General features: G+C 37.1%; 1 protein-coding gene across 1 annotated transcript; it reads right to left on the reverse strand.

The window, feature by feature from the left end:
- Positions 1–21979: 21979 nt before the first annotated feature.
- Positions 21980–41873, reverse strand: RAB32 (RAB32, member RAS oncogene family). Its single transcript, XM_060114919.1, has 3 exons — positions 41363–41873; positions 26829–27106; positions 21980–22491 (listed from the first exon to the last, which is right to left on the reverse strand). Exons 1-3 carry the CDS (start codon positions 41610–41612, stop codon positions 22345–22347), a joined length of 675 nt encoding a protein of 224 aa, XP_059970902.1. The 5' UTR covers positions 41613–41873; the 3' UTR covers positions 21980–22344.
- Between the last annotated feature and the right edge of the window lie 19075 nt (positions 41874–60948).

Genomic DNA, 60948 nt, shown 5'->3' on the forward strand with positions numbered 1-60948 from the left:
ACTAGAAGGTAGTGTAAGGTTGACACTTTCTGGGTTGTTTGCAGAACTAAAACAGCAAAAAGTGATCAGTGCACTGGAAAAAGTGGGAAAGCATCAAAACACCTCTGATTCTGCCACCCCTTTCCTCTCCTCTGAGAGCTAAGAAGGATTGATATCCAAACTTGCCATCCCCCTAGACTTCAAGCGTGTATTGCTCAATTGGAGGATGATGCTTACAAGTGTGACTGGGCATTTTACACTGTTTGCATTTGTGCATATTCTCAGCTTCATAAACAAGTTAAATTTTTTTTTAATTTAAGTATGATCCCATAATAAGATCCCATATGCTGCATGGCATATGGAATCTTAGTTCCCTGACCAGGGATCAAACCCACTTTCCCTGCAGTGAAAGTGCAGAGTCTTAACCACTGGACCACCAGGGAAGTTCTCAGTTTCATAAACAAGTTTCTAAAAAACGGTTTCAAAATCAGCATTAATTTAAAGATAACTCATTTAAAGTAAGTTAGCTTTACTGAAACAATGCTGTATACATCATGAACTTACATTCTAGGAGAGGGGGAGAGAAAACAAACAGACACAAAATATATCATGTTGTTCCAGTATGTCAAGTGAGGCTAACTACTAAGCAGAAAAAAAGGAAGTAGGGTAAAAGAAATAGGAAATGTGTGAACTAAGGAGGAAGTTGCTATATTATATGGAGGGCACAGGAATGACCACTCTGGTACCGTGACATTTGAGGAGAGACCTAAAGTGTATAAGACATCAGGCCATGCAGACCTCTGAGGGGATGCGTATTCTAAGCAAGGTCAATAGCAAGTAATCTTTTGAGGTGGTAGGTTATGTGGTGTGTTCTCTGCCTCTGTGACTAGAACAAATAGAACAAGAAGAAAAGTAGAGAAGATGAAGTCAGAGAGGCAGCAAGGTGGCATATCCTACTGGCTCCTATTAGGAACATGGCATTTATTCTGAGTCAGATGGAAGCAATTAGAGGATTTGGGGCAGAGAAGTGACATGATCTGGTTTAGGCTTTAAAATGATCTTTCAGGGTGCTTTATTGAAAATACACGTGGGTGGGTATTGAGGCATGAGTAGGGCAGAAGCTAGGGAAAACTAGTTAAAATGTTATTGCAGTAATTCAGAGAAAGGCAGTATTGGCTACACTAGGGCAAAAGTATAGGAGGGTGAGAACCGGTCTGATCCTTGGTGCATTTGAAGAAATAGCTAAAAGGATCTGCTGAGAGACTGGATGCAGAGTGTAAGATAAAAGAGGGATCAAGGATGACAGCAAGGATTTTAGCCTGAGCAACTGAAAAAACAGAACTGCCATCCACTGAAGGGAGAAAGACTTTGAGAGCAGAAAGTTTAGGGAGAAAATTAGGAGTTCAGGTTTGCATGTGCTCAGTTTGAGATGCCTATTAGAAATGCAAGCAGAGAGTTCACAGGCATCTGGATAAATGAGTCTGGAATTCAGGTGACAGGTCTGGGCTGGAGCTAGAAATCTGGGGGGTCTTTATCATAAGATGAATTCCATACATAATTTTACCCACCCCATAAAAATATTTTTAAATATTACAGAAATGTATGTAAAAACTCAATTAGGTCAGAAAATGATTAATAAGAACTTATGCTTGAGTCTTCCTGCAAGTTGTTACCCAGGTAATTATTTTTAAATCAATCCATGCTGCTTAAATGAAATTCTACTTTGGAACGATGTCTTTTATTGCTTTGGAGGATTACTCTAGCTTATGAAAATTATTGCTCTAGTGTTCTTCCTCTACACTGTTGACTTAAATGAAACTTGTATCAAAAAGGAATGAGGTCTCACAAGCAATTATTGTATTCTAGAGCTGGAATGGCCTTAACGGCCTCATTTAATCTAGGACTTCATTTTACAGAAAGAGGAAAAAATGGAAGTTCAAACAGTTCCCAAAGTCACTCAGCTAGTGTACTTATTAATTATTTACTTAACACAACAAATTAAGTTGGGTGATATTCTACGTGTTGGTGATAAAACAGTCAACAATAAAAATAAAGACTCTGTCACATGGAATTTACAGTCCCTTTGGGGGAGCTAGAAAACAAACATGCAAATGTACAATATGGCACATAATTGATAAGTGCTATGAAGAAAAGTGAATCAAGATAAGGATAGGGTGATAAGTAATTTATTTTTCAAATTGGGACACTTTTTAGAATAAAAGGAGTTGAAAACTAGATGGGAAGTCAGGTCAGCAGGCATAAGCTGGGGCATTCCTTGGACAAATGAAAATGTAAGGTTGCCCAGGTAAGTTGGATGGGGTGGTGCTGAGGGGCTGAGTCAGGTTTATTCCACATAAAGTGGTCAGGAGCCAGAAGACATGGTGACATGTGAGGAGAGGCCTGAAGACAGTGAAGGAAGAAGCCATGCATATATTTGGGGTCGGCTGCTGCAGACAAAGGAAGCAACAATGAAGCCTCTGACGAGGGCGGCATGTGGAGAAACAGTGTGGTTGCTGGAGAGGGAACAGGGGAATAATGGTAGGAGGTGAGACAAGCTGAACTTTTAGGCTATTAAAATGATTGTGGTGTTTGTTATGCTTAATAGAAGAAGCCATTTGTTGGTTATGATATGAAGAGTGACATCTAATTTTAGTCTTAATAATAATAATTTGGCTGTCCTATTGACAATAGTCTGGGATGGGGGTGAGAATTTAAAAACAATGTCACTTACCATGTCAGCAAGAAAAATTCTTGGCAATAAATATAAGAAAAGCTGTATAAGACTTCTACCAGAAAATCTTATTGCTAAAATTAAGGAAGACTAAATAAATGAGGTGCTCTGGGATGACTAGATGAGTGGGATGGGGGACGTGGGAGGGAGGTCCAAGAGGGAGGGGATATATGTATACAAATAGCTGATTCACTTTGTTATACAGCAGAACTAACACAACATTGTAAAGCAATTATACTCCAATAAAAAATTTTTAAAATGTGAATCAAAAAAAAAAGAAGTACATCATGTTCACAGATTAGAAGACTCAATATTGTAAAAATGTCAATTTCCCCCCAATTCTATAGATTCAACACATTTCCAACCAAAATTCAAGCAGGTTATTTTTTGGCATAAATTGACAATCTGGTACTATTTATAAAGAATTGCCAATGACCCAGAATAATTTTTTAAAATATTTAAATAGAAAAAAATTGCAAGATTTGTATTACTTTAAGAATGACTATAAAGTCATAATAATTATTGATATGGAATAGAAGAATGGATTAGTAAAAACAGGAAGTCCAGAAATAGATACACAATGAAATGTGGTAATTTTATTTTTATAAAGGCACCAATGAAATTTAATGTGCACAAAGAAATTATATATGGTTTTCAATATATAGTACCAGAAGAACTGGCTGTCTACATGAAAAAAACAAAAGAAGCTTGACCAATACCTCACTCCATATACAGAAATTAACTCAAGATACCTCACTCCATATACAGAAATTAACTCAAGATGGGATATAGATCTAAACATAAAAATTCAATCTAAAAGTCTCCTTAAAGAAAATACTGAATAATATCTTTGCAAACTTCAGGTGTCCAGTGATTTCTTAGAACACAGAAATCATTAAACATAATAAAAAGTTTAATAAACTGAACTTCCTTAAAAGTAAAAACTTCTTTTCAAAAATAGTCATTACTAAGAAAATTAGAAGGCAAACCTCGATGGGATAAAAGCACTGCAATGTATTTATACAACAAAGAATTTGTATTTAGACTATATAAAGATTTGCTAAAATTCAATAATAAAAAGACAAAAAACTTAATAAAAATTCACATAAAACATAGACAACCACAAAATAAGGAATATTAATAGCCAATAAGCACAGTCATTAGGGTTGTGTAAATTGAAACCCAATGAGATATAATGAGTATATACATACCTAGTACGATCCTAAAATGAAAAAATAAAACTAATAACAGTATACTGTATTTTTCTATGTCAACCTGGTTAAGCTGAAGACTATATTTCTTAGAATTTCCTTTTCTGTTTTAGATTTGGCCCGAAGAGAAACTTTTGTATAATTTATATAAATAAAGCAGTAGCCATTACTCTCAAAAGTTTGCTGGTGTCAGATTTAGTGCCAGACTGGTACAGATGTATTCACTGAGTCATGGCATGACCTCATTTTACAAGGTTGTCCAACTCATCTTCCAGGGTGATCAACAGCAACCCCAGGTCTACCATGCTTGGCTCTGGACCCACAAAATTGGTAGCTACACAAAGACAACAAGTTCCCATAGAGCTCGCCATGAACTTCCTTTTCTTGGTCCTACTGCAGTGGGTGTTTAGTTTCTCAGACTTCCCTGCAAGCTCTAACTTGTCTACCTGCACCAGTACTTTAGATAAACTTATTAATGACTTTTTCTGATCCCAACCCTTCCATTTACTCCATCTACTTTCACTTTTGTGTAAGGTCTAATTACTACAATGAATACCTTATTCCACTAACACTCATGCTAGCTCTGTTTCCCAGACGAACACTTGATGGCTATAGTTCTTGGAAACTCATCTGCATTTGGATCTGATTTAGATAATTATATTCTCAATTCTGAGACTGATGCCATCATTGAAATGAAACTTTGGGGGCTCTGGAATGACAGGATTATATTTTTTCATGTGAAGAGACTATAAATTCTTTTTGATCAAAGACTGCTAAACGGTAGATTGCTAAAAGGCCTCAAATACTTCCTATCCCTGCAGCAATACTCCTTTTCAATGTGATTTTTCAGTTCTTTCTATTAAAGGTGGAATCCATTTCCCCATGCCTTAAATGTGTTCTTGGCCACATGACTTTCTTTGGCTACTAGGACATTAACAAACATGAACCAAGCAGAGGATTAGAAAGTGGAAGTGGAATGGAGCTTACTTTAATCTGCTGACTTAAACCAGCAAGCCATGTGGATGAGTCCTGGCCAGCCTCTGAAACACACAAAGCCAAGTCATGCCTGCCATCCCAGTTGATGATGAGGTAATCATCAAACACACAAGTGAGGCTGTCCTAAGCTGTCAAGTTCCAGTGAGTTGGCTCAGATTGGTGTTATTTTATGGCGCTAAGTTATGTAGAGATTTGTTACACAGCAAAAACTAACCAGTACAAATGTTAAATGTTGAGACGATGCCAAGCAACTCCAACTCTTAGTCACTGATGATGGGAAATGACTCTGGAAAACTGTTTGGCAGTTTCTTACGAAGTTAAACACACACCTACCGTAATATCCAGAAATTCCAGTCTTAGATGTTTACCTAAGAGAAATGAAAACACATAGTCACACAAAGATTTTTACAAGAAAGTTCATAGCAGCTCTATTCATGACAGCAAAAATTGGAAATAAGCTAAATGTCAATCAACAGGAGAATAAACAAAATGTGATATATTCGATAATACCATTCCGGAATAAAAAGGAATGAATGACAAATATATAAATAAATAGATAAATATATAATAGATAAATATATAAATAAATATATAATTATTATATAATAATTATATTATAATAATAAAGAGATAAATAGATAAATCATAAAAAATTTAGGTTTAGTGAATGAAGAAAGATACAACAGTATTTACCATGGAATCCCATATATATAAAGTTCCTGGAGAAACATACAAGGAAACGGAGACAGCGGAGTAAAGGTGTGTACAGGTCCTCGGTGGGTTGAAATGAGATAGAAAGAAAGGAGATTTTGTTAGAAGTTTGAATGCTTGAATTTTTCACCTTAGTTTTTATTTTCTCTACATATGATTATTTTTCTTTTCTCTCCCCAATATTTCTGCCACAGTTTATTTTCCAGTTAAATATCAGTTAACTTCAGAGACCCATATAAGCAAAGCAGGCTGATGCCACAATCTAAAACATGAATAGCGTTGGACCTCAGAAAAGTGTATTAAAATAGTTTGCAGAATTGAAAGAAAAAATATGAAATTACTGGAAGCAAAATTATCAAGAACAACAACAAAATGATTTTAGTTTAAAAAAAAAGCCTTCTGCTCCTTAAGTATGTTCATCATATATGAATATATGATCACTTGATTTTGAAGAACAGTCCTTCCAGATAAATTGGGCAGGGATGATTATCATTCTTTTTTTTGTTTTTTTTACTGATTCAGATATTGAGGGGAGAGTGCATTGGTAACTTGCTCAAAATTAGGTGTTTCCTCAAAACCATTCCCAGAAGACAGGTTGAACTCTGAGAGCACTGTGTTTCTCAGTGGACTATATGTATTGAAAAATGTGTGGTGTCAATCCACAGAAACACATGTTTACATTTAACTCAACACTGGGATCTGAGGTAAAATTCATTAATCTAAAAGGAAATCGCCAATGTGATTTTATTCCACTAATTCATTCTGACCTATTATTTACAAAAGACTCAGAAACCAAATTCAAAAATTAATTCAACATATAGGAATTTCTATTCATAGTGTACTGAACCTAAATTTTTCTTTTAGGGCTGCTGGGTTTATTGTCTTTTGGGGTGGTTTGCTTTTGTTTTGCTTTGTTTTAATCTACTTTTAAAAATATATCAGTGACATCATAAAAGTTCAATGTAAAAACTTTTTAACATTCTTATGTTTTCATCTTATTCAAAACAAATGAACACTCTTACTAAGGACGTTCTAAGTAAAAGCTTTGTCTCCATGCTTGAAGTTTAAAGAAAAGATAGCACTTTCAATAAATTAAAGGTACTTACAGATTTTTCCCACACTTTTTGTCTAGAACCCAGTGGGATGTAAATTTAGTTCTAGAAAAGGGATCAGGTCTGAAAGCAGTCTTCTGAGTTGCTAAAACTCCCCTGGAGAAGTTCTGAGGAGAGATTGTAGACATAATCGTTGATACAGGTCATATTTACTAATTTTGTGTTCATTCTGCCATCTGTGACACCTAACTTTTAACACACATCATTATGCAAGATGATTGTTTTGATGTTTGGCTACATAACAAACGGGCCAAAACTTCACAGCTTAAAACAACCATCTGATTATGCCTCACCGTTCTGCAAGTTAATTGGGATCGCCTGGGTAGTTCTAGGCCAGAGCTGTCACCGTTGGGGCCACAGCTACTGGGTGGCTCTTTTGGGCTTGAACATCTAAGATGACGCACTCACATGGCTGTTGGTTGATGCTGGCTGAAGGCTGGGAGCTCAGCTGGGCATGTTGACCGCAGCACCTCACATGGACCCTCAGGTGGTTTGGGCTTTTCACGGATGGCAGCTGGGCTCTAGGAGGCAGAGTTTGAGGATGAGTGTTCCCAGAGGACAGAAGCAAAAGCTGCCAGTCAGTGCTCTAAAAGCCTAAGCCTAGAAGTGGCACGGTGTCACTTCTGCCATTATCTATTACTTAAGCAGTCACAGGATGAGACTAGATTCAGGATGAGGGAAAATAAACTCTACTTTTCAAAGGAAAGCATTACAAAGAAATGGTGGCCATCTTTAATCCACCAGACCTCTTGTCAATAAACCAAGCTATGGATAACATAAAAGGTGTTTTGAGGAAAAACATTTCTTATGCCTTCCATTTCTTCAATCTTTATCTCAATAATGTTATATGGCAAACAATGCCACATTCCTAATCAACCTATAGTCCACATTCTATGCTTTTTTTTAAAATTGGAGGTTGTTTACTTCTTTCTGTAAGGTACAACCTTAAAAGCACAATTTTAGCAACCATATTTGTTCCTTCATACAGGTTTTTCTTTCCCACTTACTTTCATGAAAGTAAAGTCAGAGCCACCAGAATTTCTTTCAGATCGTAAAGAAAGATCTCTCTACCACTAGGCTATGTTTCCCCTCTCCAACAGCTACATCCCACACAGAGCATTAAATGTGACCCTGGATACCTCCTTCATTATTTATTCCCAACTTCTAGCCTCTGCATGGTAAAATTATAACTGAGTGGGAAGCAATTTCTGTTCAGTTTAAGAATCTGTTGAAGTCATTCAAGTAACTTGTCCATAGCAACAGAGAGAAGCTACAATGTCATACTTGCAGCTTAATACTGAGCTCTGCAAATTGCACAAACATAATTTCCTTTTCTTTTTCACAAAGAGGAGCAGTTCAAGTGTCAGAGCAGGTATGCTCATGTATGAGCAAACTCAATATACAAAGTTATAAATGATAAATCTAAATTAAAGATTTAGTGTTTTCCCTTTCATTAACATTTACCTCTTATTGGGAAATTCAATTTTAAAAAGTCCAGCAAACTGTTATTGTATGTAGTGTAGAGGAACTTATATGACACAGCACCTACTCTATGACTCTGTACTGACCCTATGACTGTCTTGATTGCTGTAGCTGTGGAGTGAGTTTTGAAATCAGAAGGTGTACGCCCTCCCACTTTTTTCTCCTTCAAGATTGTTTTGGCTATTTGATGTCTCTTGCATTTCCATATGAATTTTAGGATCAGATATCTCTTGCATTTCCATATGAATTTTAGGTTCAGCTTATCCTTTTCTGCAAAAAAGGCAACTGGACATTTCACGGGGCTTGCATTTAATCCATAGATAATTTTGGGGGATTATTGTCATTTTAACAATATTAAGTCTTTCAGTCCATGAACACAGGATGTCTTTCTATTTATTTAGATCTTTCATTTTTTAAAATAATATTTTGTGGTTTTTAGTGTACAAATCTTGTATTTCCTTGGTTAAATTTATTCCTAAGTATTTTATTCTTTTTGATGTATTGTGAATGGAACTGCTTTGTTAATTTCATTTTCAGATTGCTCATTGTTGTGGTATAGAAATATAACTAAATTTTGTATATTGTGCACTGATCTTGAACACTGACACTTTGCAGAGCTAGTTTATTTAAAACTAAAGCTACTATTGTTTTAGTGAATTCTTTAGGGTTTTCTGTATATAATATCATGTCTTCTCCAAATAGAGATAATTTTATTTCTTACTTTCCAATCTAGATGTCTTTTAATTCTTTATTTTTTTTTGACTAATTTCCCTGGCTAGACCCTCCAGTACAATGTTGAATGAAGTGGCAAAAGCAGACATATTTATCTTGTTCCCAAAAGCTTTTAGTTTTTCATCATTAATCATGATGTTTGTTGTGGGTTTTCAATAGTTGGCTTTTATCATGTTGAGAAAGTTCCCTTCTATTCCTAGTTTGTTGTGTGTTTTCATCAAGAAATAGTGTTGGATTTTGTCATATGCTTTTTCTGCATATATTGAAATGGTCATGTGTTTTTTTTTCCTTTATTCTATTAATATGATGTTACTTTGATTATTTTTGCAGGTGGGACCAATCTTGAATTCCTGAGAAAAATTCCACTTGTCATGGCATATAATTATTTTTAATGCTGCTGGAATTAGTTTGCTAGAATTTTTTTTTGAAGATTTTTGCATCTATACTCACAAGGGATATTGGTCTGTAGTTTTCATTTCCTGTGATGCTTTTTTCTGCCTTTGGCATTGGGGTAATACTGGCCTCACAGAATGAGTTAGGAAGTGTTCCGTCTTTCTCTGTTATTTTTTTTTTTATATCATGATGTTTTATTTATTTATTTATTGGCTGAGACGTGTATGCCTTTTTTTTTTTTTTTTTTTTTTTTTTTGGCTGCACCGTGCATCATGAGGGATATTAGTTCCCTGACCAGGAATCAAACCCGAGCCCTCTGCATTGGGAGCACAGAGTCTTAACCCTGGACCGACAGGTCTAAACACTGGACTGACAGGGAAGTCCCCTCTGTTTTTTGAAAGAGTTAGTGAAAAGTCGGTATTAATTTTTCTTTATGTATTTGGTAGAATTTATCAGTAAAGCCCTCTGGTCCTACACTTTTCTTTTTTGGCATTTGTTTGATTACTAAATCAGTCTCTTGTAGTAAGATTTTTGTATTTCTCCTTTAGTTTAGAACAATGCCAACTTAATTTCAATAATATATAAAAACATTGCTCCTGTGTTATCTCCATCCTCCACCTTCATGCTGTTATCAGAAATCACATCTTTATATATTGTGTGCCTGTTATCACAGATTTATTATTGATTTATGCAGTTGTCTTTTAAGTCAGGTAGAAAAAAACAAATTACAAACAAAAACACATTTATACTGTCTTTTATATTTACCTAGGTAGTTAGTTATCTCTATCGGTGTTCTTTATTTCTTCATGTGGATTTGAATTACTGTGTAATGTCTTTTTATTTCAGCCTGAATGACTCCAACAAACATAACTTTAGCAGTTGTTCTAGGAGAGGTCTGCTAGTGACAAACTCTCATAGTTTTTGTTTATCTGGGAATGTGTTAATGTCACCTTCATTTTCAAAGGATAGTTTGGTCAGATATAGATTTCTTAGTTGAAAGTTTGAATATGTCATCCCATTGCCTTCTGGTCTCCATAGTTTCTAAAAAGAAACCGCTGTTTATCTTATTGAGCATCTCTTACACGTGATGTATCATTTCTCTCTTGCTGCTTTCAAGATTCTCTTTGTTTTTGGCTTTGGACAGTTTGATTATGATGTGTCTAGGTATGGAGTTTGAGTTTATTCTACTTAGAGCTCATTGAGCTCTACAGATAAATGTTTGTCAATAAATTTGGGAAGTTTGGACCATTATTTCTTCAAATATTCTTTTTTGCTCTTTTCTACCTAGTCTCCTTCTGGGACTTCCCTTATGATTGTCAGTACATTTTATGATGTTCCACAGGTCTCTGAGGTTCTGTTCATTTTTCTTCATTCTTTTTTCTTTCTTTTTCTGGGACTTGGTAATTTCAATTGTGAAGTTCACTGATTCTTTCTTCTGCTTGCTCAAATCTGACCTGCTGTTGAGACCTTCTAATGAATTTTTCATATCAGTTATTATACTTTTCAATTCCAGAATTTCTATTTGGTTCCTTTTTATAACTTCTTTATTTATATTCTCTATTTCATGAGCCATCAGTCTCATCCTTTCCTTTAGTTCTTTATTCATGGTTTCCTTTAGCTCTTTGAACATGTTTAAAATAGCTAATTTAGAGTTTTTGTTTAGATAGTTCAATGTCTGAGTTTTCTCCGAGATACTTTTTTTGTTTCTTTGCATGTATTGTAATTTTTTCGTTGAAAACTGAGCACTGTGAATCTTATAATGGGGAAACTCTGGAAATCAATTTCTCTCCCTTCCAGTCCCCCAGCTAGGTTTGTTGATGTTGCTGATTATTGTCATTGTTGTTTGTTTAATGATTTTTCTGAACTAATTTTGGAAAGTATGTATCTTTTGTCATGTGTGACCGCTGAAATATCTATTCCATTAGGTTAGTAGTTAGCTAATGACTGGACACAGATTTCCTTCAAGTCCTGGAGCCACAAAATAGCCCAGTCTTTGCCAAGAGATTTGCCTTCAATACTAAACCATGAAGTTTAAAACTCTACCTTAGCTTTTATCTTCTGCTTCCACAGAGCCTTAAGAGCCAGAGTTAAGAGCTGGCACATAACAACCACCACGACAATAACTGATCCCTCACTGCTAAATCCAGGATGTACAGTGCCTAAGAAAGGTTTTATTTCTACCATTTAGAATAGACTGAAGTTGCTTTAGCACTTAATTTTCAAAGTACTTTTAAATAACTTATGAAATTGTTATGTTCCCATATAAAGGATTCATACCTTTTGTATATCAATGTTTTTATCTGATTGTGAAAGTAATACCACCACAGCATTTTTTCTAATCCACAATTTCCAGTATTTTGCTTTTATAAATATTGCTGCAATGAATATCCTTGCAACATGAACTAAATTTACAAATTTTCAAGAATATCTGTAGGATAAATGGCTATGGGAAATTCAACATAAAATGGCATTTGTAATTTTGATAGGTATTGTCCATTTGTCCTTTATATACATTTTGCCACCTTTCATTCTCTTCAGCAATATGAGATGCTGTTTTGTCACACCCTAGTAATTTTAGTAAATATTTCTTTGGCCAACCTAATAGATGAAAAATGGTATCTTAGTGTAGTTCTGGATTTGCATCTTTGTGAGTGTGTTTCAGTATTGTTTCATCTGTTTAATGGTCATTTGTATTTCCTCTTCAATTAGTTGTTTCTGCTTATTCATCACTCATTTTCTGTTTTTTTTGACTTGTAGTAGGAGTTCTTTAAAAATCAAGGATAATAGCAGTTTAACTATAACATAAAACACTTTTCCAGGATCATCTTTTGAGTTTATTTATGATGAGTTTTGGCAATGTATTTATTTATTTTTGTGTGGTTGAAAGTATCAGATTTTGTGTCATACTTAAAAAGACTTCCCCAATTTCAAGATTTTAAAAAAATCTCATGTTTTATCTTAGTAATTTTTTAATTTAAATTATTAATCTATCTGAAATTAATTTGGATAAAAAATTAGAGCCAGGGAGCCAACATTTTCCCCTAAATGACTACTCAGTTATCTCAACACATTTTATTAATAATCAAATTTTCTTTGCTGATATGAAATAACATCCCTTCATATACTACATTTCCAAATGCTTTTAGACTCAGTTTTGGACTTTCTAACCCTGTGATCTATCTGGCTATTCTTATGCTAATATCATGTTTTTTTTTTAAATTTCAAGGTATACAGTATACTTACTTCAGCAGAATATTGAATAACCCAAGTCTTTATCATCACAGAAGGAAATGTTGGTATGTAAATTAAATATAAAATTGCATCAAAAATTTAATGGTCGCAATTTTATTATTAAAAATGTTTTAGTAATCAAATTTTAGAAGTTTAATATTATAGTGCAGAGAAATAGTTAGTATCACCAGCAGCTAGATAGTTCCTGTCTACTCTATCATATGTAATCCATCATACAAAATTGATGTTCACTTCAACTAAACAAACTGAACTTTCTTTTTTCTTTTTTGGCCTGCTCTTCCAGTATAGGTTACCGATGATTGTGCTTTTTTTCCTTTCAAACAATAACTAAAATATGCATTTATTCCCCCCCCAATTTCTGGACTTGAAGACTTGACTTATGGTGGTGATGATATTTCATTGACGCTATATCATGAAATAAGAGGCTTTCAGAATAAGATTCAGGAGAACACTTAATACCACTAACATTAAAAAAAATTGTTTTTTGCACACCAGAATGTAATTCAAGAAATTAAAAAAAGCTTTTTCACTAATGTCTTCTAAAAGGAATTTTTACTACAATTCATAACTTGTGAAAATCTAAAAAATTCTCCTCTTCAATTATTGAAAATGGTTGGAAGAACATAGCACTCTTTTCAATGACATTGTTCTTTAAATTCTTAGTTTCTACACACTCAAAACTAGAAAATTGCCTCATTACAACATCCTAGCCAAGTCTTTTGCTTTGAAATTTGATTAATGGAAAAAATGTGTTTTGAACACTCAGTTTTTCTCTAAGACTTATTTTTCTTATTATTATTTAGATTCTTTATTATATCTGGCTTCAAGATTATCTATCACAGATGTCATTGTACATGATTTTGGAGTTTTTGTCATCTCAATTCTACATGGAGCAAAATTAACATCTTTTTAAAAAAAATTTATCTTAAGAAGATTTGAAGATTTCTCAAAATGAACTTTTCCTTGAAGGAAACTTGTTCTAAATGGAATCAAACAAATAAAACTTAAATGAAGCTCTTAAAGAATAACTTGTTATTGTTATGAATACTAAATAGTAGATTAAACAACTCTACAATGATCAGAAGTCTGCAATTGAGAAGCCCTTCTGCTACTAACAGCAATGTTCTTGGGTTCAAAAAATATTCTGAGCTTTCTCTGACCAATAATGTAAGTAGAAGTGGTATTGGAGTGTGTATTCATTTCCTAGGGCTACTGTAACAAAGTATCCCAAGTTGGGTGGCTTTAAACAACAGAAATTTATTGTGTATAGTTCTGGAGGCTGGAAGTCCAAAATCAAAGTTTCAGCAGTGCCGTGCCCCCTCCAAAACCTGTAGAAGACTCCTTCCCTGATTCTTTCTAGTTTCTGGTGATTTGCTGGCAAACTGTGGTGCTCCTTTACTTGTAGCTGTCAAGGAACTCCAATCCTCTGTCTTCACATGGCATTCTCCCTGTCTATGTCTTTATGTGGCCATCTTCTTATGAGGATACCAGTTATATTGTATTGGGAGGTCACCCTATGCCAGCACCTCATCTGAACTAATTACATCTGTAACCATACTATTTCCAAATAAGGTCACATTCTGAGGTGCTGGGGGTTAGGACTTCAACATTTCTTTTGTGGGGGACCTAATTCAATTTATAACAGGGTGCATCTTCCCTAAGTTCCTAATTCTGATGCATCTCTGGTTTATAAAATAAATCTTGGAAATATGGTTGGTTATATAGCTGTTCCTTGATAAAATTTTCACTGCTGTTTCCTTCCTATCTTTTTTTTTCTGATATCTTTGTATAAATTCTGACCTGGTTATAAAGTTCTGACATAGTTAACAATGTGATTTTTCTTAAAAATGGCAAATTATCTTGTTATACATCAAAATGCTTTTTCAGAAGCAAGCGACCATGCTTATTAAATAGGACAATGATTTTGAATTCAACGTATAATGCCTCATCTTTATTTCAGACTTCTTCTTTAAAGAGTTAACATTAATTTCCTGTAAACTAATGCTGCTTTTGAAATAATGAACTACAACTTTTTAAAGTGACTTATAAAACTAATGTTAGAACAGAGTTAACAAACTATGGCATATTGGATATTTTATTTAAAACATGGGGCCTGGGAACAGAAAGAAAAATTACATTTAAGGATCTAGCAGGATTTGGCTAAATTTCTTCTCTAATATAAGCAGACTGAGTGGGTGCAGAAGCTCGTAGGTAATTCCATATGACAGACCTATTTCATTTTCTCTTTCAAGTTCACCATTAACCTTGGTTTGAAAAGAATAAGAAGGCTTCAAAAATGTACTTACAAATGTGTCATTTAGTAAAGGTTAAAAGACAGACTCTTTCATAATGTGCAGTTCCAAAAATATCACTACTTGAAGTAGCCATTTGGAAGCTTGTCCAGCTCCTTAAGAAGAAAATAAATATCACTTCCCTTCTTTACCTGTTGATTTAATATATTACATGGGGAATTAAAGGAGAGCAGAAAACTTTTCGTTGTCTCCTTTGAACTGTAAGTAAGGATTTTGGTGCTGACATTCCAATGGTAGCACATGCCTGCACATGACCATTGATTTGAGTGAAGTCTTAGTTATCACATCAGATTCTGTCTGGCACCCACAACTCAGGATAGTCTTAAATAACAAGTTAAAGAGCTGGGTACAAGAGTGGATTTCATATACTCTTTTTTTTTTGTTTTTGTTTTTTTGTTTTGTTTTGTTTGTGGTATGTGGGCCTCTCACTGTTGTGGCCTCTCCTGTTGCGGAGCACAGGTTCCGGACGTGCAGGCTCAGTGGCCATGGCTCATGGGCCGAGCCGCTCCACGGCATTTAGGATCTTCCTGGACCAGGGCACGAACCCATGTCCCCTGCATCGGCAGGTGGTCTCTCAACCACTGTGCCACCAGGGAAGCCCTCATATACTCTTGATTCAGCTTAGGTTGGTTCATCCTAGAACTATCTTAAAATTTACAGGAAGTAAATTCTTCTTTGGGGTCCTTCATTGAGTCATGTAAAAGTCTGCTACAGAGTGAAGTGTTCATTTCATGTTCCTTTTATAGGTAAATTAAAGTGTATGGTGACAAAACACTGAAATATTATAATATATAAATTAAAATCATAGGAACATAGTATTTTAAACTTAACATTGATTTACCAATCAGTCTTCATTTTATACTGAGATGGGTCTTTACATTTTTGAATATAAGTTGATTTTTGGTTAACAGTGACCATTATTTTAGAATATAATATGCTTAGCTTTATATGTATTTAAGGAATGGCCCATTTATCTATCCTGTCATCAGTTCCTATTTTAATCATAATTCCTTTCTTTGAAGAGACAACTATTATGCATATCACACATCAATTGCAACAGGCAATGAATTTATCATTAATCACCTTGTTAAATAGAATTGACTAGAAATATGCTCAAGTAGTATAACAAAAAATACCTAGAGTATATATTCAATTTTTAAAGGTGTTATGCTACAAAAATTAGATTCTACTCCCAGCTATTATCATCATTCTGAATCAAACTGGCTCGAAAGTACTACAGCACTTTATAGTACTAAATTTCCATAAGAGAAAAAAATTTGGAGAGTATGTCAGTTTGTAATGAATAAAAGAAATCCTCAGAATTTCATCTCTAAACCACAGACAGACAGGGAAGCATTACGTTGAATTGAAATCGAAGCCAGGTTCAACCAATGTTATTATGACTTCACTTAAAGCAATGACTGTATTTCTTTAAAGTTCTGTAGGCTCTCAAATCACAATAACAGTATGACTAAAGCTATACTAAAAACTCAAAAGCAAAGTTTTCTTAAAGGGAGGGAAATGGCAGGTATAAATGTAGCGTGGTTCACAAAGATCAACAAAATAATCACACTACTAAAAGATAGCATCACATATTAACTTAGAGTGAACATAAAATTTGTATATATAAACACTTCAATCTCTAGAGCAGGTTTGGCAGTGAAAAGAAGATTGAAAGATAATTAGTTTGATTTGGGAAATGCTAATGGACTAGTAGGACAATGCCAGATGGTATTCAGATGACTTTTCAGCGGCAATAGATTGATTTACTAATATTTATGTAGTTCTAGCAGTATCTTTTTTTTTTTTTTTTTTTTTTTTTTGCGGTACACGGGCCTTTCACTGTTGTGGCCTCTCCCGTTGCGGAGCACAGGCTCCGGATGCGCAGGCTCAGCGGTCATGGCTCACGGGCCCAGCTGCTCTGCGGCATGCGGGATCTTCCCGGACTGGGGCACGAACCCGTGTCCCCTGCATTGGCAGGTGGACTCTCAACCACTGCACCACCAGGGAAGCCCTCTAGCATTATTTTATATGTAACTCTAACCTATATCATCTACATTCCTACCTCCTCATCCCACCATACACACAAAACTTGGAGAATCAGAAATAAAAAGAATAGTGGTTTTCTATATTCAAATTTCAAAACAAAATCCAGTTTTGGAAAAGAAATGGGTAGTTCATATGATTTCACATGTGAATAAATCCTGTTCTTTAAATTGCACAATTGTTTATTCTTGAACACTGGCAAGAGTGAGCAGCAAAAATTCACCCCATGCGAATGTAGATGTACATTTTAAACTCTGAGCTGAATAAGTTCAGCTATTAACCTTAGGAAAGTTAACTGATTTAGCAAGTAAACTAATATATGTAAGATTCAAAAAGGGCCAAATTGTAAGTGATGTTATTAAATGTAGTAAAGATCATTCAAAGCAGCTTTTTTTTTTTAAGTATTATGTTTTAAATGGAAATGTTCCTCTTCATTTCAGTGGTAGTGTAGGGAACATACTGACCAATGTAAAATGAACTGTACCATAAAACTGTAAACATTATCTAAACAGCTCAAGTCAGCCTTGACCAATATCCACAGTTCTAGCTTTTCTCTGAGGCAATTATAATCAGGAACTTGGTATTTAGCTGTACAAAGTCTTTAAATTCTTAATACATATTTTTATATAACTGTTGCTATACTGCTGCATAGTAACTCCTTGTATGGGTATCCAATCGTCCATTTCATTTTTCCACTACAGATAAACATTCAGATTAATTATTTTGCATGTCTATCCAATCAATGCTGCAGTGAACAAGCTCCTCCATATTCTCCTTCGTACACATAAGCCAATGTTTACCCAGAGTTGATAGTAAGGGCAAATACAAATTAAAAGTATTAAGAGGCTTGATTCTCTCTGTGGAAAATAAGGGAAGAGACTCTCCCTGCCTGTGCTCTCCCTTTTTTCTGAGAGTATTTACACTTGAAAATTTGTAAGTTCTTTCTCTGTCTCTTTGGAATGTATGTAAATCATTTTTAAAGCTAAATGTCTCTCATCAGCTTGTCAAGGTCCTAGGAGCCATCCCTTTGAAATGTGATCATCCATCATCCAGTTTCTGTGGGAGGGGGAAGCCTAACTTTGGTGGAAGCCTCATGCCAACTTGTAAAACTTCCTCCTGCCCTAAAGAATAAGAAGTTTATTTTTCCTTTGGATAAACTCAGTTAACTAATGCAAACGGTCACCCCAGTTATTAAGTGAATTGAAGATTCACTGTGTGTGAAAAATGGGGCTGATAAGCCCTCTTATCTGAGGGCTTGTTATTGTGTACCTTGAGAACACGCATGGAACGGGTCGGATCTGCTGGGCTATAAGAAAGGGTAAGATTTCTTCCTGTTTTTACAATCTCTTAGCATATTGCCTGTGACAAACACGTTCTGGTTTCATGCTTATTCAATAATAAGTGCTTTCATTCTGGTCTAACTTTGTGGGGAGGTTTTCTGGGTTAGGAGGAGGTTGTGCTCTTAATTCTATTTCCCCATCAATAGCAGTTCCACTTCTAGGCAAGATGTGGACTAAAAGTGTAAAGTGAACAGCAACCCGTGAGGGAAAACTCAGAGGTATCTATCAAGACAGATCTAGTTAACAGCAGATTATGAATATCTATTTTCCTATATGTTCATCCAAATCAGAGATATAATCAAACTCAGACATTTTTGGTGAATTTTCCTGGATACTAAGATTTGACACATGAACTGCCTCTTCTGTAAGTGCTGGTTTTACATTATTTGCTCATTTTTACTCATTGTCTTATAGAGTGCTTATTTTCATTATTTGACTTATTAATTCTCCCCCAACTGAATGAATTACAAATATTTTCTTTGCTGTAATTTGTAATAATTTTACTTATATCATCTTGCTATACAAGATATACTGATATAACCAAGTGTATCTATGTTTTCCTCTTTGGCTTTAAGCATTTGAGGATTTAAAGATTTTCTTAGCCCAACATCAAAATTTTTTCATACATGCTGAAGTTTTTGTAGTTTTATTTCTTGTTTTCACACTTATTAATTTACAGATTGTATCATTTTGGAGAACAGTGTAATAAAGATATGACACAGAGATTATGACTTCCTTTTTCCAAATGGCTACACTACTTGTAGGTTAGTCCAGCCTGTCAGAACCCTTAGGTCTCCATTTTCTGCAGTGGACAAAAGTGAGTTTATTCTGCTGGTCCACTGTTTAAGGAAATCAGACTTTTGAACAACACTAATTTATAAATGGAAATGAAAATGCTATATTTTAAGCATGTTCATGGTTTATGTAAAAACATAATTTCAAACTAAATAACACTTTAACTATTGCTACCCACTCCACAGGGTTTTCAAAATGGACATCACCAGATTTTTTTTAAAGCAGATTTCTGAGCTCCATTCCCAGAAAACTATTTAAGTCTGAAGTGAGGCTGAGGAGTTTCTATTCAGCAATTAAGTGAATAAGTTATATGAAAGTATTCTCTTCTTTCCTTTAATCATTTATGTAGCTTACCCTTGTAGGGGAGCAAAATTTGCCACCCCAAAACATATCTCTTTGGCATGAGGATGACATTAGGCTGATTATTTTTAAGAAACCTGAGACTCAGGAAGTCTCTTTTACCTCCCCCTTAACTGACTAAAAGAATTTAGACAAAGGGCCTGCTGCTTATTTCTGCACCCGAGATACCTACAAAGAACATGGGCCAGGTGTGGTGGGGCACTCAGCAGAGCCTGAAGACCAGATTCCTCTTTGTGTCCCACTGTCTCTGCATGGCAGAGCAAATACTTGTTTACCAAACATTTTCCATCTTTGAGTGAATTGCTTTCCTCCCCTTTGAAGTCACAAACCCCTACCCCCTTCTCTTTCTCTCAGATGATAGATAAGCCTCAATTGCCCAACCTGTCCTTGGGTCTCACTTTTCTTTTGGGGCCCTGTATGTATGCAATTAAATTTGATTTTCTCCTGTTAATCTGTTTCATGTCAACTTAATTCTTAGGCCACCCAGAAGAACCTAGAAAGGGTAGAGGAGAACTTGTCCTTCCCCAACACCCTCACTTCAAGTTTCATGTTCAAGTTGCAAAAATAAATTATAGTGAGAATTTAGGAGTAAAGCAAAACAGTTACTCAGTTTTACTTCTAAAGTGTAGGAAATAATAAATAGAATACACTACCTCACACTGACATACAGAACCCTGAGTGTTTATAGAAAAAAATTATTTAAGGTGTTGTCAATCCTTAAAATTATTCTAAGAGAAGAAAACAAATATGGTAAAGATGGGCAAAGAAAGTGCAATACTACTGATTCTGAATCCACTGCTAAATCAATGTAAACATGATGAATTTCCTGTAAAAAATAAAACTCAGTAGATGGAAAAAGAACATTCAGTCTTTCAATGACTACCTAGACTAAGCTTTATATTTCTAACATTTTGGTTTTGGCACAGGTATTTCACAATTCTTACACTATTGGACTCTGGAATTTAAAAAAGGTTAAAAAGTTATGCCTACTTTGTACCTAGACTAGAAAAAAATTTAAGGTATGACACATACATTTCCTAGAAAGCAAGATTTAAGGCATGATTTTTAAAAACTTAAGAGGGTTGTATTAATTAAATTAGTATTACTTAAATCAGGGTCTGCTTTCTATTCCTTGGCCTCAGGAAAATCTGATTCTACAGAGAATACATGTCCAAAGAGGTTAAAGAGTTGATTTACTTAAATATATAACAAAAACACATGTGATTCCTAGCCAAGGCTCAGGTTTAACATGAGAAGGGCAAGCTACATTTTATAGTCCATGATAGTTACCACTTATTCTCAGAGTTCATCTGCGAGAGCAAATGCAATTTGCTAGTCTTCTTTTTTTTTAATTAATAGGATTTCTAGTCTTTTTTTTCCCCCTGCTCAATAAATGTACAGATATTTTCTATCCAAGTTCATACTTAATGTACAAGACCTCATTTTGCATTGTCTTTGGTATGTCACAAATACTTTTAAATTTCCTTTGAAAGGGATAAGTTGGACCTTTCACATGATATCATTAACCCCCTTAAAAATAAAAGGCAAAAGTGAAAAGACACAGATTTTTCTAAGGCAGAAAAGTATGCCCATATCACCTTTCTAGAACTACATGAATTCAAAACAAAAGTGGCAGTCAAAATATTTATTCTTTTCCTTAATTGGGTTAAATGACAATACAAATATTGTGAGTCTGCTTTGTTTCTCATGTACTATACTTTAAATGTTCAAAACTTTGTATAAAACCACACATGACCTAATTTCTTTCACAATGCCTCCTATAGAAATCTCAATTTCATTGTATATGTTTTGAAATAAATTCTCTATTTAACCATTATTATTACAGATTTGAAAAGGCTAGTTACAACTGCAACAGTAATATCTATCAGGCTCTTAGTTATAAACAAACACACAGGAAGAAGAAAGGAGAGAACGGACTAGGGAGAGAAAAGAAGAGATGTTCATTTATATTGTTTCCAACTGGTACCAACCAGATCAGAGTACCAGTGTGGTGTGAGTGCTTCCTGAGTCATTAGGAAGGGGATTTTAATGTAGTTAAGGGGAATAACCACATGTCACACTAGCCAGGACTAGTTAAATTACTATATATATATATATATATATATATATATATATATATTTTTGTGTGTGTGTGTGTGTGTGTGGTACGTGGGCCTCTCACTGCTGTGGCCTCTCCCGTTGCGGAGCACAGGCTCCGGACATGCAGGCTCAGCGGCCATGGCTCACGGGCCCAGCCGCTCCGCGGCATGTGGGATCCTCCCAGACCGGGGCACGAACCCGTGTCCCCTGCATCGGCAGGCGGACTCTCAACCACTGCGCCACCAGGGAAGCCCTTAATTACAATATTTAAGGATAACAATTTTACATGAAGTACCAAAGCTTTGACTAGAAAAATAAATTGCTAAACAGAAACTTCCAGCTTTCTGTGGCTAAAAGGGTCTAAAAGCCTCCCTCGAACTTGAGGATGGGATACGGGAGACAAAAACACAGACTCATGAAACCACAGTGAGGCTGCAGGGAAAGTTTATTACCAGCACAGTGTTCACACTGAAAGCCACAACTTCCAAGTCTTAACAAATCCTGAAGAACTGTCATTTTAAAAGATGTTAAAAAGGACATAAACATTATCCTGAATATGATGGCAACAACAACAGAAGCGTAAGTGTTCACAGGTGAAGAGGCAGACCCATTGGCGGGGCTCCTTCACCAGTGTCCCCTTTTGTCACAGGCTCCCAGGGGTGCCATCCTTGTTGTTTTAAGGCACAGCCCTGAAGATTCACAGAGCAGCATATCCACCATCCATGATCCAGTCTCACGAATTTACTTCCAACCGAATCAGGCTGCATCCGCAGGAGAGAAGCAGATGCTGAGTCAGCAACACTGGGATTTGTTCTCTTTTTTCACGGTCTCCTCATCCAGTTTAATTCTGCCATCGTTTTCTTCATTAGGGAAGCTTTGGTGGTTGGCAAGAATGTTCTCCACTAGGAACCGGGATGCTTCATCTATGTTTATGTTATCCTGTAGTGCAGAAACAACCAGGATCAATTCTCACGATCAATATTCTTAGAGGAAGGCATTAGAGTATTACCAGGAACTAGGAAAGTTTGTCAGAGGGGGCTTTATAAGTACGCCAGCTCCATCTCCTGCTCCAATACTGAAGTGTTTGCTAAGAGTTCAATGCTATTGAGTAATGTGACTGAGACACTCTTCTTTTTACAAAGGATCACTCTTTCTGATGTTCTGTTTTTTTTTGTGTGTGTGTGGTACGCGGGCCTCTCACTGCTGTGGCCTCTCCCTCTGCGGAGCACAGGCTCCAGACGTGCAGGCTCAGTGGCCATGGCTCACGGGCCCAACCGCTCCACGGCATGTGGGATCTTCACAGACCGGGGCACGAACCCGTGTCCCCTGCATCGGCAGGCAGACTCTCAACCACTGCGCCACCAGGGAAGCCCTGATGTTCTGTTTTTTAATGTTTTAAACTTTTGCCACTGAGGTTCAATGAACTATCTCCATGGTAAATGAGTCTTCATCCTCCTATAGGTTTCCAGCCACATAAGTGAAAGCACAGAGATAAAAACAAAAACAAAAATCTGCCCTTGAACATCTACTTCAAGTATTCAGGATACATTGTGAAAAAAAAATGCTGAAGGGCTCAAACCACATTAAAATATGATAAATGCAACGTGTCGCTTGCCCATCTCTGAGTACAAATTATGACTTTTAGTTGACATGTATAAACTGAGCTGAAACAATGTTGTGGGTGTGATGCCCATTAAGGATGCTCTAAGGAATCACCAGCTATCACGACATTTGTGTGACTGGTTCATAAGCTGTCATTAAATATATGATATGTAACATATAGCAAAAACTGTGCTTCTTATTAAAAGTATTTAACTTTTCCTTTTAAAATAATTTCAGATTTACAGAAACATTGTAAAAGTAGCAAAAATTCCTATATATTCTTCACCCATATTCCTCAGACATTAACATCTTAGGTAACCAGAGTATAACTATCAAAATCAAGAAATTAGATGACAGTCCTGTGCCAGCATTACTCTATCAACCTTGTTCGAATTTCATCAGCTGTCTCACTGTCCTGTTTCTGATGCAGGTGAGCAGCTGTATTTTGTGATCTGTCCCCTTGGTCTCCTTGAATCTGGAACAGGTCCTCAGTCTCCTTGCCTTTCATGACCTTGACACTCTTGGAGAGTACTGGCCAGAGACTATCCCTCAGTTTGGATCTGTCTGACGTTTCCTTATCATTAAATTCAAGTCACGCATTGTTGGCAGGAATAAGACATACATGATGTGCCCTCTTCAGTGTATGAGGAGGCATACTTGCTTGAAGTCATGTCTGCCAGGCTTCTCCACTGAAAAGTTACTATTTTTCACTTTGTACTCAGTTAGTACAAATATGTAAATATCCTGTTTTTCACCATACCTTTCCCTACTCATTTTGGCATCAATTAATTTTTCCCTAGAACAATTATTACTGTTGTGTTTAATGGTGACTTTCTATTTCCACCATTCCTTCTCCATTTATGATTTGGAATTCTACTGTTAGGAAGAGCTTTCTCTTCTCTCCCATTTATTCATTTGTTTATTCATATCATGGATTATTATTTTATTCTGTGTATTAAGTCCATCACAATAATTATTTATTTTGTTGCTCAAATTGTCTTAGGTTTTGGAGCTCCTATAAGCAGGCTCCTGTGTCTTTCTGACGCATCTCCGTCACTTGGTGAGCATTTCCTTAGCTTCCGGCACCACAAAATATCTCAGGCACATCTTTACTTTCCTTGTCCTACTAGTCCTGAAATCAGTCATTTCTCCAGGGAGACTCAGTTCTTTTTATTGGATAACAGTATTTAGAAACCAAATTCTAAGGACTTGCAAAGCTCATTGGTTCTGTGCTGTCATTGCTTTTAATCCTCTTCAGCAGACACACCTAGTGAATATGTATGTATCCATACACATACTGGTATCTGCTTCTATGTTTATCTGTTTACACACATATGTATGTGTACATGTATGTGCATGTGTGTGTATATGCGCACACATATACACATTAATACAGAATTTATATATATGTGTGTGTGTATATATACATATATGTTGATTTTTCCAATTCAAATCCAATACCACGAGGTTCATTCTAGCCTTCTCCCTTATTTGTTATACCTTTCTCAGACAGTGAGAACTCTGCAAGACCTCTGCTATTTATTCAGGTATCTTTTCTAGCACCAACACAAGCTTTTTCTTACCTCCACTCCCAAGATAAGCATTAACTTCAATTAAAGTATTGATCTTTGAATGCCCAAATGTCCCTCAGTCCCCACCATCCCCATTATACCAAATCATTATAATGTTCTCTCACTGCATTTAATTGTTATTGATTAGGAACAGAAAGTCCCACATTGTAATTAGTCACACATTCTCATATTGGAAATCCATTATTTTCCATAAAGGTGAAAAAAATGAAGCCCATGAATTCAAACTTGGCCTTTTGGCTGTGTTTGTATCAGAATTCAGATCACTGGTATTCTAGCAGAAATCGGATTTGAAGTTAGCTGCTGGCCAGCTCAGAAGCATAGTTATTAGTGACACTTGGGCAGTACTTTAAGCCTTGACTAAAATTTTTAACAAAAATTTTATATTACTGATACTCTCTTGAAATACTCCTGGGTTTACCACTAAGGAAATTTTGCAGAAGCTGTTTCTAATATATTTGTAGGAAGGCACAGAACATATGAATGTTTTTCTTTTCACCTTTACGTGTAACCCTGTCCATAGATATCATGAAGCTGATGACTTATACAGTCTCAGGTAACAGGCCACATGATACTATAGTTTATGAATCTTCCTTCTAGACTCTGGGGAGAAATTCAGATTTATTACCTGAATGATTAATTCAAATAAAACCAGAAGAGGAAATTTTATCTGTAATATATTCATCTTCTCCACCAAATCTCATGCTCTAATAAACACTTACACATACCACTAATTTTTTTCTAACAAAGCTGGGAAGTAAAGCAAATCCCCACAGATGCAGAGAGCAGACAGAGGGCATGGCTTCCAAAACAAGTGCCTCTATAAAAAGCCTTGCCTTCTGCAATCTCTTCCTTCCTGTTTGGCTAAGTGCTCATGCAGCAACTCTGGTCTTCATCTCTCTTCCACTACTACTTTTTATTTATGAAACGAAATTTAAGATACTAGAATATATTTGTTTAAACAAATAGCCTTTAGCTTAGGAGTAAACACTTCTGTCTTCAGCAGACACTATTTTTTCCAATGACCCCACCATCACAATATTTTCAAAGCACTTTTTGTGTAGTCTCCCATAGCTTTGCTTTCATTATTCTGATCACCAGTGGCAGCAAATAATCTTCCACTTTTAGGATGGGTTTCTGGTAAAGCTAAAAGTAACCTGGTAATAAGTAAGTAGGTCATTTGGAGAAACAATGCATTTTTTTTTTTGGATATATACAAGAAATTCACAGAAAGCATACTAAAAGCTGGAACTGTGTTAAGATTATATCAAATTCATGGTTTTGAGTTTGCCATCACAGAATTTTGCTAATAATTCATCATCCTCTCATGTCTGACTGTTATTGGACCTCTAAAGTGAAACGTCCAATGCACATAAACCCCCTGCAGCACAATATTCTGTGCTTGGTATTGTCACCTTTGCTTTCGTGTATATTTAGACTGTTAAGATTTTCAACAGCCCAGGTGTTTTTGTTTTTCTTCAAAAAACATTTTATCCTGCTTCCCATAATGGCTGAAAGAAAAAATTCTCACTCTACTATTCATGAAGAAGTATGTCACAAATGTTGATAATTTCCTCTTGTTCAAATTTTCCTACACATTTGATCTAAAACTCTTCAAACATCATCTGAATACATTTTCTCTCTGACCTTTTCAATGTCTGTTAGTCCTGCACATGACTTACATCTTCACTAGGGACAACTATGTCCCTAAGTTTTATTAAGCCTTCTATAAAAATCAAAAATAGTTGTGCTTGACAATATACCTCATGCCCCACAAATCCCAGGGACATGAAAAGTACTTCATTTAAGGACTCAAACTCATAGAAAATGTCATTTGTTCTTTGCTCTAATAATAGTCATTTTTATTTTAATGTAAAATCTGCCCTTCTATTCACCTCTCCACTAGCCAATTCTGAAATCATTCTTGCTGCTGAGTGAAAGAAGCTATAACATATCCATGCTACACTTCACCTTTTACTAGGTTTCCAAAAACCACTCAGGTAAATCCATCTAAATACTTTAAAGTTACACGTCAGATTTACGAATTAACAGCAGAGCAGATAACAAACGCACAGCAGACCTCACCTTTGCAGAGGTTTCAAACCATCCAGTGAAGCCATGTTCTTTGCAAAACTGGTCCATCTGGGGAGTATTCTGGCCACTGTCTTTTTTCTGGTCACATTTGTTAGCTAAGAGGACAGCAGGAATAGGGTTGCCGTTTGGAAGATGGACTTTACTATCCAGATCATTTTTCCATTTTAAAACGGCTTCAAACGTGGAACCTCTCGATATATCAAAGACAACGAAAGCACCAACAGCTTCTTTGTAATACACTCGGGTCATGTTGCCAAACCGTTCCTGTCCTAGAAATAAGTATAATAAGAGATTAAAAACTTATACTCCGGACAGAGGCGATATTTATTTATAATCCTTTTGACCCTAAGAATAATGCCATAAATACATATCTGTCATTCCATAGCACCATAAACTGGTAGGATTGAGGACATACACACAGAACCACGAACCACAAAGCAGAAGCAGCTGATCATGTGGTCCGAGTACACAGTTACCCAGTTTTATGTTCTGTGCATGTACCCCACATTCTCCATAAACACCGAGATGACAGTTCGTAAAGCTACAGAGTCCATCATTTCCCCCTCCACTCTTCTTGGTCTAAGAGAAGAGAGGTACTAAAGGAAAAGAGAAAGCTGGGAGTGGAGGGAAGAGACAAGAATAGAAGAAAATAAGACTTGCAGGAAGGAGATAAGTGTGGTGGGTAAAATGCTAGTCAAAAAGATCAGGACTGAACATGAGATAAAGGAACTCATGTTCTTAACTCCTCTTTCCTTCACATCTCCAGCCAAACCCGCTTTTGACTCAAAATGCAAGCCTGCTCTCCTCTAAGAAGGCAGACATGCAAACCCACTATTTTATGGTTTTCCCCTTTAATTTAGAATAGAGGGTGGGGTGCCAAACTAGTAAACGTACAGAAATCCAGAAGTTATAAAGAGCTATTAAGCTCTGGTGGCTTTTGTTTTTGTTTTGTTCATAGAATCACCTATAAATCCCTTCAAATATTTCTTTTTACCAACCATGCTAAAGCATATTCAAGTCTGTATTCATATTAACTTTCTTGTTAAAACATAAGAAAACCAGAAATGTATATGGCAAGGCATTTTTGAGGAAGACCTTGTGGCTTAGAATATCCATTTCCTTAGGTTTCAGAGCCAGGATTCGAAGCTCCCTGACAGTCTCAGCAGCAGAGGGTGTGCTTTCTAACATCATCATATGTGACAAATCAAAACAGTGCCAATTACACTGTTAAGCAAATGAAAAGTAAAGGCACAAACTGGGAGAAAAAAAATACAGATCCTATATCTGATTAAAAAAATTTGTACCCAGAATATAAAGAGCTCTCAAAACTCCAAAGTAAGATTAAAAGAATTTAATAAAGTAAGCAAAAGATTGGAACAGTTTACCAAAGAATTTATATGATGATAAATAAGCATAAGAAATGATGCTCAAAATTATTAACCATTGGGAAAATGCAAATTTAAACCACAATGAGCTGATCCTTTATACCCACAACAATGGCTATAATTAAAAAGTATGACTATACCAAGTGTTGGTGAAGATGTGGAACAACTGGAGCTCTCATATACTGCTGGTAAGAATAATACTTTAAAATAGTACAACCATGTTGGGAAACAATTTGATACTTTCTTAAAAATGTAAACATATACCTACCGTACAACAAACCCATTCCATTCCTAGGTATTTGCAAACAAAATGAAAACACATGTCTATAAAAAGGCATGTTCATGAATGCTCATAGCAGCTTTATTTTTAATAGCCCCAAACTGGAAGCAACCCAAATGTCTATTTACACACTAATGAATAGATTATGGTATATCCATACAATGGAATACAACTCAACAATAGAAAGGAAAGGAACTATGGATACAAGTAACAACATGGGTGAATCTCAAAATAATTATGCTGAGTCAGAAAAGCCAGACCAAGGAGAGAACAGGTAATACTATGAGTCCCTTTATATCAAATTCTAAAAAATCAGAAACTATAGTGATACAGTAAGAGAAAGCAGATCAATGATTGCCTTGGGCAAGGCAGGAGGATGGATTACAAACAAGCTAGAGCAAATAGCTTTCAGGTGATGAAAATATTTGCAATCTTGATTATAGTGATGTTTCAAAAGGGTATACATATGTCAAAACTTATAAAATTGTACAGTGTATTGTATGTTAACTATACAACAATAAAGTTATAAAAAATAATACCTACCTCATATGGTCACTGGAAGGGTTAAATGTAAAATGCCTGCCTGGGATTTTTTTAGGGCTGAGTTTGGCAAACTATAGCTCATGGCCAAATCCAGCTAAATAAAATTCTAGAGAATAGCCATCCTCATCCGTTCATGTATTATACGCCTGTTTTTACTCTATAATGGCAGAGTTGTGTAGTTTCAACAGAGAGTAAATGGCTCACAAAACCTAGAATAATTGCTATCAGGAAGTTTACAGAAAAAATTTAATGATTTCTGTTCTAAGGCGTTAGGAACAGTCTATACCTTGAACTAGAAGTGGTATATAAAAATTCATGAAGGTATACACTTAAGGTCTCTGCATGTAGGTTATACTTCAAGTTCAAAGAGTGTAAAAAGCCAGGTCATAGTAAACACTGAATAACTATTAGCTAAGCATTACCATTAAGTGCTCAATAAATGTACTGCACGATGAAAGCCTGAGTATCCTTTTGTAAATGGTGCTGATTACACATGGCAAAGCCTTAAACTATTAGCTAGTTATGTGTTGTACCTTGTAGTGGTGAAAACAGCTTGCAGAGGAAAATGAGCTTGAGAAAAGCACAACTGTACTAGAGAATCAAATAGCAAGCACCCAACAGTCAAGTTACCCCAGGAAATAACTTTCTCTGCCTAAATCAGCCAATTGTCTTTAGAGATCTTTGGGGGTCATCAAAGTCCCAGCCAGCTCCCACTTCTGATGTTTTAGGTTTCTATATTATAAATTTAATGCTAAAATGATTTTCTAAAGATTCTGCAATCACCAAATCTAGATAGCAGTGGGGATCAAATGTAAATGACCCAGCATCACAAGGCCAAGTCCATGCATTTAGCTTATTCTTCAAAAGAATAAAAAAATATATTTCCTATTCTACCAAGTTCATAATCTCTTTTTTAAAATTCAAAAGTAATCCATTAATGCTTCAGAAATATTCTCGAACTGGTAAAAACAAGTAAAAAATTAAGTAGGGAGTGGAGAAGATAAGATGAATTCATTTAAAATAATAATCTTAACATAAAATTAAAGGTTTTTCTCCAAAAACCTAACAAGGTGAAACCTAGATTTAACTATGCTGTTTTAAAGGTTTAAATGCACAGATTTGCTAAGCTCTTTCAGTTGTTAAACTGGGAAGTAAAGTAAACTTTGCTACTAGAGTATGAGTTGCATCCTGTATCTTTGGGTAATTTTAGCTATTCCTTTATTATTGTCTAAAACAAAGGATTCCAGTGGAAAACAAAACTGATGTTCATGAATATTCCGTCCTCCTCCACTTCTAAACACACGGAGGAGCTCACTGTTCTGCTCCCACTACATCAGCTATGCCCGTGGACTAGTCCTGGCCGATGAAATGTGAACAGAAGTGTTGCTTCCCAGCCGAATCACTTGTCCTGCAGCAGCAAGGCTGAACCCCAATTTTGAGATGGTAGGGCCTCTGTTAGCCTGGGTCTTCAAGTGGCTCCAATGAAAAATCATCCTCACGTTCCTCACCATCCCTCCCACCTCTGTTCCCCACTGTGGACAAGTAAAAAGCACAAGAAATAATTATTTTAATGTTGTTGACCCCCCAACATAACCTAGTCTATCTTGGCTGGTACAGCTCCCAATTATCTTTTTATCTCTTCTATCTAGATCTGATCTCAACTAGAAAATATGTATTAGGTTCCTCCTATGTACCAGGCACTGTGCTAGACACTGATGAAAATAATGAAACAGTGAATATGACCTTAAGGATCTCACAGTCTATTTGAGGAAACAGACAAAATGATACCATGATGTGTTGGGTATAATCAGGGATACAAAGAGCATATTATGGTATCAAACAAGGGGATGTTATTCATTGAGGTAAGCGAGTCTTTTTTGAAAGATACATTATCAAGAAATGCCATTCAAATGCTAACTCATCATGAAAATATAGTATCTTCATAAACTTTATTTCCATGCTGTTACTTTCAGGTTGCACGCCCATGGGGGTGGCCAGCCTAGTCAAAGCCATGTTAACTGCTCGAGGCAGTTTCCCAGTAGCTCTGAGTCATCACCAGGAGAAACGCAAATTCTCCTACTTCCCCTTTCACAGCACATCAGAAGTCAGCCCTTCCTAGATTCAAAGAAGGGCTAAGGATCAAACTAATGGGAAAGACTTTCACATCCAAACTAGAATTGCATTAGAATTCCATAGACTCTTAGATTTCTTTTTTTTTTTAATTTTAGAAAAGAAAATAAAAAATACTCTGAGGGGGCAGCCAATCAACCATTTTAAGTTTAGCCTGAGAAATCTTTATTATTCTAGGATTCTACTTTCCGCAAATACATATATAAAAGCAGGAGATTTCTGCCATGTAGAAGGGAAAGTCTAGAGTTATTAAAAGTAAAGACAGCTGCACGTGTTTTGTTTCATGGCCTGTGTGTATAGAGTTAAAGCGTATAGCAATATGGAAACTCAGCAAAACCTGGGAGACCCCCCTCTCACTAGGTCTGTAGAAGTAGTTCAGACAGGGTGGGGAGAATGCCAAGCGACACCACCTTCTGTGACCAGAGCAGTAATCTTCTCTTACAGGAATGAGAGGGACCACTTTATGCTTTCCTGACAAAACACTGTAACGGTCAATACTGTAACTGGAAGATGACACTTCAGATCATCTAGTACAACCTCTCTTATTTTATAGATGAGAAAATAAAATCCCAGGGAGATGACATTACTCAAATTTCTTAGGTTGACTTGTTATCAAATGTACTGTCTGATCTGTTACCCAAGTATTTTCTGGAGTATATATTGCTCCACATGGCCCTGTGTTTCCAAATAGATCCAAGGTATGATGAGCCTGGGAGTGACCTTCCTTAAGGACAGCACAGCCCTGCTACAAAAGTTACAACCTTGCTCTATGTCCCCTAGTGCTTTACCACAGCAGATAAGGAAGTGCCCCACTGCTGACTGCATTACTTATGCTGATGCTAGGGACAGGGTTTTTCATCCATACTGCTGTGGACACATTGCGTGAATATTCCAAATAGCTCTGAAATGCGTTATCCTTTAAAAGGATGTGTTACTTCCTTCTCTAGAAGAAGAAACCCTGATTATAGCTAGATATCTTGGCAATGAGAAAGGGAAAAAAAGAGCACAGTGCTAGTCATCTAGGCTCGAAGACATTTAAAAATGCACAACTTTGTACATACTGAAATGGATGACCTGTAAGGTATATATACTGGCAAAAGGATTAAAATGCTTATCTAATATTTGGAGTATCCAACACTAATGGCTTTGAAAAGGAGTTGAGATAATTTAATACATTTCCAGGAATACATATTCCAATCAAGGGAAAAAAACCCACGAAACAGTGTGCCTTATCTCTTTATAGCGCATGCAAATTTTCAAAAGGGAAGTATTTCCTCTCTGATTTGAAAAGGAAAGTACTGTGTTTTGAACTGCTATCAGAAACACATGCCAGAGATGCTTTCTCTTATGATTTTAATCACTGCTTTTATTTTTTTTAACGTTTGTCTCAATATTTTATGTTCATGCCCCCATTTGATAAATAATCTAAATGTCTCTTAATGTTATTTGAAACTCAAAATATAAATTACACAATGAAAAATAAATCTGAGCAACAGGACAATTAGTGCTTAGCTTTTCAAGTATAAATGCTTATCTTTTCCCACCCACTAAGAATTATTGAGCTACATATTCTTGCTCAAGGTGATTGGGAGAAAATGTATAGTTTCTAGTCAGTGCATATAAAGTCCTTTAAAAACAAATCCTTAAAATTCAGTGTGCATTTCAGAGATGAAGCGCTTCTAACAAGCTGTGTGGGTGGTGGGTAATAGATCAAGACCCAGTCAAAATTTAATTTAAGTCCAGTCATTGGTTCTAGAAGGATAATTATCTATCCACTAAAAATTTTTATAGCTTGATACAGGTAATAATGTGATGTCATAATGGGTCTTGGGTTTTATATGTAAGAGGTTACAATTTGTAGTCACATAGGTTTTTGTTATTTTTAGGGCATCTAGTTAATGACTCATTATACTACTACTTTATAAAGCCCTTATAAACGTGCCCCAGCATTACACTTAAATATTTAACATGCTAAAACTATAGGTATTGTTAGAAGAAAAAAAACACTTTCTTACATTAAAGAACTACCATAATACTGACCAATAAAACAATGTAACTAAAAAGAGACCATATTGCTAGCTGCCCATTTTCCCCCCACTGGCTTATGCAATTTTCCATAAAACACGTGGCTGTATTCTCCACAGATAAAACAAGTCTAAAAGCTAATGCATCAAATTAGCACCATATGAGTTTGGATTTGATATGTACTGAATTTCATATTTTAATATTGTACCATGAAGAAGGTAAAAGGAGTCACATGATTTTACACAATCCCATTCATTTGTCTGGTTTTCGGGTGAGAGGGAGATAATATAACATGACAATGAAACCTTTGGAATGAAAAAATATCTGGATCCATGCCCTAACTCTGCAAGTTACAGGTGTACAGACCTTAGGAAAATCCCTTAATCTTCCCGAGTTTCAGTTTACTCAACTGTAAACTGAGAATCATTCTAATTTCTCCAGATTATCATAAGTATAAATGAGAATAAAAGTAAATTGAATAACAGTGACTATAAAACAGCTTTTAATAAATGTTAACTGTTATTATGTGAGAGGGTCAAATACCAAAATTTCCTAACTCTGGGATTCTATTCTTACATTTGGAAATATATTTCCACTTGGAAAAATAGGCTTTATAGGGGAAGAGGCAAAGCTGCCATTTAAATCATGTACAAAGCACCATTTTTGCTCATACCACCTTCTGTCAAGCAAAAGAGTAACAAAACTGAATAAAGAAAAAATTTTTAAATACCTAAACTAAAAGGAAAACAAACTCCTTTTGAGATGGTAGCAGTATCACTAAGTAGTCTTCAAAATTACCTATTCCACAATACATGCCAGTTCAGAGTCTGGATTTTTCTTTTTGCTAATTTGAAATGAGCAGCCTTCTGTGGTATTTAGGGCACAGTGTAAGGTCTGTTTTTATTCAACTATTTACATCTTCTGTGGTGACTATGAAAATAACACCTGACTTTAATCAATTTAAAGGAAGGAAAAAAATCAAAATAGCTTTTTGGTTTGTGTCCAAAGTCATAATAGTTTTTAGAAGTTTGAGGTATTGGCTTCTTCCTTTCTTAAGCATTAAATGAGAGCAAGACATGTACCACCTCTGTCCTGTAATTTCTCTTGTCTCCTTACATCACCTCTTGAGAGCCACACAGATAAGGAGCAGGTGATATGAAACAGACAGGAACTTAAGGGTCAGGGAAGGTGAGTGTGAAGGAGCCCGGGGAACAGCAGGCTTGTTCCGTGGAGCTCAGTGGGAGGGTAAGTCTGTTGGCAGCTTGCAGCAGAGACAAGACAGAACAAGTGTTCTCAACTTCAGTATAAATCAGACTACCCATGGTGCTTGGCAAATTACACATTTCCAAGCCCTACCTCTAGGAATTCTGATTTGGTAAGCATGGAGGATTGCTAGTTGCCTCTCCAATATCCCCTCACAGAATTTTATTTGGGAAAGCAATGTGTCCAATTTAAAAACAAACAGAAAAAGCCCTGGTTTTCTAGCTGCCCTTGCAGCAAGGCATGTGCGTTTGACTGGACCACAAAGACGAAGAATGTGGCCAGGGAATAGCTGAGTGGTGAAATGTCAGCTTTGGTCCAGGAAGAATGAATGGTTCTGCTCACCAGCCGTGGACTGCTCAACTACAGACTTAGTAGGTGAGAGACTTAACTTCTCTCTTGTTAAACCATGATGTTTGGGGATGTTTGACAGATGAAGCCAATTCTGCTTATAGCTGATGCTAAGGAATCTGCATTTTAAGCACCTCAGATGAGTCTGATGGAGGAGGTCCCATACAATCACACTAAAAACCCCAATATATTTAGCTTAACTTCAAAGCAATCAAAAATCACTACGGAAGATGCTTAAGGAAAATATCTGGGTAGAAGTGAGTGAAAAGAATGGGGAAGAAGAGAATGTAAGATCATCTGTCAATTAGAAGGACCAACAGAGAGCCTTAAACTAAAGCCCTGCTATCCATTTATTTTTATGCGGTTTGTCTCTCAAAATAAGAGTGAAGAAATCACATGTTTCTAGCATCGATTGCAAAAAGTGCAAAAAGCTCTTTTGAAAATATAATTGAGTAGAATTCTAAAGCAACTTTTCCTTGATCTTTTGTCTCACCCTTCAGAAATCTCCCCACATATGTCAGCACTTTTTTCACCATCCAAGAGAAGAGCTCTACAACCATAATACAAATTAAACTTGTCAACTTAGCCCACTCTCTATTACTTAAGTGTTGATTAAATGTGAAATCCTCACTATTTTGAGGATACGCTATTCTTGGCCTCCAAATCAAAGGCCTTCAAAGTTTTCTTCTTTGGAAGAGGACTTTCTCTCATCTCTCAATCTATTTTAATAAGTGCTTAGAAATATGTATTAATCAGGTTTTTTATTTTCTATATTTTATGATGCTTTGACATCTTGGTGCCTTGCAGACCAGGGGAGGGACTGCCCCTCTTAGGGTTAGCTAGTTCTTAGAGAGAGCAAATAACTTGTTGAGAGCATGTCTTCGGTATGCAAACCAACCAATCCTGAGTCCTTATCCTCTACCCGCTTTCTTTTTCCAGGCTCCTGCAGTCCAGGACATAATCCTCCTGCCCTGAATCACCCCATGGCCAGGTACTAGACAACTAGGGACCATCCCTATAGCCCAGAACAAACTGTAGTCTCTCAAACTATCCAATCCTAAGCTTGCTCAGCCTGCCTACACTGCCTTGTCGTTTCCTTACTTCAAAAACCACAGTAAAGGCTCTAGCCCTTGCTTTGCTTTCTCCGAGCTCCTTCTGCCTCCTGAATGACCCTGGTGCTTCCCTACACGGTCCTGCGTGGTGTGGCATGGTCCCTCCTCTTGGGAACTATGAGTAACAAACTATTTCTTTCAATGGCAATTGTCTCCTGATGTGTTGGTCTCATCACACTTGAATAAAAACAGAATCTTGAGTACAATTTAAAAGGGAATAAGAACCATTAAAATTTATATATCAAAAGCTTAAGAAAGTTGGAAGGTCAGGATAACATATACATGACAGATCAAATTTCTCCTAAAATATATCTGAAAATAACATTGCAGCCCTGGAATAATGCATGGTATTCAGGCTCAATCCATGAGATGAGAGTAGACCAGACAAATATCTGTAATTGTTACCTTGCTTTTCCAGGGTGCGCTCTGCAACCATAGACCAATAAAAGAGCTTTGTTAACTTCAGAGAAGTCCACAGTTTGGAAACAGTCTTTCAAAATGTACCAAAAAAAAGTGATGCAGCCAATCAAAAAGTATCTGCTTTGGAAGCAGTATGCTTCATAATTAAGTATAAGAACTGGAAATTCTGGATCGATGACATAAAGAGATGGTAATTATTCAAATATGAGTCACATGCTCTAAAATAGAGATGACCAGAACATTTGCAAATTTAGAGAAAAGTTAATGGTACTGTTTTGAATCCAGTGAACCAAAAATCCACTGTGCTATTTGACAGAGACATGAGTCCTGTCCCTGTACGGTGCCGTGGATTACCTGTGTTTTCTTGGTCAACTTACCAAACCTCCCTGTATTTACACCATGGGGTCTCTGAAAGCCTATAATCCAGTTCAAACAATAGAATGATTAGGCAAATGGCTGGGAGCCAAGTCAAATTTTAGTACTTCTTATCAGCACTTGGCTGTCTCTGCCTCTAACCTGAGCACCTTTTAGCTTACTTGGACTAATTGAGGCAACTAAGAATGGTAACATATTCAAAAGGAGGAAAGGCAACAGGCTTATCATTATCAGGGGAATTTTCATGTGCAATAACACAAATATGTTGTTATGTTGAAACTCCTGCTGCCTGGGCAATTGTGAAAGCACAGTCCATACTGGGGCACCCAAAGGTGTGTCAGGACTAACAAACTGAGGAAGATTTGAAGATGTAAAATGGGACAGTAGGCTTTGCTTGTAATTCAGCACAGAAATTGAGCCAGAATAAGGCTGAAGATGGCAAGATTGTACGGGTCAGATGTAATAAAGATTTTCTTTAATTCCTTTAAATGAGTTATTAAGCAACTGGCCCCCAATAAGCCATAAGACAGTTACTGTAGTACTAAGACAGAGACTACAAATAACAGAGACTAATTCCTCAAAGCACTGCTTCTTCATATTTAGGGGAAAAAAAAACTTGAATATTAATACTCCCTGACTGACAAGATACTCTGAAGGTCAAGAAAGCATCAGAGATAATATTCCAGACTCTTGCTCATGAAGAGTTGGAGGGTTATCAAAGAAGACAAGAAGAGATCACTAGATATAGTAATTGGCAATATGCAAGAGAGAACAAGAAAGACAGGATCAACATTCTATTTTCAGATGTGAATCAAAAAACAAAAGTGAATCTAACTATGGTTTATATAATTTATAACGTCTTCCAAGCATGCATTTTATGCTTTGGTAAACAATATTTACATGAATTCAGAACACATTGTTCCTGATTTGTTCTTTGGCCCAAAGGTGTATTACTCAGATTTTTATAAAGAAATTTTGATCCTTAAAAGTGAAGGGTGGCAGAATAGCCCACCCCCCCAAAATGCCACTTTGGCATAAGAATTATTTGAACTAAAGGCACTTGAAAAACAGCAAGTGCACGAAGGGTGCTCTAATCTCTCCTTCTTCTTCCTTAAATGGGGAGATAAAACTCCCATGTGAAAGACGTCCTCCCTATACCGGAAGGAAGGAAATATTCTCATTACCAGAGATGGGGAGTCAAGCTGAGAGAATTCTATAGAAACAGATCTTGTTAAAATAACTCTTATATTCCTTTAGCCTCCCATAGAGTTTGGTTATTTTTCTACAATTGTTCAACCTAGTATAAAAGCATTTATACTAGGTTAAACTCTTTGGGGTCTTCCTTTCCTTATAGAGGCTCCTGTGTCACGTAAAGCTTATATTAAATAAATTTCTGCTATTAATCTGTCTTACATTAATTCTCAGGCCCAGCTGAAAGCTCTAGGAGGGCAGGGATAAAATTCTGCCTCCTCTACAAAAACAATGAATACATGAAGACTGAATTATATTATATTAGATCTAAATGGACAAACTTAAGAAAAAAGAGAGATTTAGCCTAGACCAGCCATTCAACCTACCTGGAAAATTCTACAGTTGCTAATAGGCTTATAATAAGTAGTGGGCCAAATACTAATTCATCTATAATACATGTTAAAAGGAAGATCAGATGCTGCATCCTAATTCAGTATGCATTAGGTAAACTCTCTTTAAAATCTTATCAAAGACTTCACTATTTTAGTATATTTCAGTATGTACTGAGCAGCAGTCTTAAAGCAGATATGAAGTAAAAGACAGCAATTGCCTAACACAAAAATTATATTAAATTGCATCTATATTTTAAAGCTACATTCATTTGATGTAATAAGGATTTGTGAGGCCTGTACCCAAGAGTCACTATGGTTCTCAATTTGAAGAGTTTAGCTTAAACTGCCTGGCCACATTTACAGAAAACATTTGGATAACTCCTGCCTCTCACACTTGCCAAAGCTTCCAAGTATAGAGACTTGACATAATTTCTTTAGCACCTTTCCCATCTCTAAAGCAACAGCAAAAACGCTACATAGTAATAACACCACACCTTAAGTGAGTCATATCAAGTGGCCAGCTCCACCTACTATTTTGCCATCAAGGACTATTTCCCTCCTTTGAGAATTGAATATGATTCAACTTTGTTACTACATAAGGCAAATATGTTTAGCCATGGGGAACTTTTTGGAGTGACCTTCAATTTGCCTTCATTACACCATTACTACTTAATTCAAACGGTATGTGCTAGGATTCACTAGTAGCTCAAATATTCAAACCAAACCTAGTTAATGATGTAGCTCCCTAACCCTTAAGTTAAAGCCACAATATTTTTGCTCTTAGTTTCCTTATATATTAACACTGAAAACCTTATTAAAAAGATGAGCCTAATAATTTCCAATTATCTCATAAGTTTACATCTAATCTTGATAATTGCTGGTGTGTACTTGCTGGATGGAATCCCTTTTGGAGATCTTAAAGGTCTGCTTTCCTTCCTGGAAAAGCTCAAGCTTTGGATTTAGGCAAAAGTGCAAGGATATTCCATCTAGGCCTCTATATACCAGAGTCTGGTAAAGACTGACTATGTCCCCTTTCTGGCAAAATAGATCTCTTCAAGAAGGGTGAAAAAAGAGGTGATACCCAGGAAGAAAACTCCTACTCATGCTTTTGCTTTCCCAAGTCTCCAAATATAAGCTTTTTTCCTTGAAGCTTAAAAACACAACTGTGCCTTAAAAATCTTTTATTTACCTGCAGTAGGACCCAAGCATAATTTAATCGCTAAATACCACATTATTTTTCATGAAGAATAAGGCAAAGTCAACAATCCTCCTAGGCAGGGATTTAAAATCATCTTCATGGAAATTGATGGCTACACTGAAGATTCCTACAGAATGACTATCACATGGTAAGGCAACCTTTAGAATCCATGACTTTGTCGAGAAGCAATACTATTATTCATAAGTGCTCTATGAAAAAGCAGGAAGTGTTTCGAAAGAAGCCTCTGGCTTTAAAAGATGACTTTTCAAAACGAACTTTTGGTTTTCTGTAACCAACAAAAACAACAAAAAGCTGAGCCCAAGGCTGATTATCCCCCTTTCCCTGAGGTGACATACATCAATTTATTCTCATATCCGAAGTAGAGAAGCCTGTTCTTAAATAAATGAGCATGTAAGTTATAATTCTTCAATACCTTCTCATATGTCATAAGCAGCTGATGACAAGAGCACTACCCAGCAGACAGACCTGTGTCCCTGACTCCGCTACCAGTTGGGTGCCCACACCTACAGGCTTCTGTTGTGCAAGCGGAGGCTGATGGACGGTCTCTCCAACCCTGAACATGCTCCCATCCGAACGCTCTAACGCAGACTGACCTTAACATGGATGATGACCGAACAGGGTAACTCTTCCATATTTAAACTTTTCCAAAGTTAACGTCTTTTTCAATGTGCACATCCCACCCACCACACCAGCTGGAGTTCAAGTTTTCATACATGACAGCAAGGAGAATATGTACCCCTCAAGCAGGGATATTACGCTCCCAAATGACAACCGAGAGGAAATGCCAGGGAAATAATATATTGCGGCTGGGGAGGCAGGAGTGGGGCTAGGTGCTGGTTTAGGGAGGGAAGAGGAACACGAGCTTTCAAGGGAAACTTTCCCAAATCTTCGCCTGGGTGGCCTGCCCCAGGGATGAGAGCACGGTATATGAAGAATGGGGTTTCGCTCACAAGGAAGTGTCTCAGACCCAAGGTGGGTGATGAAAAACCTTCCGAAAAGGAACCTGGTTTCTAGTCTTGGTTGTGTCACTTAGGGCAAGTCGTTCAACCACTCTGAAGCTCAGTTCTCACCTGTGAAACGTTAAAGCGAATGAGAGGAGCCAGACCCCTCCCTTCGCTCTTCCTTGTCAAGATTCCGAGTTAAACCTGGGGGTAAGACGGGAATAAAGACACAGACCTACTAGAGAATGGACTTGAGGACACGGGGAGGGGGAAGGGTAAGCTGGGACAAAGTGAGAGAGTGGCATGGACAAATATACACTACCAAACGTAAGGTAGATAGCTAGTGGGAAGTAGCCGCATAGCACAGGGAGATCAGCTCAGCGCTTTGTGACCACCTAGAGGGGTGGGAGGGAGGGAGACACAAGAGGGAAGAGATACAGGGACATATGTATAGCTGATTCACTCTGTTATACAGCAGAAACTAACACACCATTGTAAAGTAATTATACTCCAATAAATATGTTAAAGAAATAAAAATAAAGTTTAAAAAAAAGATTCAGAGTTAAAAATTCGGGAAAAGCCCCCATGGCTTTCTCACCTCTGGTCGGGTGAGAGCGCCAGAGCACAGGGCCTCCCCTCCATCTCTTAAAAATATGACAGCTCTCCACACACTGAGCTGAGGCATCTAACCAGGGTTATCATTATGCATTTATTTCTAAGTGGTTTAGTCCCTTTCTTCTAAACTGACACGGGCAGGCGAGTTCGGGCAGAGGACAGAGACATCAGAAAGGAGACCGAAAGCAGCCGAGCGGCCCCGGGCTCCCGACGGCTGGAAACCCGGCGGGCGCCTCCTGCCCGCCGTGGGGTCTCCGCGCGTCCGCGGCTCGGGCCACCCGCTTACCCGCGATGTCCCACAGCTGCAGGCGCACCAGCGTCTTGCTGTCCCAGTTGAGGACCTTGAGAGCGAAGTCCACCCCGATGGTGGCCCGGTAGTGCTGGGAGAAGAGCTGGTGGACGTAGCGCTTGATGATGCTGGTCTTGCCCACGCCAAGTTCGCCGATGACCAGCACCTTGAAGAGGTGCTCGCGGGTCTCGGGCACCGTGGCGGCGGCCGCCCCCCGGCCCGGGTCCCCGGCTCCGCCGCCCGCCATGAGCGCCCCGGCCTCGCTCAGCCAGACGGCCGCTCTCGGCAAGCTCGGGCTCCGCGGCGGGGCCCCCGCCCGGCCGCGACCTCCCCGCGGCGCCCTGGGAGCCCCCGCCGGCCGTCGAAACTTCCCCGAGTCCGGCCGCCCTCCCCGCCGCGCTGCCGCAGCGCCTGACCGGTCACAGGACCCGGAACCCGCCGCCGCTCGCAGCCCGCGAGGGGCGGGGGAAGGGCCGGGGGCTGGCCTGGCTAGGGAGGCCGGGGTGAGGAGGTCTCTACCCGCCGCCGCCTGCGCTCACAGCGGGCCGGCCCAGAACTCGGGGAACTTCCTCTCCCCGGGCGTCCCTTCCTCGGGGCGGCGCTGAGCTCGGCCGCCCCCTGCTGGCCGCGGGGCAGCCGAGAACCCGGGGCCGACGGCGAGCGTTCACAGAGCCGGGGTGAGCCCAGGCGGTTCAAGGTCAGGCCTCCGAGGCCGGCGGCGAACGCCCCCGGCGCAGAGCGCGGAGGGGCGCTAGGTGGTTTTCCAGGAGGCCGACCCCAGCCTGGAAGGCGCGGGCCTGGGAATCAGCCTCCTTCCTTGGCTCGGCCCTGAGGGAGTTTAACACCTGGAGATCATTGTCTTTGATCTCCAGCGGCCCACTTTAGAAATAAAAAGAGTGGACGGATGACTCTGAACTCGACAAAGGACTGAAAACGCTTTTGTATAAACGAAGGAGTGAGTCTGAGGAAGAAGACACAAGGTCTCCAAAACGATCTTCTTTTACTTCCTCAGCAAACCACAGAAGACTTTTTAAGTGTTCCGGTGGTAGAGACTCTGAGACAGATCCTAGGAATGGACTGAAATACAGTATTGAGGACTTTTACTTAAAAGAAGAAAGATAGGAAGCCTTAGGTTTCCTGCCGTGTTTATAAAATGGAGGGCTGCCCTGCATAAGGTTTAGAGACACCTGGAGCTGATAGCCTCTGGTAGCTTCCTTAAATAAACTAAAGCGGCTGCTCACCCTGTCCTCACTCTGACAATCACTGAAAAATGTTTTTCAGAAGTGGAGGCGTTTTAAAATTTAGAAGTCAAGGTGGGAGTAAAACCTTCAATAGAATAGCTACTGAAAAATCGTGCATATGTCTCTAAGGACGTTTTATGGCCAAATAGCTTATGGCTTTTATGCTCACTCAGCTAGAGCCCGTCCAGTACATCTCCAGCTTGGGGAAAGAGGAAATCTTCCAATTACTGCCAGAAGTGCAGCATATTGTTCCATACATACGTATTACCATAAATTTTCATGGCTTTTATTTTTTTTCTTTAACCCTCCTAGGTTTCCACTGGCATTAAAAATAGAATTGTGGTGCTAAAAATCACATGTGGTGAATGATTTAAAATTAGGAATTGTCCCAGCTAAAGGAAGGATAACGGCTTGGATCTGGTGGTTCTCAAACTTGAGTGTTAAGGGTTTGTTACAACAGATTGCACAGTAGGCCCATATCCAGAGAGGTTCTGATTCAGTAGATCTGGGGTGGAGCCAGATAATTTGCATTTCAAACAAGTTCCCAGGTGATGCTAATGCTGCAGGTTTAGGTACACAGTGGTTTGGATCAGTACTTACTTCTCAAACTTAAAAGTTCATATGAATCATCTGGGATCTTGTAAAAGTGCAGATTAAGTGTATGGGGCCTGGAGCCTGAGATTTAGAATTTCAGATAAATTCCCAGGTGATGTGAATGCTGTGAGTGGACCACACTTTGATCAGTAAGTGTTTAGATTAGAATTCAGTAGTTCCCACATTTGCTTTGTATCTAACTCACTTGATGTTATGGACTGAATGTTTCTGTCCCCCAAATTTGAATGTTTAAATCCCAGCCCCCAATATGACAGGATTAAGAAGTAGGTCTTTCAGAGGTCATGAAGGTAGAGCTCTCATGAATGAGATTAGTGCCCTTGGAAAAGAGGACACAGCAAGAAGACAGTGACCTATGAACCAGGAAGTGTGTCTCACCAGACACTGAAGCTGGCTGCTTGATCTTGGACTTCTCCAGTTTCAGAACTGTGAGAAATAAATTGTTGTTTAAGCCGCTCAGTTGATGGTACTTTGTTATATCGGCCAGAGCTGACTAAGACACCTGGGGAGCTAGCTATCTAACCTACCCAGACATTCTCTTTTAATCTTTTATCAAAAGGAGAGCCCAGAAAGCTGTATTAGACAACAACGACAAAAAACAAAAACAAAAAACCTAGGTGAGCATGGCACACACACTTGACTTAAAGAACTACTGATTTAAATAATGCCAAGTAAAGTGAGTAAGCAGAACAGCGTTTGCTTGTGCAGCCCTAAATTGGAAAAAGTTGAGGGTTGGGTGGGTAGGATGAATAAGTCTTAGGTTCCTGAGCTATTTTCGTGGGGAAACAAGTTTTTTTTCATACATAAAATGAAGGGAAAATAATACAAGTAATCTGAGACTTGTGACTGAAAAAATAGAACTGTTCTAAACAAACATTTCCACTTACTGCCTATAGGGATGGCCCATTTAGAAAGTCACCCTGTGATACCCTCTCACATTTATTCACATTCTGTGCATGCTATACTCTCCATCTGGAATATATTCCAACCCTTACCCAACCCCAGGCTCTCCCAACTAAACTCCTCCTCTTCATTCAAGTGCCAGATCAAGGGATTACCTTCTCTTTTCACTCTGAATTTCCCTGGCACATTTACACATTCATTTATTTATTAAAAAGCTTCTGATGGTGCCAGGAAATGTTCTAGATACTCCAAGTACAATGATATGAGCGGAATAGAGAAGATTCTTCCTCTCAAGGGCCTTCTACTATACTGGAAACAAGACAGGTAATTAAAGAGCAATTAAATAAATAAAATAATTTCAGATAGTTATAAATTTTATGAGTAAAACAGGAAAATGCCATTTTAAGAATAATCATTGAATGAAGAATAAAGGCTACACTAATCAGCAGGCCTACCCTAAAGGAAATATTGAAAGTAGGTGCCAAGTTGCATTTGTTTACCATGTGGATAACCAGTGGTCCCAGGACTGTTTGTTGAAAAGACCACCCTTTCTCATTCCTCTGCAGTGCCACCTGAGTCTTAATTTGAGCGCTTATATAATATTGGGTTTGTTTCTACGCTCTCTTCTCTTCCATTAGTCTATGTGTCTGTGCTTGCACCAATTCTTAACTGCCTAAATTACTGTAGCTTTATTATAAGCCTTCTTTTCTGGCAAATCAAACCTCTCATTCTGTAATTCTTTTTCAACTTTGTTATAGCCATTCTTGTTTCCTTGCATTTCCATATACATCTTAGAATCAGCATCTCAATGTTCACAAACACACCTGCTGGTACTTGTGTTGGAGTTGCATTGAGTCTGTAGATCAATTTGAGGAAAATTGAAAACAGCGAGCCTTCAAAAATATTGACATGGTATATCTATCATTTATGTAAGTCTTAACACCTTTCTGTCATATGAAGAGGTCTTGAATTGTGTGTAGTTGGTTTATAAAAATAAAAATAAAATTGATTTGTGTAGAATGAGTTTAGATTCAATGACCCTGATAATTCTAAAATTTTATAGAATTGCATCTTCTATGTGTAGAAACATATTGTTTTTTTCTTACTTTTCAATCCTTATACATCTTGTTTTTGGTATTTTATTTCACTGGCTAGGACTGCCAATAAAATTTTGAATAAAATTGGAGAGAGTAGGCAACCCAGCTTTTGAGAGGAAGTTTTCAACATATCCCCATTAAGTTTTGTGTGGGTGTGCGTGTGTGTCTTTGCCGCGTTGGGTCTTCGTTGCGGTGCGTGGGCTTCTCATTGCAGTGGCTTCTCTTGTGGAGCATGGGCTCTAGGCGCGTGGGCGTCAGTAGTTGCAGCACATGGGCTCAGTAGTTGTGGCGCACACGCTTAGTTGCTCTGCAGCACGCGGGATCTTCCCAGACCAGGGATGGAACCCTTATCCCCTGCATTGGCAGGAGGATTCTTAACCACTGCTCCACCAGGGAAGTCCCCCCCCATTAAGTTTTTTTTAATAAACTTTTCATTTCAGGATAGTATTAGATTTATAGAAAAGTTCAAAGATAGTACAGAGAGTTCCTATGTACATCACCTGCTTTCCCCTGTTGCTAATATCTTACATTATTATGGTACATTTGTCACAGTTAATGAACTGATATTGATACAATTAACTAAAGTCTATATTTTATTCAGATACCCTTCGTTTTGACTTAATGCCCTTTTTCTGTTCCAGGATCTCATTCAGGATACCACATTACATTTAGTAAACATGTCTCCTTAGGCTCCTTTTGACTGTGACAGCTTCTTAGACTTTCCATGTTTCTGATGGCCTTAACGATTTTGAGGAGAACTGGCTAGGTACAGTTGACCTTCGAGCAACAGAGTTTTGAACTGTGCAGGTCCACTTATATGCAGATTTTTTTCAGTGGTAAATACTGCAGCACTACATGATTTGCAGTTAATTGGAATGGTGGATACAGAAAGCCGACCATAAGTTATACTTGGACTTTCCACTGTGAGGCGGGTTGGCGGCCCACCCCCACTGATGTTAAGTGTCAGCTATATTTTGTAGAATGTGCCTTAATTGGCATTGTCTGATGTGTTCTTCATGACTAAATTTTGAGTTATGTGTTTTGGGGATAGGAAGACCACAAAGGTCCAGTGCCACTCTCGTAAGTCAAGGGTACATTCAATCATGACTTACCACTGTTGATGTTAATCTTGATCACTTGGCTGAGGTAATGTTTTTCGGATTTCTTCCCTGCAAAGGCTTGCCCCCAATCCCTCACCTCCTTTTCCATATTGTTCTCTTTGGAATGAAATTGCTGTGAATAACCAACACTTAAGGAGTGGGGAGATGTGTTCCACCTCCCTGAGGGCAGAATCACTACATACATTATTTGGAATTCTTCTGCATGGTAGATTTGTCTTTTCTCTCATTTATTTATCTGTTCAATTATTTATATCAGTTTATCAGGAATTGATATTAGGATAATTCTGGACTTATAGAATGGGATAGAAACTATCCCTCTGCTTCTATTTTCTGTAAGAGATTGTGGAGACTTGGTATTATTTTTTCCTTAAATATTTAGTAGAATTTACCAGTGAAACTATGGATCTAGTGCTTTACCTTTTGGAAGTTTATTAACTATTGATTCATTTCCCTAATAGATATGTGGATAGTCAGGTTATCTAATTCACCTTATGTGAGTTTTGCTACTTTGGGTCTTTTAAGGAACATTTCACCTAAATTATCAAATCTGTGGCCATAGAATTGTTCATAGTATTCCTTTATTATTCTTTTTATGGGTTCTGTAGCAATGATTCCTTTTTCATTTATTGTATCAGTCATTTGTTTTTTCCTTGGTTAGTGAGGATAGATGTATGGATTTTACTGATTTTTTCCCCAAGGAACTAGTTTTTGGTTTTATTCATTTTTCTCTATTGACTTCCTATTTTTAATTTCATTGATTTCTGCTCTAGTTTTTATTATTTTTCTTCTAGCTTTAGGCTTAATTTACTGTATCTAGTTTGCTAAGGTAGATTAGGTTTTAGATCTTCCTTCTATTCAAACATATGAATTTAATCCTGTACATTTACCTCTAAGCACTGCTTTCACTGCATCCTACAGTTTGATAAATTGTGTTTTCTTTTATTTAGTTCAAAATATTTAAAAACATATCCTGATACTTCTTCTTTGACCCATGTATTATTTAGAAGTATATTAATTTCCAAATATTTTGGGATTTCCCAACTATTTTTCTGTTATTGATTTCTAGTTTAATCCTATTATAGTCTGAGAACATAACTGAATGATTTCTATCCAGTATGGCAGCCACTGGCCACATGTAAATTTCAATTTAAATTAATTAAAATTAAATTAAAAATTAAAAGTATTTCCTTAGTCTCACCAGCTATATTTTAAGTGCTTAATATCCACATGTGGCCTAGTGGCTACTGTATTCATTAACACACATAAAGAACTTTTCTATCATTGCAGAAACTTCTTTATTTTCTCCCAGCTTTATTGAGATAAAATTGACATATAACATTGTGTAAGTTTAAGGTATATACTGCACTGATTTGATACCCTTATATACACTGCATAATGATTACCACCATTGCCTTAACTAACACCTCCATCACATCCCTTAATTACTATTTCTTTTTTGTGGTGAGAACATCTGATTTACTCTCTCAGCAACTTCCAAACATATAATACAGTATTGTTAATTATAGTCACCATGCTGTACATTAGATCCCCAGAACTTGTTCATCTTGACATCGCCCCATATCCTCCACCCTCAGCCCCTGGCGAGCATCATTATATTCTGTTTTTATGAGTTTGGCCTTTTTAGGTTCCACATATAGGTAACACCATGCAGTCTTTCTCGGTCTCTGACTCATTTCACTTAGCATAATGCCCTCAATGTCCATTCATGTTGTCACAAATGATAGGATTTCCTTCTTTCTCATGGCTGAATAATATTCTGTTGTATATATATATATGCCACATCTTCTTTATCCATTCATCCCCTGATGGACACGTAGGTTGTTTTCACATTGTGGCTATTGTGAATAACACTGCACTAAATATGGGAATGCAGGTATCTCTGTAATATCCTGTTTTCATTTCCTTTGGAAATATACCCAGAAGTGGGATTGCTGGATCATATGGAAGTTCTATTTCAGACAGCACTGTTATAGAACATGACATAGGAAAATATATTTATCATTTTAGAATAAGTTAGGATTTTTTAAAAAGTCACAGAGACTGTCATGACAAAGGAAAATATGCTAAAACTACATAAAACTTAAAAATTTTTCCTTAAAAAAGCCAATAGGAGGGCTTCTCTGGTGGCACAGTCGTTAAGAATCTGCCTGCCAATGCAGGGGACAAGGGTTCGAGCCCTGGTCTGGGAAGATCCCACATGTCGTAGAGCAACTAAGCCCGTGGGCCACAACTGCTGAGCCTGCACTCTAGAGCCCATGAGCCACAGCTACTGAGCCCGAATGCCACAACTACTGAAGCCTGCATGCCTAGAGCCCGTGCTCTGCAACAAGAGAAGCCACCCAATGAGAAGCCTGCGCACCGCAACAAAGAGCAGCCCCTGCTCGCTGCAACTAGAGAAAAGCCCGCGTGCAGCAACAAACACCCAATGCAGCCAAAAATAAAAATAAATAAATAAATTTATTTTTTTAAAAAAGCCAATAGAAGAGTACAAGATAAGTTAACAGAATAGGGAAATATATGTGCTATAAAATTTTAAAAAGCTCAATTTTGAAACATATAATTTATAAAACTTATTATGAAAACACATATGACAAAATAGAAGAAAGATAGAAAAAGACTTGAAAAGATATTTCACAAAAGAGGATTCAAATAGCCAACAAATATATGCAAATATGACCAGCCTCATTAGTCACCAGGGAAATGATAATTTAAACAATAAATCAATGTGAAATCTTTTCACACTTTCTAGATTGACTAAAATTAAAAAGTGCTTACAATACCAATTGTTGGCAAAGATGTGGAGCAATTATGGCTCATATACACTATAAATATAAAGAGAGAGAGAGAGAGGGATTCTTTAATTTTAAAAAATTGCCTTACTTCGTGTTTATAGAGGTTGGCAAGTCCAAAATGTGTAAGGAAGCCTCGCAGGATGGAAACCTAGGGAAGAGGTGACATTGCAGCTTAAGTCTGAAGGCAGTCTGCTGATGGAATTCCCTCTTCTTCAGGGGAGGTCAGTCTTTTTCTTAAGGCTTTTAACTGTTTAAATGAGGCCCAACTACATTATGGAGGGCAATCCGATTTACTCAAAGTCTACTGATTTAAATGCTTATCTCATCTAAAAAATACCTTCAAAGCAGCATCCAGACATGTTTGACGAATATCTGGGTACTGTAGCCTAGGCAAGTTGACTCATAAAATTAACCATCACACCTAATAATCCAATATCTATGCTAAAAACAAAAACGGAAAACAAAACAAAACTCGACCTTTTATAAATGTTCACAAGAAGTCATGTACAATGCATCATTGACTGTAATATGGAAAAAATAGAAACAACAAAAGGAATAAATAAATAAGCTATGATTCATATATTTATATAGTGGGATAACTCACAAGAGATAAAATAAATGAAACATGAATACATGGAGAAATCTTCAAAAGTATAATGTTGAGTGAAAAAAAGTAGGTTTTAAAGTTATTTTGATAGTATGAAGCCTTATGGGGTGCAGAAGACAGTTTGCAGTTACCTTTTGGTTTCCCTTGTTTTGTGAGCTTCTTTCCTTCCCTCTCACCTCCACTTTCCCTTGCCAGTGTCTCCTTTACTTTCCAAATAAACTACTCACACTTGAAACATTATCTTAAAGTTAGCTTTGAAGAAATTCAAACTAAGTCATGTGTTATGCATAATTCAAATATGAAGTAAAAAATATTCTGTGTGCAAATATACTCAAGGAAACCCCAGTCCTTTCAAAAGGATCTTGGTTTCTTCCTGTGACTTATAATGTCTCATTTTGTTTTTTTTCTTTATGTTCTAGGTCCTTATTTTGCTATCTCCTCCAAACTCTCAAAAAGACCTGCAAACTCTCTCATACAATAGTATCAGGTAAACTATTAGCTCCATGATTTTCCATGAAGATATTCATCCTGGAGCTTTACTCTAATTTGGACTGAGAGTTTTTAGACTGGCTGCACAGCTGTTCTGGAACTTTCCTTTGCTGTTATTCTGGATTTTTTCTTCATTTCTCCTACATGTTGGAGCTCTGACATCTTGGATCCCAAGTCTACCTCATCTTAACTGGAGCATATTCTTTAATAACTTTCTGAGAAAAGTTGCTTTGAAAATAAATATTTAAGTCCTTACATGCCTAAAAATGCTATTACTCTACGCTTACATTTGATTTAATGTTTGAATAGTTATATGATTCTATATTAGAATTTTTACTCTCTCAATTTTAATTTCAAAGGCATTTGTTTATTGAATTCTTAATTTTGGCATTACTTTATCAAGTCCAATGCCATTCTGATCAACATTTTTTCATATGTAACCTATTTATTTTGTATGGAAGGTTTTATTCTCTTTATTCTTGATATTCTGAAATTTCATAAGATTTTCCTTGGTGTAGATCTTTTTGTAATCATTGGACCCTTTCAATATGCAAATTTTTGTCACTCAGTCTGGGAAATTTTCTTGTATTATTTCTTTTCGAAATTCTCCCTCTTAATGATCTTTTTGTTCTCATTGTGAAACTTCTATTATCTGGTCATTTAAAATCTGGGATGGAATGTTTTCTGTTTCTGTTGATTTTTTAATTTTACATTAGTTATTACTACAATAATGCTGCATAACAAACTTCTCTAGAGCTCAGTGTTATGCAAAAACAAGCATTCATTTTCTTGTTCATTAGTCCATAGTTGGCTGGGGCTCCATAAAGTTTGACCAGCGTCAGCTGGACTTGGCAGATCAGGGTCATCTGCTTCATGTACTTCTTATCTTCCTTAGACCAGTGACTTCTCAAATGACAGATGTTCAATGAAACAAATAGAAACTCATGTGCCTCTTGAGACTGTGGTTTGGAAACAACACACTCATTTATATACACACTCTTTTGGTCTTGTAGTCCTAGTCCAACATCAATGGAGTGGGAAAATATTCTCTACTCTATGGGGGAAAAAGAAGAAATATTTTCTGAAAATATAATCTAATTTATCACACTTACACTATATTTCATTTTTGGAGAAGTTTCTTCTTTCTGAATGATTTTCTCTTGATTTCTCTTTTTTTTTGCAATCATATATTTTGTTTCCAAGAACTCTTCTTTGCTTTTTGTTCCATTTTATAAAAGTACTATTTTCTTTTTAAACAAACAGAAAGATTTCTCATAACTACCTGAAAAATTGATTGGTTTTTTAAAACAATTTTTGTTGGAGTATAGTCACTTTACAGTATTGTGTTAGTTTCTACTGTACAGCAAAGTGAATCAGCAATACGTATACATATATACCCTCTTTTTGACTGGCTTTTTTTCTTTCTCTTTCTCTCTCTCTCTTTTAAAATTTTTTGTTCTGCTTTCTAAATTTCTCTTGGAGTTCTTTTTCCTCTTTATTATGTCTCTGTCTTACATATTGGAGGCAATATTTAAATGTCTAATAATACTTCATTGATTTAAGAGTGAGACAGTGTCATTAAATGGAATTCTGTGAATGTGGGTAGGGATTATTGACTGGTGGGGTTCACTGTAGGATTCTTTGATGGGAGGCCCAGCTATTTTATTGCCTCTTTCCATGTCAGTATCTGTAGAGCCTGTCTCTTTGTCTACTCAAGCTTTCCAGAGGTTAATTTTCCAGTCTCCTTTCTGGGAAATATAAGCCTGGTTGCTAGTTAGAGAGAATGGAAGTCTCCATGTTCAGCCTGGAGATATGCCCCCACTCTACCTTTTTTCAGGATGACACCCCTCATTTATTACATCATGCACGGTATCCTTTCCAGTATAATTTCTCCTGATTATAAGGCTTATGCATTCTATACGCATGGGGATGGGTAATAACCTGCCATACAGGATTGCAGAGATCATCCCATTAAAGAAGCTATTAGCGAAATAGCATCCTGTACTAAAGCATTGAACTTAAGTGACATTAAACTAACTTTAACTGTTCAGAGTCTACCTTAGAGTTCTACCATTGTCCTCAAGGGAATCTTTATCTCCAGTTCCTGAGTTTTTCCAGGTTTGCACTATGAATTATGTTGTTTCTTATAAGCTCTTCCCTTGCAAGTTCCTAGATTTCTGCATTCTCATCTGTGTTATGTCAGTTACCACTCTTTGTGTGCTTTCCACCTCCAAAATATTTGTAGTCATTTCTCATTTCCTGTTGTCTCCTTTCTCCATCTATTTGATCTTTTGGGTTTTTAAGCTTTTAAAATTCATCTGTTGTCATGTTACTGGAATTTTAGGAGCAAATAGAGAGAAACACATATGTTTAATTTGCCATATTTAATCAGAACACAATGATACTTCTAAAATTCAAATCAAGTCAGTCATATCTCAACCCTGTTTAAAAACCATCAATGGCTCCACATAAAACTCAAGTTGAAGTATAAGCTTTGTAAGATGGCACTTCTTGCTTGTCAACAACCCTACTCCCACTCATACTATCACTATCACTCATTACTGAAATTCATTCTGTTTCCTACAATGCCATGCTTTCTTTTATCTTGGGGCATTTGCTCTGAATTTCCCCTTTCCCCGCTATTCCTTTTTTAGCACCTAAAAGTCTTCAGTTCTCAGCTTATCATCTGCTCTACTTCTTAGGATGGTTGCCCATTTTTTCCTTGCTATAGCCCCCTGTACTATGCTAGTCTGCATTATATGTACATTAAGAACTCTGTGTCTCACTCTGCATTATGAAGGCTAAGCAGAGTCTTGGTCTTCTTCACTACAAGAGCATCAACACTCAGTATCTATGTAGCAGGTACTCATTAAAAAACTGATGAGTGATATGGGTCAATGGAACAGAATAGAGTGCCCAGAAATAAACCTACACACCTATGGTCAATTAATCTTCAATAAAGGAGGCAGGAATATACAATAGAGAAAAGACAGTCTCTTCTGCAAGTGTTGTTGGGAAAGCTGAACAGCCACATGTAAATCAATGAAGTTAGAACACTCCCTCACATCATACACAAAAATGAACTCAAAACAGGCTTAAAGAGTTAAATATAAGACATAAGATAAAACTCCTAGAAGAAAATGTAAGCAAACTTTCTCTGACATAAATCATAGAAATGTTTTCTTTGGGTCCATCTCCTAAGGCAATAGAAATAAAGGCAAAAATAAACAAATAGGACATAATCCAACTTACAAGATTTTGCACAGCAAAGGAAACCACAAGCAAAATGAAAAGACAACCTACGGAATGGGAGAAAATATTTGCAAATGATGTGACCCACAAGGGCTTAATTTCCAACATATACAAACAGCTCATACAACTCAATAATAACAACAACAAAAACAATCCAGTCAAGAAATGGGCAGAATACCTAAATGGACATTTCTCCAAAGGAGACACACAGATGGCAAATAGGCACGTGAAAAGATGTTCAATATCGATAATTATGAGAGAAATGCAGATCAAAACTACAATGAGGTATGACCACACACCAGTCAGAATGACCATCATCAAAAAGTCTACAAATAATAAACACTGGAGAGGCTGTGGAGGAAAGGGAACCCTCCTGCATTGTTGGTGGGAATGTAAATTGGTCCAGCCACTATGGAAAACAGTTCCTTAAAAAACTAAACATAGAATTGTCATATGATTCAGCCATCCCTCTCCTGGGCATATATCTGGAGGAAACTCTAATTTGAAAAGATACATGCACCCCAATGTTCATAACAGCACAATTTACAATAGCCAAGACATGGAAGCAACCTAAATGTCCATTGACAGATGAATGGATAAACAAGATGTGATATATATATATATATATGTATATGTATATATATACACACAATGGAATACTACTCAGCCATAAAAAAGAATGAAATAATGCCATTTGCAGCAACATGGATGGACCCTGAGATTATCATACTAAGTGAAGTAAGTCAGAAAGAGAAAGACAAGCACCATATGATATCAGTTATATGTGGAATCTAAAATATGGTACAAATGAAATTATTTACAAAGCAGAAATAGACTCACAAACATAGAGAACAAAGTTATGGTTTCCAAAGGGGAAAGGGGGTAGAGGAGGGATAAATTAAGAGTTTGGAATTAACAGAATCAAACTACTATATATAAAATAGATAAAAAACAAAGTCCCACTGTACAGCACAAGGAACTAGATTCAATATCTTGTGACAAACCATAATGATAAAGAATATGAAAAGGAATATATTTATATAACTGAATATATTTGCTGTACACAAGAAACAGAACATTGTAAATCAACTACACTTCAATAAAGAAAATTTGATGAGTGAACATTGAATGACCACTAGACCCTATTCCAAGACCTGGGTTCACATTCTAGCTTTATCCATTGACAAAATTTGTGATCTTTTAATAAATAAAGAGCATAGGATTTAGAGGAATTTCTGGCTCCACCATTTCTTATGTGATCTCAAAAGATCACAACCTCTAAGTCTCCATTTTCTCAGCTTTAAATGGAGTTAAAAATATATGTCCTGCTTTCTGCACAAAGTGATATATAGATAATATTCATAAATATGCAGTACATTTTATAAATGTACAAAGTATGCTAAAAATAAATCTTACTTTAAGAAGCTATTGAATACCTAGTACTGTGTTCCCTGCTTGCCAAGTTCTTTGCTGTGCATGTGTAAGTGTGTTTTTTGTGTGCACTTCTGTTTAAATTAGCAACCTCTCATTTTTCTTAAATGTCTATAGTGATATAATATGATTAAGAACAAAAACACAAAGTGCCCTTATTAGTAGTATAATTTTAAGTAATTAAAATGTGTTAAATATTTTAGGTGTATCAGGCAATAAAATTTTGCAATATTTTTCCATAGGTTATGTATTACTATGTAACAATTATAATTTTAATTCTATGTTCATTTCATATAATTTTCAATGGCTAATGTAGAACACCTTGGCAAAATATAAATGAAATTCTAGCCAGTTTGGACAATTCTCTTTATTGCCTTCTGTTTCTACATTGGGCAGGATAATCTAATATTCATGAGATCATAGAGCCAAATGCAATTATAATCTCTTCTCAGTTTGTAGGAGATGGTATTTTGTATTCCAAACTCTTTGGGGGCCCTACAGTTGTTTGGGGGCAAGATGCACTTTTAACTATTTCTTCAGAAAGTTAGTTGACATGATCTGCCAGGAAATGCACAGTCATCAACTTTATGACTGATTCTTATATTGAATTGAATATCCTCTTGGAATCCACCAAAGGCCATTTTTGAACCAATTTATCTGCTTTTTTTATCTGCAATATGATTTTCATGTCCAAATTAGTCATTCCAATGTTTATTCAATTGCCTGGAAATTTTAAAAGGAAAATGGAAAAGATAGGAGAAAAAGTATTTAAGAAATACCTCTTTTCTCTGAACAATTCATTTGAGAAGATGTGAATATACAAATCTTGCATTCTCATGTCTTCATGGGAATGTTTTCATGGTTTGATAGAGAATTTTATAACAAAGATATGGCTTGAAAGGCACATTTCAACACAGATTATGTCATGTTTGTAAACTATTTAATCTGTTTCGAATTTTGAAATATTCAGTTGGTAAAGCATGGTGCCCCTTTGCAATTGTACTAGGTAGCAATTGCTTGTCTAGTTAATGTACATAGCACTTTGAAGAAACTGCAAATACTAGTTCAAAGTCACTGTAGATAACATAAGTTCACCTTACTTGAACATTTGCTCTCTGGCAAATGTTATTTTAAAACCTGTAACACCTGTTTATAGCTGGATAGCTCTGTAATATTGGTACTTTTACTGTCCACATTTTACAGATGAGAGTATGGGCCCTAAATGACACAGGTAAGAGGTGGTAGGTCCCAGACATCTGATTCCAGAGTCCCTACTCCTCACTATGCAGTACTGCAGACTCCTGCCCTCATCAGTTAGCAGCTTAAAGGGGCAAGTAAACAATCCTCTGTCATGCATAACAATTGGAACTGCTTGGCCGAAAGAGGGCAAGCTTTGCAAATTCAGCCCTGTTGAATAGTGACAGAAAAATGTCCTGGCACTCATAACTAATTAACCTAGGAGTTTTCTTGTAGCAAAAGACCATGAAGTCTCAGCAGTGTGTTGTCCAGCGTCTGCATTTATGGCATTTTGAGTCAGTGAGGATATCAAGGGGCTTTCAAGATTTGCTACCCATTATTCAAATATGTGTTAGTGGTTGAAGGATTACATATCACAAAATACCTTAGTCAAAATTTCTAGACTCTGACCTTTGAAAACAAAACCATGAGTCCAGAACCAGCACAGTTGTCCTAATTGGACAAAGGTACTCTGAAAAGCAAGATGCTAGGTCAATGATTTTCTTTTCCTTTCTTCCAACAATTATGCATTAAAATATTTATTGAGGTCAAGTTCTATTCCAGTAATTGTTCAAGTTGAGTATAAAGTGCTCGACGCAACCAACATTGTTCTCATTTTCATTAGTGTAGTGGTCAGGTGACTCTAAGTTAAATTTTTTTAACAAACAAGCCTCAAATGGTATTGGCTTAACCTAGAAAAGGTTTATTTTTGCTCATATAAAATCTGATATGGATGTGGGTGAGTTTCTAGGCAGCTGTCTACCATGTGAGTCTCTGGAATCCAGGCTGCTTCCGTCTTCATCAAATCAGAGCAGAAGAGAACAGGGTAGTCTTGCATCAGCTATTAAATGCTTCACCTCTGAAGCGACACATGTAACTTCTCTTCACAAGGCTTTGTTTAAAACTAGTCGGGAAGGCCTGTCTACATATAAGGGAGTTAGGAAAGTATAAGCCCATTGTGTGCCTAAAAAAAGAGGAAATCAGAAGTTTCTCCCATGTGTAGATTACTGTTTCTAGAAGACTAAACAGAGAGTAAGCAAACACATTTGTATTACAAAAGATAGGGAGTTATACCAATAGTTATAAATACATTAATATGCTGAGCCCTATTTATGTATACAAAAGCTAAAACTCAGACAATTGTCTAGCGACAGATATATTAAGAAAAGTGTTTTACCTATGATATGTTTTCAAGTTTGAACCAGGGTTTCTCAAATTTGGCCCTATTGACAATTTGTACCTGATAATTCTTTATCGTGGGGCTTTTCAGTGCATTATATGAAATTTAGTAGCAACCCTGGTCCCTAATCACTAGATGCCAGTAGGCAAAACCCCTCCTCACCCAGATGTGAGAACCAAATATCCCTCCAGATGTTGCCAAGTGTCCCCGTGAAGGCAAATTCACCCTGTGTTGAGAACCACTGGTTTGCACTATTTCCTGTACTTTTTCAGTACCAAACCTAGAGTTAACACAGTAACATGCACGCATACATACATTACAGTTATGTAAAGCATTTTACATGGCTTCATCTCAATTAAAATAACTACAAGAGACTGTGAGGAAACAAGTTGAAAAAGGCAAAATGCTTCGTCCATATCACAAGGGGAGTAAATGTCAGGGAGACAACTCAATCGAAGTCCTTTCACTCCAGATTCATAAATATTAATTAGTGTTTATTGAACACCTCTTATGTGACAGTCATTGTTCTAGAGGATATAAAAATAAGAGATCGGTTCCTGCTCTCAGGAGACTCACAGCCTAGTGAACCAAAGAGACAATTCAATATAAAATTACATAGGAGGTAATTAAACCAAGTACTCTGATAGAAGGGCTTGTAGTTCATCAGAGGGAGGTACTTCACCCACAGAACTATCAGAAAAGTGATAGAAATCCTGCAATAGAAAGGAAGGAATGATAGGAAGCCATGGAACAGAGAGTGTCCAATATTATTTCTGAGTCACCACGGGAAAAAAAATGAACTAAGATATAGAGAACTACGGAGCAGATCAAGAAGAAAGAAAAGATAATATTCTTTGTGTGAGGGAAAACTTGTGAAAAATGCTGCTAAGCCTTCAACATGCAGGGAAGTGTTGTCTGAATGGTTGCAAGATACAGAAACACCCTCACTTTGTGGGTTTTCTGCAATGTTGATTCAAGTGAATCCTATCGAACTCAAAGAAGAAATCTTACTACAAAAAATCATTAAAAATTAAAAAAGAAAGAAGCGCAAACTTTTTCTGAAGCAGAAACAAAGTGAATGATACAGAATAGGTTTAAAGAAGGGCATCTTTCATATAAATGACAAGCAATAGGATTTCTGAAAATGTAGCCGGCTGGAAGGTCACTGGGCAGCTCATTTATTCAAGGTTTGAGCTGTGGTCTCCTGGAATGAACTTGTTCTAAACTTCTGGTTTGACTGTGTCTTAATATTTAAATATCTCAATTATTTTTCAGTTTAAGAATGATTTTTAAAATGTGGAGATTCCTTAGCCTGAGTGTGATTCTCTGTCAATGTATGACTTCATAATTTGGCCCAGTAAATGATTATAAGCTACATAGAGTATGCATGTTCTTTAAACACCCACTCGTGATCCTGGGGATTGTTATGGAGTGAAACACGTGTTTAATTCCTTGTTTGGAAAGCAGAGAGTTTGCAAAGATTATCTCCTCAAACAGGAGCATTTAGTCAGTTTGTGTCTGTGTGTGTGTTACAGGTTGCTGTAAATAATTATATACTTGTTTTGTTTTTTTATTCTTTTTCAGTGGTGGGAACTATTTCTTATTCAATTATATATTTCACACAACCCCTCATGGTGTCTTGTGCAAAGTAAATTTCAATGAAATGAATTAAATTGAAGAGGATTTCTCATTAGATTTTAATTTCCCCAATATGCTAAGGTTTATTGCCTTCTTTGCATGATAAGTTTATTTTATAGAGCCATCCCAATTAATATGCTTAGGTATCTCTGCTGACCGTGTTTCAGAAATAATAATAGCATGAATTTTAAAATTTTTCTAGCAATTTATTTGGCTTTAAATAATTCATCCTTCATACTAACTTCTGTAAAACTCTATAACAGTTTAGACACCACCCCAGCTTTCGATTCTGGCTGATAATTATGAGGTTTCTTCCTGTCAAGAAGTAGTAACAAAGGAGAGCCTCCTCTGCCTCTTGGAGTGAAAGGACCTGGAGGCGGAGGTCAACAGAAGAGGTCATTTCCCCAGCCAAGGGGGCAGCTTATCCAGAAATGAACAAGTGCTGAAACAGGAATGAAAAAAAGATTGGTGAGCAATATCCTCATCAAATGAACTCAGCTGGATTACTCACTTTTGACCTGCCCTACCTATGAATGAAGAGGAAGAGAGAGGAAAGAGAGAGAAGAAGGAGAAGAAGGACATGATAATGCTGTTTGTTTTATGTGTCACACAGGCAAGAACACACTGTTTTTTTCACAGCTTTATTGGAGTATAACTGCTCTACAATGGTGTGTTAGTTTCTGCTGTATAACAAAGTGAATCAGCCATACATATACATATATCCCCATATCCCCTCCCTCTTACGTCTCCCTCCCACCCTCCTTATCCCACCCCTCTAGGCGGTCACAAAGCACCGAGCTGATCTCCCTGTGCTATGTGGCTGCTTCCCACTAGCTATCTACCTTACGTTTGGTAGTGTATATATGTCCATGCCACTCTCTCACTTTGTCCCAGCTTTCCCCTCCCCGTGTCCTCAAGTCCATTCTCTAGGGGCAGGACAGGAATAAAGAACACACTTTCGAATTAGGGGTATTGCTGGAGGCAACAAATCCTCAAATGTATTTGAAGTCAATTTTGTTGAGTAAGAACATAAGTAGAAAAAGATTATGAGATTCAAAAGATTATTACTTCAATGTTTAATTTGTATTATTCATGAAATATTACCTTAGCTGACCTTGAATTTTACCTAGCGCGTCCTTCGATCATCAGGTTTTTCCTCACTACTGGACTATTCCTTCCACTCCACACCCTCCTCCAGCTACCACCTTCTTTCTTTCCTTTTGTTCCCCTATTTATAGAAAAAAATTTACAAAAGCAGTTCTTCCACTTGTACTTCTCTTATTCTCTGTTTTAAAGGTAACAGTGATCTTCCCGTAATTAGTCTACTGGGAAGCTCTGGGTTCTCATCTCATTGGCCCTCTCTCTGCATTTTCACGGCAAAGGAGCTTTCCTCACTGACACACTCTCATCTCTTCCTACTGGACCATCTCTCTCTGGTTCCCCTCCTCTCTGTTCATTCTCTCAGACTTTTATGATTTTCTGTCACCCTCAATAACCATGATATGGTGGTGTTCCTCAGGGATCCTGGTTTTCTCCTTTACCTACACGACCCCCTAGGTAACATCATCCAGTATTATGGTTTTATATATTGTCTGTATTTTGTTGACTCTCAAATGATCACACCTGACATGTGCTCTGAACTCCACTCTTTTATATCCAACCCACCTACCTGCCATGGCCTAAACCAAACTCTCAATTCCCACCACAATTTGTTCTTCCAAAGTGTTTGACCGTTTCAACAAGTGTCATCCCCATTTTTCTGTTGTTCAGGCCCCAAATCCTGGAGCCATCCTCGACTCCGTTCCTCTCTCACTCCCCGCATATAATCCTCCAGTCATTACCTTCACTCAATATTTTAAAAATATTTACTAACATTTACCTGCCATGTATCCATTACTGTTCTGGAAGCTGCAGATAGAGAAGAGGATAAAGCAGACGAGAGCTCTGCCTTCAAGTTCTGGTG

This window comes from Mesoplodon densirostris, chromosome 12 (assembly GCF_025265405.1).
Source record: "Mesoplodon densirostris isolate mMesDen1 chromosome 12, mMesDen1 primary haplotype, whole genome shotgun sequence".
Taxonomy (NCBI): domain Eukaryota; kingdom Metazoa; phylum Chordata; class Mammalia; order Artiodactyla; family Ziphiidae; genus Mesoplodon; species Mesoplodon densirostris.

Bases quoted from the DNA above. Each gene is read 5' to 3' on its own strand.
- RAB32 (XM_060114919.1), bottom strand. From the start codon at position 41,612: ATGGCGGGCGGCGGAGCCGGGGACCCGGGCCGGGGGGCGGCCGCCGCC. The intron at 27,107-41,362 runs GTAAGCGGGTGG...ACTTATTTCTAG, and splicing joins GCAGCTGTGGGACATCGCGG to GACAGGAACGGTTTGGCAAC. The intron at 22,492-26,828 runs GTGAGGTCTGCT...TCTGCACTACAG, and splicing joins GGTTTGAAACCTCTGCAAAG to GATAACATAAACATAGATGA.